At 40.4% G+C, this 71666-nt stretch overlaps 3 protein-coding genes across 10 annotated transcripts; 2 read left to right on the top strand and 1 right to left on the bottom strand.

Annotated features, from left to right (window-relative positions):
* Positions 1 to 18720: 18720 nt before the first annotated feature.
* DNAJB11 (DnaJ heat shock protein family (Hsp40) member B11) lies at positions 18721 to 34450 on the bottom strand. The gene is made up of 10 exons (XM_036851285.1): positions 34169 to 34450; positions 31310 to 31466; positions 27423 to 27520; positions 25423 to 25555; positions 23125 to 23267; positions 22231 to 22313; positions 21497 to 21554; positions 20251 to 20362; positions 19638 to 19797; positions 18721 to 19179 (listed from the first exon to the last, which is right to left on the bottom strand). Exons 1-10 carry the CDS (start codon positions 34234 to 34236, stop codon positions 19115 to 19117), a joined length of 1077 nt encoding a protein of 358 aa, XP_036707180.1. The 5' UTR covers positions 34237 to 34450; the 3' UTR covers positions 18721 to 19114.
* A 5635-nt stretch (positions 34451 to 40085) lies between these two features.
* TBCCD1 (TBCC domain containing 1) lies at positions 40086 to 61073 on the top strand. Of its 8 annotated transcripts, none has more exons than XM_036851407.1 (10): positions 40112 to 40175; positions 40853 to 40962; positions 41941 to 42047; positions 42453 to 42831; positions 47014 to 47169; positions 50160 to 50526; positions 52331 to 52517; positions 52660 to 53157; positions 57666 to 57816; positions 60204 to 61073. In XM_036851407.1, exons 4-9 carry the CDS (start codon positions 42496 to 42498, stop codon positions 57793 to 57795), a joined length of 1674 nt encoding a protein of 557 aa, XP_036707302.1. In that variant the 5' UTR covers positions 40112 to 40175; positions 40853 to 40962; positions 41941 to 42047; positions 42453 to 42495; the 3' UTR covers positions 57796 to 57816; positions 60204 to 61073. The 8 variants fall into 8 exon arrangements, with proteins under 8 accessions (XP_036707305.1, XP_036707306.1, XP_036707302.1 ...); XM_036851409.1 differs by lacking the exon at positions 40112 to 40175 and adding an exon at positions 40189 to 40409 and having other exon boundaries at positions 60204 to 61048; XM_036851411.1 differs by lacking the exon at positions 40853 to 40962 and having other exon boundaries at positions 40098 to 40175; positions 60204 to 61048.
* CRYGS (crystallin gamma S) lies at positions 57750 to 68116 on the top strand. The gene is made up of 4 exons (XM_036851416.1): positions 57750 to 57816; positions 62411 to 62477; positions 67081 to 67323; positions 67720 to 68116. The coding sequence occupies exons 2-4, from the start codon at positions 62457 to 62459 to the stop codon at positions 67990 to 67992; spliced, it is 537 nt and encodes a 178-aa protein (XP_036707311.1). The 5' UTR covers positions 57750 to 57816; positions 62411 to 62456; the 3' UTR covers positions 67993 to 68116.
* Positions 68117 to 71666: the final 3550 nt, after the last annotated feature.

Here is a 71666-nt window from a genome sequence, read left to right as displayed (position 1 = left end):
GCATTGTGTTTAAGAAGGAATAGGAAATGGTTACCCAGGAAAGTTTAAACCAACAGAGACCTGATTATAGAGGGAGAGGGGGTGGCAGCATTATCTCTTTGTGAAAAATCCAAAACTAACAGTTCAAGGTTGATTTACTTTCTGATGTAATATAAGTCCAAATTCAGTTTGTTATTCATATGTCCTCTGTCCATGAGCTCAAAGATAAGTCCAAGGAAAAGTTATTGACCAGAGAACCTGAGGCAGGGGGACGGGAGGGCATACAGTGGAGTGGATGGAGGTGGGGCTTATGCCCTAATTTCCATCAGCACTGCCTTTCCTTTTTATGAATGATTGATGTTTCCTCAGGTTAACATAAAATGCTACAGGAGTGCCAATTTATGACATGTCAGCTGCTCTGCCCCCGACCCCAGACAGGATACCCTGAGCCCCGCCGCTGAGTAGAAATCTAGCCCACCAATGCCTACAAGCCTCAGTTCTGCCTCCGCTCTGCCACTCTGCTGGTGTCACGAACACGCTGAGCCCAGTTTTCCCACCACGGTCGGGAGAACAACCATAACCCTCAGGGAGATCATTTCTCTCTCTCTCTCTCTTTCTCGTACAACCTTGATTTTTTGCAGCTATCTCAATTGCTTAATGGTTTCCTCAGTAAAGGAATTCAGAAATTTGATAACTATTTAAATAAGTCTGATTTAAATTTCAAATTGTTCTAACACTTTCCATTGAGGTAAATTTACACACCAGGGAAAAGTCATCTTTTAGAGCACGTGTGGTGACTTTGCAGCAGCTGCAACTTCACCTGGTGTCCCTGACAACACGGGGGCTGCTTTGCTGCAGCTCTTCTGCTCCCCCTGCTTTTTGTGTGCGAAAGGCAGTGGCAGGGTCTAGCGCTGTTGTTCTGTGGTGTACACAGGAGAGGCACGTGATAAGATTTTCAAAGAGGAAGGTGTGTGAAGGACGAGGGAGAAGATGATGGGGGCCATGCTCCACGAGGGGAGGAGATGGCTCAACAACTGGACCCAGCATGTCATTAGGAATGGTCTTTCCATGAACCAGAACCATCTTCAGCAAACGCTGGACCAGGGATGGCCCAAGCTGTCTCCTGGTGTGCACCTCCCCACCCATCCCAGTAGATCAGAAAGCCCCCCCGGAGTTCTGCGCTGATAAGGCGTCTGAGCGCAGGGCCAGTTGCGGGGCGGGGGCGGGGGCGGGGGGCGTGGGGAGGAACAAGCCTGCACCCCGACCTGCGCTGGCTGGCTCCCCAGTGCAGGAGCTGGCCTCTGGGCATCATTGGTTACCCAGGGCCTCCAAAGTTCACGTACGTTGAGGCTGCTTAATAAATGTGTAATAAATCAATAGAGTATATTGTTTTCCTCTTACGTTTCCCTTTGAAAAAGTCTGCAATTATTCCTAATTGTTTTTATACCAGATTAAGCCTGTAACGTCTTCCACAGTTGAGCTCTCTCTCCCCGCTTTGTATAACTCTGCCCACTCCCTCTCTGCACCAGAGACCCTGGGCTTTTCCCTGGCTGAAGAGAGGACACGGAGTCCCCGCCTGAGTTAGAGGGGGAGGGGCCGGCATTCATGGCCAATCAGTAGGGGGAGCTAAAATGATTCTAGAACAAACTGGAAACCTGGCAACTGTCAGTTAAAGTCTCCACACCTGACTCCTTAGTCTGCAGGATGTACATCAGCCCATCCCCTCCACGGTAGACAGCGCCCTCTCGTGGAAATAAAGAAACCTTTTAAAAATGTCCCTTGTGGGTCTGGGCTTTCCCTCCAGAGGGTTTTTGCCGTCCGTGCCTGCAAGCTCAGGCTGAGACAGGGACTCTGAGAAGAGCCACCTGGCCATCGCCTGCTATCAGTAGTCAGGGCAGGCTGGAATTCTGAAATGGAATAATACCATCAGTCACAGAAACAACTAATGCATTTTACTGTATAAAATGAAAACCCTTAATACGTGTCTCACGAAAATGCTTGGCTCAAGACTCACAAAACAAATAACCACACAAAAAACAAAAAAAGGCAAACAGAAATAAAAAGACAATAAAACAAACAAAGTGAAAGAATTTTGCCAATATACAGTCAGAAAAATAATTTAAACGATATTTTTAAGGGACTTGAAGCCCAGAACAATGTAAGTAGAATACATTCTTAGGAAGCATGAGTGGATAAAGTTATTCATTAAAATAAATGGAAAACTGTGAAAGGAAAGACAATTTTAATTGTTTGCATTTTAACCATATTGTCAGTACATGCAATAATTTCTACAGCTTCAAATACAGGACGAGGTGCATATACAACTTTTACCAAAGAAAATCATTTCCTCCCTGTCCCCCTATATAAATGTCCAAAATGGAATGTTGTTTTCAATGTATACCAATCCGGGAACCAGTCCAGGAAGGACCCACCAGGGTCTGGTCTGTCACTGTACACACTCGGCCAGTAACAGTCGTGCCTTGGCCCTGCTCCTCTAGGTTTCCACGCACATTTCTCATAGATTCCTCCTTCATGGAACATTTCAGGACTCAGCCTGTCTCTTCCCCTCCTGTCCCTTCAGCCACAGCTCTGCATTTGCCCCTGGCAGTTACGGATGACATGCAACTTCCATGCAAACTGCCCCTTCAATGCTGGACCTTAGGGTGACCAACCATCCTGGCTTGACTGAGACTAAGTGGTTTCTGGAATATGAAACTTCCAGTGCTAAAACCAGAAACTAACAGGGATGAGTTGGTCACCCTAGTTCTGGTACGGGTCACACCAAGTACTGTGAGTCTTGACTTTCAGAGCTCCAGCAGCACAGGCCCAAGAAATCTGAGACTTTCTGCTGTATTAACACCCTGCCAGATGGCACATCACAGGCCAGCTCTGGAGACACCTGTGTTTATTTCATATAAGGCTCTGAGTTTGGTTTGCCTTTCCCCCTTTTAATGTTTAGTACTGTTGACCTGAAACAAATGACTGCCAGATATTTCTCCGGCAAAGATGGGTTTATTTGGGGTCAGCAGAGAATTGCAATTTGAAGTCTGCAATTAAGGTGAGCCACATACAAGTCCCCGCCTAGCAAGGGAAGGAGGACACTTTTATAGAGAGTAAAAGGAAGCTGGGAGGGCTGGAGTAAACAAACAGTCCATGGCTTTTCATTGGCTGAGTCCTTGCCAGGAAAGAAGAGGAGTCTTTCCTCTTTCTGTTGGGCTCTGCTATCATCTCAGGATGTGAGAGTGCCCCCTTCTCATCTCCCAACTCTATTTAATTGAGGTTTCTGTTTATTATTTTTTTACATTTTCCCCTTTTGATCAAGATCTTTCTCTGAAAGCATTGCTGAGCAAGAATCAGATTTTCTAGTTTCAATGGCTTTTTTGTCCCTCAATGTCAGGAAGAACGTTTCCTGGGTGTAGTATCTTGTGGAAGGAAAGTGCACACTAGAAACCTATTAAGGTCACATCTGAGTAACAAGGAGACGGAGGAGGGAGGCTCTCAGGCCCTTTTTATCTAAAGTCCATATTTTACCAAGATCCTAGACATTGGAGATCATCTGAAGTGTTATGTTATCATCAAAGATTTGGTGACAAACTTCCAACAGGCCTTGTCTGGATATCTTGGAAAAGCTGTCTGATCAGCTGTCATCTGCTTCAGTTCTGGGAAATCTTTACTTTCAGGTCACCAGATGATGTGCAGGTTCAGTCAGGGTTTGGCACTTTCTTTAGTTGTGTCACATGAATCCAAGAGTTTATTCCTTGGAGATGGTGGCACAGAGCTGGTTAGCAGTACTTGATAGGGGCCTTTCCATGAGACTGAAGAGAGTTCTCCTGGAGACGTCTTTTCCAATAGACAAAATCTCCAGGTTGCAAGGTGTGGTGCTTAAGGTCTTTGCCCCCCAGGGGCACACTGCGAAAAGATTGCTTTACCAACACATGGTTATTTTTAATAGAAGCAATTAGGCTTTTGCAATATTGGAATATCTCTTCTTTATCAGTCATGAGTCAAAAGGAGCAGGAGCCAAGTGCACTGGGTGTCCTGTGACCATCCCAAAGGGTGCAAGTTTATGAGTTCCAAAAGGGGTGCACTGAGATTTAGGAGGACCAATGGCAATGCTTTTGGCCAAGGTGTTTGGAGGGCCTCTACAGATTTTACCAACTGAGTCATAATGATGTTGTCAGTCAAACCAGAGGATTGAGGGTGGTAAGTGCAGTGACAGTATTGTAAAAGCAACCAAACAGCACTGACTTAGCGAAGCACCTGGTCAGTAAAATGGATTCCTCGATCACTATGAAATTTAAGAGGAGTTCCCCAGGTAAGGAGAATCTTTTCCAAAAGGACTTTAGCCATAGAAGAGGCAGTAACCTGTCTGCAAGGAAAGGCTTCAATGCAGCGTGAAAACATGTAGACCATGACTAAAACATATTTATATCCAGTAGACCCATACAGTAGATGGAGGAAGTTGCCAGGCCTTGAATGGTCCATTTGGCAGTTTAAAATGTCTGGGAACAATACAAACAGGCTTCCCTAGGTTGCACTTTGGACAAGTGGGACAAGTGAAGCAGGCAGTTTTGTGGCCTTGTTAATGTTTTCCCACCAATATTGGTTCACGAAGGCTCTCATTTTGTCAGGAGACCAGTGGTTTAATGCCCGTACAGTGGTGAGGAGTGGGAATTTTAGAATCTCTGGTAGGACTGGGTAATTATTTGGTCCAAACCAGAGCCTTCTCTTTCTATCAAATCAACAATTATTGAATTGCCAATCTGTTTTCCTTTTCTGAGACCAATTTTTGGGCCTCTCTAGCCAGTTTTTCTAAACTATCATTTGGGGAAATATCCCTTCGGACCATGTCAGAGGTTTGGCTGCTATTGGTCCCTTTAAGGACAGAAATCTCAGCAAAGTGTTTTCCCTTAGCTTCCAGAGAGTCAAGTTTAGACTGACCTGGAATCTTAATTATAGCTAAAGTGGTAGATAAAATTATTGCACTTGATAATTCCTAAACATAGGGGCCATTTTAAATTTTATTTCCCCTGGAAGTAAGGAAACCATGTTGCTTCTACAACATTCCAAAATCATGAGCTAATCCAAAAGTATACATATCTACTTATCAGTATAAATATTGGCAGTTTTGCCCTTGGCTAATTATACGCTCTCTCTGTGTAAGAGCATATAATTCAGCCTATCGGGTTGAAGTAGCTATAGTAAAGATTCTACCTCAACATTATCCAAAGGACCTGTAATAGCATACCCAGCACACTATTTGCCATTCTCACCTTTTAAATAAGAACCATCAGTGAACCATGAGAAATCAATGTTACCCAATAGAATTTCCTATAGATCATCAGGGGGAGTCAGGATGTGGTTCAACAGCGTTAAGCAGTTGTGAGGAACTTTCTCAGTGACGGAGGGGAAAAGAGTAGCCAGGTTAAGCTTATTATAATGTAAACTAGAGGTTGTCTTTTAGCTAAAGACAAAACTGCTAATATATATATACTGATAGTAGATACACTTTGGGCATTGCCCATGATTTTGGCATGCTTTGGGAACAGGATTCTTATCTTCCTCAAGGCAAAAGGTTAAGAACAGCTCTTATGTTCTAGGACTTTGGGACGCTATGCAGCTGCCCAAATCCTTGGTGGTAATCAAAATGCCTGGTCATTCAACAACAGACACAGGGGAAAGCAAGGGATACAGCTGATACCACTGCAAAACTGGCTGCCCTCAAAAGACACAAATTGGTGTTAGCAGAACCTTGCCTGCCTACAGAATCAGAGTATGAATGGATTACTAAAATATTAGAAGCCCAACAACTCTCCATCCAGAAGGACTGAGAGAATTGGATTAGGCAAGGCTGTACACATAATTCAAAAATAAACCCCTGGGTAGGGCAAATGGCAGCACTGTCCTCCCCGACCATCTACAGAAATTTATCCTAGTATATATACATAACCTGACACAGTGAAACATGGACAAAACTATTCAGTGGGGAAAACAATACTACTGGAAACCATCTCCTAAGGTGGCTCACCAAGTGTATTGAAGCTGTCAGGACTGCCCTAAACATAACCCAGGGAAGCCTGCTCACACTTCCATGGGCCATTTTCCTTCACCCTCAGGACATTTTGAGGTATAGCAAATGGACTTTATCCAGCTGCCACCACCTTAAGCCTATACATATATGTTAGTAATGATTTGTATGTTCTCTCGTTGGGTGGAAAGCTTCCCTTGTCTCAGAGCCACAGCCATGGCAGAAAGTAAAGTTTTATTGGAAAAAAATTATTCCTACTTGGGGCATACCCTTTGAGCTTCATAGCAACAGAGGTTCCCATTTTACTGGTTAAATAATCCAATCTGTAAAATTTGGCCCATTTTATAACACTTCAATTGCACTTATCACCCCCAATCATCACAGCTGGTGGAACACATTGATGGGATAAAAAAATCCAACTAGCCAAATTCGTTGAGTTGCTCCAGCTGCCCTGGCCCAAGGCATTGCCTATAGTCTTACTCAACCTAAGGTCCACTCATGGAAAGAGCAGGTTATCTCCCTTCAAGATCATCACTGGTAGACCCATGAGGCTTGATGAAAGCATGTACGATGCTGCCCTTATTAAAGGAGACCTCTTGACTCACTGTAAAGAACTCACAAAGGCCTTAAAAGCTAACTTGTGGAACAATCTTTTCACAGTACATTCTCAGGATCTACATCAACATAACCTTCAACCTAATGACAGTGTATGCTCCTTAAGGATGCCCTTTGACCTCACTGGAAAGGACACTATCAGGTATTGTTAACTAATCCTTATGCAGCTAAACTCAAAGGCATTGATCCATGGATTCATGTTTCTCCTTTAAAGAAAACCCCTGCACTTGTCTGGACCTCCCAGCCTACCAAAGTCCTCATATTGAAGCTATCCAAAAAAACCTCATGACTGATGGCCAACATGGATGTGGAGCAGACAACATATGTAGTGGACGGCTATCCCAAGATTTGGAACCAGGCTAGTTTTTATTAGACAATGGGCTTTCTTGGTAAAGTTGAAATTCTAGGCATTGCTTTCTTGCTTATAGGTATTTGCATAATAATAGCTCTTCTGTATACTGTTGGAATGATAACATTTTAAGAAGATCATACCCTTGATGGTTCCCACCTCCCTATGCTCCTCCTTGTCTGGATTGTTTTTGAGATGTTTTTATGCCATCCTCATGTTTCTGAATGGATCTATCAAAACAAAGTCTGGATGGAAGACTGAACTGAAATCATCTGGGCATGGCCTTGGGATCTTGCCCTGATTTTCACTCTCCCTAGCTATGTTCTCTCTATAACCAGTCCACCTCCCTGGCAGAATAATGCTATCGTAAGACTCTCTTGGTCCCTTGCATCCACAGGAAATTTATCCAATTGCTGGATATGCCATTCCCCTCCTGGGGTTGTCTTTTCCAGGAATATTGATCCAATCATCATCCCTATTACTAATTTTTTCAACGCACCAAATTATACCATATACTGTGATAGACATGCTTTTGGAATAGCTTACTGAGTCCAAATCTTCTCCCATGAGGGTATCACCCCACCCCTTGCTTTTTCTCGACTCTTTCTATAATGGTCCGTATTTGTAACTGTTGACCTACCAATTCTACAGACAATGCCACAACTGTATTCACCTTCCCAGCCCCCACTGCTTACTTAGATGTTGTCTGTAAAAATGTTACTTACAAATCAACCCCTTTATGTCAAAAGAGAGGCACTACATGAAGTATGTATAAACAAGGCAAGCCAACACCCCTGCCAATTTGCCAAATGAACTCTACTGCTAATCCATAGACCCTTCCTAACACCAACCCTTGGTTCTCATCTATTCTTGCTTTCTTACCTACTAACCAGTCTTTGAACATTTTTAACCTGTCTGGGATTCTATGTGCCCTGAATAGACATACCCTTACATGTGGGAAGATTAAGATTTTGGCTGTCTTCCTTGGAGGTGACTCATCTAGAGTATGAGAGAGCTGATTTGCAATATTCACTAAATCTGGAGTGGACATAGTTTCCCTTCTATCCTAGTCCTTTTTACTAGAAGGGAAAGGTCCTGGTTCAGCCCATTAATAAACACAGAGTTAAAGTCTACCTGGGTGGAATCTACATCTGAAGGAAGACCAGAATCTGAAGCCTACTGTAATATTCCTGAACAGGTTCATCAGAGTTTTGTGTGCAAGCCTGAATTTTGTTCCCATCAACAGGCTTTGGAAAAGCCATAGCATGCTTGACGAAATTGCTTAGCAATTGCCTGAGTCTGATCATATGATAAGTTAGTGGGCTGGTCTCCCAGCTGTAATTCTAGAGATCTTTCAGGACTTTCCCAATTAGCAGTTTTCATCCAATGCTGGGCCTGGCCTTCACCAACGAGCCTATGAACTAGCTGATACAGTCAGAGAAACTAGTTTCATAAGTTTGAATTAAATTCCTCAGCAAATCTGTGAGTATCTTCAGTTATTTTGGGAAAATCTTTGACTATGGCTCACAGCTCAACTTTAGCCCAGGGAGTATAAGAAATTAAGAGTTTAGCCACTGGATCCTCAGAAGGCTTAATTTTAAAGAGACAGGTTCTGACAAGTGCAGAGGAAAAGGGAGTGGGGAGAGTTTCAGAGAAAAGGGAAAGTTTGGTGGGAGAATTAGTATGAGCGATTTGAGGGTATAGGCATAGGCATTGTAGAAGGGAAGGAAGAAGACAGTGCCAGAGGCAGAGCCTGAGACAAAGAAGCCAAAAAGAAGAGTCTGAGGATTTGTGAGCCATTTTCTTTCTTTAATTGTTTGCTTGCCTCAGTTAATCTTAAAATCTTATTTTGCAGAGAGGCAATATGAGATGCCTAATAATGTTGGGAAGCCTCCAAATGCCAGTTGAAATAAGCATTCTGCTCAGTTCTGGAAAGTGAGCTATTGCAGTCCAATTTGGTTGCAAGGAAATTAAGTTTGTAGGTTTCAAAATTTGCCCATAATGGCCACTGACATTCTAAATTGCCTTTGGTCAAGTGGGTCCATTTAGTTAGAAATGCACTTGAGGAAGAACCTTGGTTTTCGAACATAAAACTGACCAGAGTTCCTATAGGGGGGCACCCTCAAAATACTTAGATAACTGGGATCTCATTTCTCAGAGCTTTTCCCTCTAGAGTAAGGAACAATTTTCAAACAGCTTAAAGCACAAACGGCACAATTTAAACAGCTTGCAAGCCAATCCCAGCCAGTCTTAAGGAGACAGCTTGGTCTTGGAGGAAACAGACCAAAGGCAGCCCCTTCCCAAAGGAACTGGGCCGAAGGCATTTTCAGCCAGCTTCGGTTGAAGCAGTCTGATTTTAAGATCAGACCAAAGTGCCAAACAAGTACTCACATAGAGAATAAGGCTTTAACCAGAAAGATGAAAGCTTTCAATAGATCCTGAATAAAGGAGAGTTTCAAACACAAGGGGGTGTGAGCTTGGATCCAGGAGAAATATGTACCTTCAAACTCTAGGGTCCATGAGAAAAGCAGTAAGCCACTCTGGGCTCAATTGTGGATACCACACCTACTTGCTCAGCAGCCCCGGAACCATCGGGAGTCTTCTCTGGTCCCTGTTCGGGCCACCAAAATGTTGACCTGAAACAAATAGACTGCTAGATATTTCTCCAGCAAAGATGGGTTTATTCGGGACCAACAAAGAATTGCATTTCAGTGTCCGCAACCACGGTGAGCTACAGGCTAGTCCCCAAACAGCAAGGGAAGGAGAACTCTTTTATAGAGAGGAAAAGGAAGTTGGGAGGGGTGTAGTAAACAAAAAGCCTGTGGTTTTCTATTGGCTGAGCCCTTGCTAGGAAAGAGGAGTCTTTTTTCTGTTGGGCTCTGCTATCCTCCCAGAGCCTGAGAGCTCCCCCATTCTGGTCTCCCAACTCTATCTGAGGTTTCTTTTATTAATTTTTTATAGTATGCGTCCCTCCTCCTAGCAGTTCCTGTATTTCTGGACCTGGAGCCGACTGAGAATGTAGCGTCATTTTCCATCAGCTCTCTGCAGAAATTCTTCAGCAGGAACATTTCTGATTTTTTTCAGAGTGGGGAGTACCACAGGGTCAGAAATCCACACATGAGCAGGTCAATGAATGTTTTACACTGTTTGACATTGGGGAAAGGTAACCTAAGATTTAAAAAATGCAATGTTTTACCAGAAATGCAAATTTCTTCAAAAACAGTTTAATCACATTTATTGCATAATAGTAATAATAACTGTCTTAGTTCAGGCTGCTATAACAAATTACTATAAATTTTCTGTCTTAAATAACAGATATTTATTTTCACAGTTCTAGAGGTTGAGAAGTCCACGATTCAGCTGCTGGCAGATTCAGTGTCTGGTGAGGGTAGGCTTCCTGGTTTGCAGACGGCTGTCTTCTTGTTGTATCCTCACATGGTGGAGAGATCATCTCTCTCACATCTATCTTTATAAGGCACTAATCCCATTTATGAGGGTTCCACCCTCATGACCTTATTATCTCCTAAAGACTCTACTTCTGAATACCATCACACTAGGGCTTCAACCTATGAATTTGGTGGGGGGTGGGTGGGTGCAGAATTAAGGGCCACAAACATTCAGTCCATAGCAATAACTAATATTTAAAGAGTGTTTGCTACACACCAGTACTTTGCTAAGTACTTTTAAAATACATCATGTTGTATAGTCTTCAGAGTATGAGGTAAGTAAGGGGACTGAGGCTCAGAGACGTTAAGATATTTCTCTGAGGTCACATTGCTGATAATCAGCAGATCTGGGATTTGAATCCAGACAGTCTCACTGCAGAGTCAGCACTTGGATTCAGAACTGTAGACCTGGAGCTAATCATGATCACACTTGAGCAAACTGATAACACTGCAATTTCACAGACTGCTTTCTGGGAAATTGTGGAAGATATCAGTCAGGATATCCTTCTTTAACCTACATCTATATCACTGATGGGGCTCTCAGTTTCTACAGCAAGAGTTAAATAAAAGATAAAATAAGTGCACTAAGTGGACCCAAGAATTGCCCATAGTTTGACCAGATAATCTGAAATTCCAGGATCATTTTGGGATTCATACACTATCACCAAAATTCCAGGGACAACATGCCCATGGCTAGTAGCCATGGGTACTTCTCAGCTCAACCAGTTCCCCTTGAAAGTGAGCCACACTGATAAGGTCTGGGCCGGAAACTTCAGATACACCCTAAGGTTTGTGCTTCAAAGTCCATCAAAGAAATTATAAAACAAAACAAAGCAACTCATAGTGTGGTATTTTGTGACAGTTTTTAGTTTGCATCTCCTTCCTTGATCAAATTCTCTGCATGCACATACATTCTTGGATTAGCTGGGTTTTGAGTTCGTCCCTAGATTTTCAGGTTCAGTATATTCAAATGTCACATCTTTGTGTGTGTGGTTTCCCAAGTGTTCTGCATTGAGCGTGACTTATTTGGAGAGGGGTAAGTGTTGGAGCCCCCTGCACTAGAATGTGAGGCCCCCAATGCTAAGAATCATATCTGAGCACCTTACATATCCTCAGCACCTTGCACAGTGCCTGGCAGCTGGGGGAAATGAATTCAGTGATCATATTATGTCGAGTCCTGAGGAATACTAGAAGATGCAACTGACTTTAAGAGACTTTTCTTGTGCTCTTTGGTTTAAAAAACAATTAGCAGTCCTCTTTTCCCAGAACTGGGTTCTGAGAGGTTTCAGCAACTGTAGTCAGGAACCGGATCTTGACAACTCTTGACAACCCTCTCGGTTTTGAGTGTCCATGGCTTTGATCAGCATCCCTCATGTTCTCATGGAAGGTCACTGATGTGTAATCCACATTTTCCAGGCTCCTCCAGCAGGGAGGGGAATAAACCCCTTGTCCAGAATGGTGTGACCTTTGGCTCAGGTCCCATCTCCAAAACTCCTGCTCCCAGAATCCTTCCCTTCCTGGATGGCAGGGGGGCAGGGTGGTGCTCACGGATTTGCAGATAGTCCCTTCATTCTTCTTGAGTTTCCCTGACCTCTTTCGTGCTGTTCTGACATTGTCTCTTGGTCACGGCTGCTGCTCTTATGTTCACCTCATGTGATCGCCTGGGGCAAATTGTATTTTCCAAAAAGGGCCATAGCAATATTTGCAGGTCTACATGCTCTTTCAAAACCTTGAAGATTCTTTCATCAAAAGTTTGGGTCTTACTTCCTCTCCCCTGGAATATGGGTGAGCGTTTGTGGCTGCCTCCATGAATAGAATGTGATGGAAGGGACGCTGCACGACTTATGAGACTAGGTCATAAAAAGAAATAAAGCTTTTCCTTTCTTCAGTCTTTTGGAACACATATTTTGGGAGCCCTGAGTCAACATGTAGGAAGTCCAGCTATGCTAAAGCTGCCATGCTACAGAGACCACATGGGGATAGAGATTCTCAAGGAGCCTCATGGTTCCAGTCTCCAGCTGCTTGAGTCCTCCCAGGATCAACTGCCAGACATGTGAGTAGAGAGCCTTCAAAAGATTCCAGTCCCCAGGTTTTGAGCTGTCCCGGTGGACACCACATAGCACAAAGGAGCTGTCTTCATCAAGCCCAGACCATACTGCAGATTTGCAAGAAAAATAAATGTTGCTGTTGCTGTTTTAAGCCACTAAGTTTTGGGGTAATTTGATACATGGCAGTAGTAACTGGGACATCACTCTTAGGGCATCGTAAGGCTGCTCACCTGGTTTCCCTTTTCTAGCAGCTGCTGAGCAGAATTAGGGGAAGTTCCCTGCTCCCACCAGTGTCAAAATTCCTTTAGCAAACCTCCAAACACAGAGACATTTAACTCTTACAATTTGAAGACTTATAGCTTCTTAGTGGTAATAACCAGAAAATGACTTAAAAAAAAAAACTCTGGAGTCTCAGGGCTGATTTTAAAGCTAGCACAGCACTACTTTAGTACTGTAGTACAAACATCATGCATTGCAGAGGGGAGGAGCTAGAAAAAAAAAAAAAACTTTACAAACCTTAGGTAAGCAAAACAGAGATACTAACTTGCTCCTTTTTGCCTATATGTCCCCAAGCCAGCAATTCCAGTTGTGACTGTCCAATTATTCAATGACCCTGTGAAAGGGGTACTATTATTATTACCATTTAGCAGATGGAGAAATTGAGGCACAACTTGTAAGTGGTAGAACTGGAATTTGATTCTAAGGAGTTTGATTCTAGAGTATATACATTTAAATAACTATGGTATACAGAGTGAAGTAAGTCAGAAAGAAAAAGACAAATACTGTATGCTAACACATATATATGGAATCTAAAAAAAAAAAAACCAGGTTCTGAAGAACCTAGGGGCAGGACAGGAATAAAGACGCAGACATAGAGAATGGACTTGAGGATATGGGAAGGGGGAAGGGTAAGCTGGGACGAAGTGAGAGAGTAGCATTGACATATATACACTACCAAATGTAAAACAGATAGCTAGTGGGAAGCAGCCGCATAGCACAGGGAGATCAGCTCCGTGCTTTGTGACCACCTAGAAGGGTGCGATAGGGAGGGTGGGAGGGAGACGCAAGAGGGAGGAGATATGGGGATATATGTATACGTATAGTTGATTCACTTTGTTATAGAGCAGAAACTAACACAACATTGTAAAGCAATTATACTCCAATAAAGACGTTAAAAAAAAAGATTAAAAAAAGAGAATTATCTCTGTTACAAAAGCTAAGTTTAATACATTGGAAAGACTCAATAAATATTAAAGCCTTTAAAAAAATAATTATGGTATATAAAACCTCCAATTTTGCATCTATATTCTGTCAGAAAGAATGACGTTTGAAATATAAAGGGTAGAATGAACACCAGTAAGAGGAAATGGAAGACCAAGAGGGAAGAGCTGATTACAAGAAACACTTATTAACACTTCAAAGGAAATCATGTCTTCTGGACTAGACAAAAATCCCAGAGTACTGAGAGGAATATAGAGGAGGTTGTTAAACACGGCTGTGACTTTGAGACACTGTGGAGGAGTAAGAAGCTGAAAGACTGGAGATGGGTGATTTTTCCAAAAACTAAGAAGATGACAGTCAACTTAGGCATCATTTGTAAGCACGTAGATGAGAACGTGCTGATCTCTAGGACCCAATGTGGGCTTGCTAAGAAGTCATGTCAGATACACCTCATTTCCTAATAGGCTGTTGTATAAATGGATTTCAACAAGGCCTCTCAGCATATCCTTGTGGACATGATAAAAATATGGCTACATGCAAAATTAGCTATTTTCTTTTTTTTTTTTTTTTTATTATTTTTTTATTTTTTTTTTAATTTTTTTGGCTGTGCTGGGTCTTCGGTTCGTGCGAGGGCTTTCTCTAGTTGCGGCAAGTGGGGGCCACTCTTCATCGCGGTGCGGGGGCCGCTCTTCATCGCGGTGCGCGGGCCTTTCACTATCGCGGCCCCTCCCGTTGCGGGGCACAGGCTCCAGACGCGCAGGCTCAGTAGTTGTGGCTCACGGGCCCAGCTGCTCCGCGGCATGTGGGATCTTCCCAGACCAGGGCTCGAACCCGTGTCCCCTGCATTAGCAGGCAGATTCTCAACCACTGCGCCACCAGGGAAGCCCAAAATTAGCTATTTTCATGGAGGTTGATATGACTATATGCCAGTGTTTTGATGAATGACAACCCGGAGAGAGGCTTTCAGTGGCAAAATCCAAGAGTTGTCCTTCAGTTCTTTGGTCAGCACTTTTCTTCACTGTTTGGATAAAAATCTTGATGTCTCAGCCAATACAGCGGACAGATAACATCAAGCGGAGAGGCACAGACAGAATATTGGATGATTGAGTGGGGATCCCAAAACATCTTGACAGTCTGGACCATTGGATTGAATTGAATGAGAGGTAATTGAATAGGGAGGAAAAGGAGGTCCTTCATCCCAAAGTACTAGTCAACTTCTCTCGTGTTGAGAAGTAACCTGGCAGCAGCGCTATCAATAAAATGATAATATGAGCTATACATGTAATTTAAAATTTTCTAGTATCCACATTTTAAAAAGTAAAAAACCAAAACCACCTCAGGTGAATTTTATAATGTATTTTATTTATCATTCTAATAATATATTTCACCAAATATACCCAGAATACTATCATTTCAACACGTAATCAATATATCAAATTGAGTTACTTTACATTCTTTATTTTGTACTGTATTCAAAATCTAGTGTGTACTTTATACTTATGGCACCTCTCAATTTGTACCAGCCGCATTTCAAGTGCTAAGCCACATATGGCTCCCACATTGGTCAGAGCAGCTTTAGAGGGTTCTCATTGACACTCAGCTCTATGACCGCACTGCCCTCTACTCATGTCATTCTCAGGCTCGCTGCATCAATAGAGGTACCATACCTAAAGTTGTACCACTCATAAGTGCTGATTTCATTTAGTGGAAAGAGAAAGGGTCTGGGCTCTTTGACATATAAATCACTGTGGAAGCTGTACCGGTACCCACTGCCTGTGACCTGTAGAGTCAACCCTTGATCATGAGTACTGGTACCATGTCAGTGACTAAAAGTGTAGAATTTTTAAAAAGTGGACACACATCAAACCATTTTTTCCTCTCTGCTTATCTCCTGGAGTCCTTGGATATGTCTCTTTGTTCAAGGTAGACGTTTTTACTGGAGCTAATTGCAGCTTATCTTTTGTCAAGGAATAGAGTAAAATCTTCCTTCCATTTCTAAGAACAACCAATGCAACTTTTCCAATTGGTTTTGTTTCCATATCTTGTTCCCTTTTCCAAAAACAGTGATTTCTGAGCACTAACACCCATCTAGGATTCAGGAATCTGGCAACATAACCAATAGTGAATGCAGCTGAGGACCAGAAATTAAACATAAATAAATGTGTAGCCAAAGTATGTTAGAAATCACAAAAGCTCAAATTAAAATATATCACCTTCATTATTTCCATTTTGCAGGTGAGAAAACTGAGGTTCAGGGAGGTTAACTTGCTTGCCCAGTGTCACAGAACTGAATCCCATCCCAGGCCAACCATCCTTTCTGCTTCATTACATATCTCATTGGAGTGACATTTTTCCTTGCAGGGGTGAAGACACTATTATTTGTTCTCTCACCATAACTACCTAGAATACTTCTTCCACACCATTTACTTTCTCTAAGTAGAAATCATGAATTCATGGTAGTTGAGAGCACATTCTCTGAAGCAGACTGCTTGGCTTCAAATGCCAGACCCACACTAGTAAGCTGTGAGATGTAACTCATTTCCTCATCTGCAGATTGAGGACAACACTCCCTCTTCCATACAAACAACCTCATCCATATAAAGCACTTGAACAGAAACTGGCACATGGTAAGGACTCAATAAATACTTGTTACTCAATGAGTAAGACAGCAAGTTTTCAGTTCTTCACTTGAAAACTCTGTAACACATAGAAATCTTTGGCTTGAAGGGAACATATATTGACCACTACAACCTCCCAAGCCCATTTCTGGTAGGGAGCTTGCTGCCTCGGGGACCACCACTCCATTTTTGGGCAGCATTAACTTCTGGGAAGGCAGTTGTACCTTAGTGCAAAAAGCTTGGGCTTTAAAGCCTGGTTTTACGATCCTCCTGTCATCTCCACCACACCACCCTGTTACTATGCTTTATTACAAGAAAATCTATGGAACTTTGATACAAGTCTTTCCACATTATAATGTGCTTCAGAGAAAGCACTTAAAGTAAACTGAAGCTCACAAAGAGTCAATGGTAAAAGAATATTCTTTTTTAACTCATTCATTCATGGCCATCTGGACCATGGATAAACAGTAGTGACAAAGCCCCGTGAACATTCTTATTTGTAGCAAAAGCATTATATCTGGGGTCTTTCTAGCTAAGAATAATAACTCTAGTTTGGTATGTGACCGACTCTTGCAAAAATCTTGGAAAAAATCAGCAAGTGCAAAAAATGATCAAGAGCTCTCCTGGGCTAAGATATAGAAGAGAAAAGTTGATAATTATTCCTAAGAAATTTTTAACTACAGCAACTCAGTACATAATGAATATTAAATGTACAAAAGTTCATGGAACACACATATGTATTTATATGCTGCATTTGTTTTCTAAGATAGATTTTCAGCATTTCAAATAAGCCCCTGAATTTTGTTCTTTTTCTTCACAAGTGAACACACAGTTGGATCACTCAAGTCCAAATAGTGTCTGGGAGCTTCCCTGGTGGTGCAGTGGTTAAGAATCCGCCTGCCAACGCAGGTGACACGGGTTCACGCCCTGGTCCAGGAAGATCCCACATGCCGTGGAGCAACTAAGCCCGTGTGCCACAACTACTGAGCCTGTGAGCCACAACTACTGAGCCCACGTGCCACAACTACTGAGCCTGTGTGCCACAACTACTGAAGCCCGCGTGCCTAGAGCCTGTGCTCCACAACAAGAGAAGCCACCACTATGAGAAGCCCACGCACCGCAACAAAGAGTAGCCCCCGCTCGCCACAACTAGAGAAAGAGCCCACACACAGCAACGAAGACCCAACACAGCCAAAAATAAAAACAAATAAATAAATTAAAAAAAAATAGTGTCTGATTGAGGTTAAAAGGTGTGCTTGTTCTTTTTTTTTTTTTTTTAATTTATTTTTGGCTACATTGGGTCTTCGTTGCTGCGCACGGGCTTTTCTCTAGTTGCGGCAAGCGGGGGCTACTCTTCGTTGTGATGCGCGGGCTTCTTGTTGCGGTGGCTTCTCTTGTTGCAGAGCACGGGCTCTAGGCGTGCGGGCTTCAGTAGTTGTGGCACACGGGCTCAGTAGTTGTGGCTCATGTGCTCTAGAGCACAGGCTCAGTAGTTGTGGCCCAAGGGCTTAGCTGCTCCATGGCATGTGGGATCTTCCCAGACCAGGGCTCGAACCCATGTACCCTGCATTGGCAGGAGGATTCTTAACCACTGTGTCACCAGGGAAGTCCCAGTGTGCTTGTTCTTAACTGTTCTAAATGGATGAAATTTCCTCCCCACCCCCTTTCCCCTAATTTTTATAAAACAGGGCAAAATAAATAAAAAGGCAATAGCAGCATTGGCTGCTGTATAGCCAAAGGTGGGAATGTTGCTGGAACCATACTGATGGCTAGAAGGCAGCTCCACACACACTCTGAAACAGCAGTTGTTCAACAACACTGAAACATTCACTAGCTAAAGTAACAAAAAAGAGTGTAATTTGACTGTATAATGTAGAAAAGGGAAGGTTACAAAGTCAAATATATTGAAGTCACATACCACCTGAATTAGGTGCCACTTGGAGAAGCAAATGTAATTTGCAACTCTACTACTTCAAATTCATTTTCTAGGGCCAACAATAATCCTAGTTCCTAACACAAGCCGAAGACTTTTCAAACATGAGGTCAACTGAGATTGGATACATGAAAAGTGCTTTCTAAGGTTTCCATGTCAGATTTGATTATTCCCAAATTAAATGAGAGGGAATATACTTTCTCAAGGACAATTAGGTGGTTGTGTGACCTTGTTTCATCTACTCCAATCTCTAATATTCTTCAGGCTCCTTTCTAGAAAGTGCCATGTGTGTTTAATTGGGTATGGGGACTGGATCTTCATCACTCTTCCACAGGTTTGTGCATTCATCTTGCTTGATGGGAGGAAAACCCAACTAGCTCACAGGCCCCAAGGAAGGAAACGAGGCTGATCAAGGAAAAACGACCAAAATGGAGATGGAAGAGACAACAGGGTAACTACACCAACAAGAAACAGGAGTCAAGAAAAAATTAACAACAAAATTGTATTTAAAAACAGACTTCTCCAGTTGGCATTTCGAATGAAATAGCTAACAATTAACTCCAACCCTTTATATTGTGTCTTTTGCTCCTGGAGTCCTCTTGCAGCTTTAATTCTTGAAACTCAGGCGGCAGCACCAGACATAAATCCCCAAAGGGAGAGGTATTATTAAACCTTTTGCTGGTCATTCTTTTCTCAACACGAATGGACAAATTCTTAAGCCCTCTTATTCATTTCATGACGATCATTAGAAGAAAAAAAAATTAAACCAAACTTGCATATTGAAAATGAAAACAAAAACACACAAAAAGAACCCCCCTGCAGATAATAAATATCGCTGATTCACTTATTTTAAAACAAAGTCCAATTTTATTCACTCTTAATATCCTTGCAGTCCATTGTATACCTTCTGCACTGATCCTTGTTTCAGCAGCTGTTTGATACCTGAGGAAAGAATGAACAAACGACTCCATTAACAAAAAAGTGACCTCCCCAGAGTTTGAAGAGCATGTTTCACGGGGAGGCTCACAAAAGGCCTCATGACAACCATGGATCTGAATTAAACAAGTAACTACCAATGTCTAACTTTATCGCATGTGGACACCCATACACGCACGTCCAAGGTGACCCCTTGTCTTTGTGTCTCAGGCACACATACCACACATACATCCCACAAAATCCGATAAGAGGCAATCGAGATGGACAGAAAGCTCTTTGGCTGTCTTCCATTCCTTCTTCTTTGTCCTCTTTCCAGTTTTGACCTCTCTCACCTTTTCCTTTTTACTTAGGACCCACTGACAGGGCCCTCTTCTCAATCAGTCATTGCAGACTTCACCCCTAAGCCTCTAATCCTTCTAATGCAGACCTCATCTTTCCTTGAACAGTAAACATTATACCCTCACCTTCTCTTGCTTCCTCTGATAACTGTTCTTTTGGAAAATCCACATCGAAAGTGATTATCAAAGAGCCCTTGATGTTGTTGTTGTCAAAGTTGGGGAGCCCTTCCCCTTTCTTCCATAGCTTGGCTCCCGGTCTGGTGATCTTATCTCGGGAAATATGTACCTGGAAAGCAAAAGGGGATGGACTGGAGCAGGACTGGTACTCTCGAAGCACAACACACAGCTTCCAGTGAGTACTGGTGCCCAGAGCTCATGTCACGGCTCAGAGCAGCAGGATGAAGGGGCAGGGGAAACATCATTAGGACAGTGCGAGCCAAAGGAAGAGATGGTTTTCGAAAAGAAAAAGAAAAACGAAACACGTAAAAAAGTAAGGCTTTTGCCAACGGAGACTGTAAAGACGAGGCCGCCAAAGGCTGTGCAACCACCTCCGAGTAGCTGAGGGGTCCGTGGCATTGTTACTGCTACACGTTCAGCAGCAGAGTGAGGAAAGATGACACAACAAAGCCTGAGCACTTAGTCCCCGTGGCTCCAAATGGCTGAAGTGGCTGAAGTAACCTCAACAGCAGCCATGTGAGGGCTTTAAAAGGACAGGAAGCGGGAGAACTGGTTTGCTTACCTTGTGACCATCCAAGTGAGCAATATCCATATCGAAGCCCACCAGAGACTCCACGAGGGAGACTGTCACGTTTGTGTATAAGTCATCTCCTCGCCTTTCAAATATTGGGTGCCTAGAACAGAACAAGGTAAAGATCATTAACTTCCAAAGTCTTTCTTTGGGAAGAGTTCAAAAAGTTTTTAGAAAAATCATGGAAAAGGATGAATGCCACTCTTTCAAGAAATAGGCATTTATTAGACACTCCTTCGTGTGTAGCATTTATCAAGACTGTAAAGTAGCCTAAGATTTATTAAACCCTAATCTTAAGGAGCTTACAATCAGCAGAAGTCAAAGCATGTAATTAAAATACAAGTAACTAGATTATGGAAAAGAGAGTAGGACAACTTCTGGCTGTGGGACTGGGGGAGAAGGGCATCAGGGACAGGTCCTGGGGGACTTCTAGAGCTGGGCTTGTAAGGCCCGATCAGCTCTGAAGCTGCAAATAAGGTGGGCGCAGGGGAGGGTGGGGATAGGGCAAGAGCGAATTCTGGCAAAGATAAGGACTTAAGAAGGTACCAGGTTTATTCAGGGAACAGTACATGTGCTAGTTTCTCTGGGAAGTGATGTGAAAGACAAGGTAGGTGAGGAACGTTGGGGAAAGATCACCGAGATTAAAGAGTGCTATGAGGGAAAAGAGTCCTTGGCACTGGGGGCCCATTTCTCCATATTTGGGTGGGAACCTCGTTTCAATGAATCCTTAGAAGCAGAGGTATCACTGGTTTCCAAAGTGGTAACAAGAGACGAGTGATAAACAAGAAAGCCTGAGTCCCAGGTAAAATTCTTATGTAAGTAGAACTGCATGTTGAAGAGAAGCCAACCAGAGAAGCTGCCCACCAGCTGCAGATTATGTCACAGAAGCTCCTTTCTATGGAAAAGTCTCCCATTCTTGGATGGGGCTGTATTTCCTCAGTTAAAATCTCTGGTCTCCTTGTCTGCCTCTCTTTCACAGCTCCTTACTCATAATATCGATGCTTTCCTCCCAACATCTTTTGGACTTGGAAGTCCTGAGTAAATAAATAAATGGACTCAATCCTAGGCTCCAACCCCAAATTTTCAGTATGGCTGTAGAGTTACACATTTAGGGTATTAAGGGCATGAAACAGAGGAAAAAGTCTGGAAGTGCCCTGGTGGCTACCCTTATTTCTCTAACCTGACTCCTCTGAAAAGCAAGGGCTAAAGAGAAGGCCTCTAAACTGAGATTACTTACTTGACAACTTTGATTCGGAACCGTAAGTCTCCTGGCTCTCCATCCACATGAGGCTCACCTTGTCAGAAGAGAAGAGATTACAGCACACTGTAAGCCACGCAAGTCGAACGCTGCAAATCTATTTAGCAGTTGAGAGAATTCTCTAAAGCCACTACCTTAGGCTTTGACTGTCAAGCCTATCTGTGAGAGCAGCGTGTCTACCTGGTTATATCAAGTCTCAGATTATTAGTGAGGGTCACCTGGGCCTCAGACACAGCAATAAATAACTTGACCTATTTCCTAAACAAAGAATGATTCACTGGTCTCCTGAATCTGATGCTTTAAAGCTATTTTTCTTCTAGAGATTTAAATTTAACCCCAAAGTGAGGTCTGAGAGCATCTTATTAATGCCAACTAGAGTTACATATCTTCTTTCATTGCTGAGTTAAAATTAATCCATTAAGTTCTGAACATTTAAACTTTGACCTAACTTAGGGTAATTGACAGTAACTTTTGGCCATGATAGTCAAAGGATAAACAGTAATACTACTGCTTAAGTGGACCAACCAGGATGCTTAAGGATGGTCATAAAAAGGCTTTTTGTGTCCTAAAACTGCCTGAAGTGTGTTGGAAATGATATATGCATTTACCACGAGGTGGCCACGAGGTATGGGGTGAGGTGGGGGTGGGAGGTGTTCATGAGCAGGCAGAGAGCAGAAAGTTACAATAATAAAACATCAATATCAATATTTCACCTTCTCCAATAAAGGGGTACTCCATGCCATCTCTCACCCCAGGTTCAATTTCGACCTCCAGTGTTCGTTCTTCATTCACTAGTCTGAGACAAAGAGCATTTATAAGAAAAAAAAAAATATATATATATATATATATAAACCAAACCCCAGATACAGATAATAAAGTTTTATTTACTCAGTCAGACCTTTTTCTTGGAAGACTATCCTGTATCCCTAAATGACAAAACCACCTGATATCCATTTACACCTTCCACCTGCCAAAAGCCAGGGCAAAGCTACACATAACCATGCAACTGCTGACTCCAAAAAAGCCTGCAGGAGACTGATTGCCTTGAAGTGAGTGATCAGTAACAGAGAAAACTACTCGCACTTACATAAATGTGCACAGCATCATGTTTATCAGAAAATCTAACAGGAGAGTTTATCCTATTTGATTTTTTTCACTGATCCCACAAATAACTGAGCTAGTTTTAATATATGCAATTGAAGGTTCAATTAAATAGTTGTATTTATAACATAATCAGCAAATAGTACTTCTCTAATCTGAAATGTTAGCTGTACACATAAGATTGCTCTAAATATTCCAAGTAGGAAAAAGGAAACATCCCAAGTAGGAAAACGGAAAAATATCAACATTTTTGTTAAGTATATTCAGAAATAAAGGGCACTGCCTATTAGTTCATAAACATAAAAGGAGATATTCTGAATAGATACTTTCGGAAAAAATTAAACTGTACATTTCTTTGCTCTATCCTCTGGTAGAACATGAGGGAGAGAGAGAAGGATCGGGGAGAGGGAGGGAAAAAAATCTAGGTATGGACCACTGGCATTTTATTAGACAAATGAGATAATTAAAGTGTCCCTTGGCAGAGCAAAGAAGGTGCTTGCACTCACTTGACATTCGGGCACTCGTCGCAGACCACCTCCTGGGTCATCTGGAAGCGCCCGGGGCCCAGCTGGGTAGTCCGCATCTCCTGCCTGCAGTTGCACTTCCGTTTGCCAGGGGCCTGCCTTGCCACGGGTTTGTTTCTAACCACCTAGCAAGTACACACACAGGATCAGCTTCTCTCTTGTGTCCCACAGCCTTTGGTTTCCTCACCAGATCGGGGCTCTGCGCACCTGCCGGGGTTGGCGCTTCCCCTTCTCTCCCAAGCCATCCCTCAGGGAGACCCACAGCTGACAGAAGTCTTGGAGGAGTTACAAGTCAGCTCCCACATAGGAGCGGAGCAAATGGATCTTTAACTGACTCAAATTCTAAAGTTGGAGAGGAGAGAGGAGGGTAACAAAGAAGAGAACTGAAAGATAGTATGTATGGGATCACCTTTTCTAAGTCATGACGAAATACTACTGAGTTAAAGTAGTCCACAGAATTACTATCTCTTGAGAAATCTGAGCTGTGTAAAGCATAAGCCCTGAAGAACCACCACAGCCTTCAAAAGCTGGCATGTGGCTCCCACCCCAGGATTAGCCATGATTAACCTCATGAAAACACTTCTTTGTTTCAGGCAACTCAATCTGGCAGTGTTTTCCAGTGCTGTCTCGATTCAGATACTCTAACCCATAAGAAAAGACACAACGATCATCTCCTTGTAGCTGATTGCAATCAAACATTCTGATCCCTCTAAATCACTGGAAACTAAAATATATGAAGAAATGTACTCTTGATTTTGCCTGTTTAATTAGTCAAACACCTACTAATCACAGGGCACATGCTCATGCAGTGAGATGACATGAATGCTTGGAGAAAAATCCCTCGAAGCCTACGAACATATGAAAGCCCAGGTCAATGGAATAAATAACAATAACAATAATTACAGCCAACACTTTATAGCACTTAGTATGTGCCAAGCAAGGCCCTAATCACATATATTTATGAATTCATTTAATCCTCACAGCAGCTTTATGAGGTAGATGCTGCTATTATCTCCATTTTACAGAGGAAAGAATGAAAGCACAGAAAGGCTCAGTAATATGACCAAGGTCACATCACCAATGTATGGTAGAGCCAGGATTCTAAACCAGGCAGTCTAGCTCCAAACTCTGTGCTTTTAACCACTATGCTCTCTCAAGGTACTTTTTTCTTAAAAAGAACTTACCATGGGGGCATTTAAATAGCAAGGTCATATACATCCTTTACAATAATTAGATTAAAAAGGAATTTGTTTAGGAGCATGCTAACTGCAAAGAGTGATGTACATTATGTATTAGCAATGATGACAGACAACAGGTCTGCAAGGGAACATGGGAAATTAATCTTTTTACCTGGATATATGTACAAGACTTCCTAAAGGCACAGCTTGGAATTGAAAAAAACTGGAGGTAAGGGCTTCCCTGGTGGCGCAGTGGTTGAGAATCTGCCTGCTAATGCAGGGGACACGGGTTCGAGCCCTGGTCTGGGAAGATCCCACATGCCGCGGAGCAACTGGGCCCGTGAGCCAAAACTACTGAGCCTGCGCGCCTGGAGCCTGTGCTCCGCGCAACAAGCGAGGCCGCGATAGTGAAGAGGCCCGCGCACCGCGATGAAGAGTGGCCCCCGCTTGCCGCAACTAGAGAAAGCCCTCGCACAGAAACGAAGACCCAACACAGTCAAAAATAAATATAAAAATAAATAAATAAGTAAAAGATTACTATTAAAAAAAAAAAACTGGAGGTAACCTACATGCCTATTGACGCAACGTGGTCACAATGAATTTCTATTCAGCAGAATTATAGCTATAAGCAACAACATGGATGAATCCTGACAATATTAAGAGTGAGTAAAAAAGGCCAGTCTCAGAAGATAACGTATAGTATGATATCATTTTTACAAAGTCAAAAACAGTGAAAGTAAATAATATATTATTCAGGTATTCCTATATATGTAATAAAACAAACAAACACGAGTGGTAAGGGAACAATAAAGACAAAACTCAGGATATTAGACAGTTACCTGGGAAAGGAGTCAAGGGAATGGAATAGGGAAGTAGCATGTAGGTAGATATAAGTCCTGGTATTGTTTTTTTTAGTTCTTGGGCTGAGTGATGAGTTCATGAAATAATAACAGCATATCATGAACCAAGGATTATGATTAATTCAATTCTATACACCTCCCCACCCCCTAAAAGACAGAAAAGGTACGCAGAAACCTCTTGTTTTTAGTCATAAGAACACATTCTGGGAGTCAATATGAATAGCTGTATAGTTTGGACTTACTTCTACAAAATTTCCTGCATATACTTCTTCCAAAGTGACTTCTAGATCTACAATAATATCACTTCCTCTTGGAATATTTCTGTCTTGCTGACGAGGGGTTCCTCCAAACATGAAACCAAAATCTCCAAAGAAACTGTTGGTAAGTGTAAAATCATCAGGAAAAGAAATCAGAGTTCACCTCTTACAATTTCAGTTTTCTTCACATTGATAAAATATTGTGTCCCACCAGTGAGCAAAACTGACAGACATTTTAATACACTGGAGTCATACATCATACACAATTTTTAATTTATATAATGTCAACTATATTGCCCCTACCACAAAAAAATTTACTTTTTAATATTGTCCAGACACACAGTACAGTGTATACAGTAGGCCAATGAATTCTTAATCAATGAAAAAATAATCTCTCTGACAAATAATAATATAATAATTATAAATAATTAATTATAAATTATATATTCATATTTATATAATTATAAATAATTAAAATAATAATAATACTGACAAATATCAGGATATAATGGAGATATTGAGAAAGGGTATAGTATATATAAATCTATGTATTGCCGAACTTAATGGTACTTTTGGACATTTGTAGTGTTCACCTTTACACGCTTTTTTAGAAACTAACTTTGGTGAAACAAGCTACTGCTTTGTACAAAAATCTTCGATACATAATTAAACTAAAAAAGCACCAGCCTTAGTAAAACTCTGGATCTTACAGAAAAGGAAGTTCTGGTCTCATAAGACCAAAATTAATTTGTGTTAAGTAACAGAAGCGTCACTTTGAGATTACTATAAACAGTGACCTTTAGTTGTATAGGAGTTCTATTCTTGATGTTAAGTTTTGGTTATTAAGAAGCCTCAGATGTTAGCATAGTGATGACAAACATACAACAACCCCAACCCCTCCAAAAAACAAAAACAAAACCCAATCTTGGTGAATGGATTCCCTGAATCTTAAATAAAAGCAGAGAGGGAGGATTTTGGTGGGGAAGGAGCAAGGGCAGAGCCTTTTTTCTTTCTGGCATCCCTGGGTATCACTTCTAACTGCTAAGGGGTTCAAACAGGACACTCCTCTGTTAGGCTAAAGCAGCCAAGTCAATCCTGGGGAAGAGAAAGATTTCCTAATAATATTACTCACACATCATCGTAAGTCCTGAAAATCTACTGTCACCCCCAAACACTAAATGAGGGAAGCTGTTGTAGCAACAGTGATTCTTACTTCTTTTGGGGAACGGTTCACAAATCTGAAGAAATCTGAGAATCTGAAGAAAATTCTCTTTGAGAATCTGAAGAATCCGAAGAGAATCTGAAGAAAGCAATGCATCCTCTCCCCATAGAAATGCATATTCAAACATCTTTTTATTTATAACTTGACTTGAAACCCCAGATCAAGATCTCCTATTTATGCATCATCAGGACATATGAAAATTCAAATGCTCAACAAAGAGGGGCTCAAAGAGCGGGAAGGAAAGATGTTTATTATTCCAGCCACTCAGCACTCCCAGAAAGCTGGGCCCAGCAAGGGATGAAGAGCCTCTAACCCAACTCCTTCCAACAATGCTGATTATCATACTCATCCCTCTCTTGTGGATAGGATGAAGAGTCAGCTTTGGGGATGAGAGTAGGAATTTCTCTCTCCGCTTACAAGAATTACTTTGCTCATTAAGTGGTTTGCAGATTCTAAGACAGCAAGGAGATAAAATGAACTGGTTTCCAACATATATCCCCCCCAACACAGTCAGGGTTGATTTAATTGATATGGTTGGCTAGATGGACATCCCTTTTAGTGCTGCCTGTCTTTTCTGGAGCTTTGTGAAAATAGAGGAGTATATTCCCACAGAAAGGATGATGAATGACCTCTTGGTCAAGGATCAGTTGAGTTGTACTCTTCATCGAAAGTTTCCGAACAAGGGAGCAAGGATAATTCTTTAATAATCGCTAAGTGATCCATTCTCAGACACTAATACCCTGCAGATAGATAAATTACTTACTGTGAAAAAATGTCTCCATGGGAGCTCTGATGCCCATCTTTTAATCCTTCTTCACCATAAGTATCATATTGTTTCCGTTTCTCACTATCTGACAGAACCTGGGGTCAAAAGCCAGTGGAAGAAAAGATTATGAGTTGGTAATATTCAGGTAAGGTGAATTCACATTTATGTTTTTGTTTTTTTAAACTCTGATACTGTTTGTAAAATTTTAGTGGAATTCAGTTTTCATTATGTATGGTATTAAGGCATGTTTATAAAGTTATTTTCTTTATCAGACTAAATTCTTTGATCAGTGTTCATTTTGTAACTTTCCACAATGCTCAATTCATGTTTTTAATTTAAATTTATCAAAACTCACCTAGCCACATAAATATCACGCTGGAGATTAGCGACATGGCTATGAATGTGAGGGCAGTAACAGGAAAGAGGTGAGATGAATTCCTCAGGTTTACTTCCCATGCAGTTTGACTCCAGTGTTGAGGCTGTTAACCACTATGCTATATTCTCTCTCTAAACTATAAACTAGGACTTGACTATGACAGATTGTCATTAGTCACAGAAGCAGTAAATTACGACAGCCGTCAAGTTTGCTCAGCCCTACATGTCTATACCATAACCCCTGCACCCCACCACCACACACACATTAAGAGACTGGCAAGTCAAGGGAATCCAAGGACAGGTCTCCAGAAAGCTCTACACTGCAATATTTTCATATTCCCTTTTCATTCTTTTGATACATGTAGAAATCCATCTGTGGAAGAATGCTGTCTGCCACATACAGCTCATAACCTCCTGAGTTTGAACTGCAAAGAGTGAAAAGGGACACTGCTCTATGAAGCATGCTCAAGCTCAATTTCACAACTTGAAAAGACTTTCTGAAGTTTTAATGGTTTTAGAAAACTACATACTCAGTCATAGGTATATGCTTTCTCATTGGGACCATTCCATATATAGAACTAAAGACTGTAAAACAAAATAAGCTTCAATGTTCTTCAAAATTTGCCCTCCAAATAAAAGCTTCCCATTTACTTAGAGCATTCTGAAATATATGCACACATATAACTTTGAAAATTGAATAACTTTATGTTATTTGATATTCTTAAATGTCTATTTAGATAGCAGACTGAAGGAGAAAGTTATTTCAAACCCATACTTGTGTTGGCTCAGGAAAAGTGAGGTTGGAAGTAGATGGGGCTTGTTGACTCAGCAAAAGAAAGGGAAGATCTGATTGGCATATGTAAATAGGACACACTTTTGGCTCAGGGCCTGAATGATGTGTAAGGTGCCACAGCAAAAATCTACTAACATTTAAGATACATTTAGAAGGATAAAAAGAAATTCAGTGTACAAGAGAGTGAGCATTCTTAAAAGCAGAGACAAATGGGTTAGTCTAGAAGTGACCAGAGTACTCAACTAAAGCCACTGTGATAGACCAGGTGAGAAAAAAATAGTTTGGTAAATATCCTAAAAAAATAGCCACTTTGGGGAAGTAGAAATGGGCAGAGTTAACTTTAAAAAACAGAACAAAACAAAACTCATTATTATGTGATCTGGATTTCCAATATTTTCACTTTCAAGTCTACTTCTCTGTTCCTGTCTTGGCAAAGAAATGAACCCCACATTTGGGTCCATAAGAAACACCATTTCAAAACCCCAAAACAAAGACTATTTTTTTAAGTCAGCTTCTTTTTGGACATAGGAGGCTTCTGTAATAACTACCCACAAATTACCCTTAAAATTACCTATTACCATTCACTTACTCCTCACTTTTCTTCTGTCTAAGGAATGCAACTTTATTCCATAGTCTTGGAAACTTTTATTATTAAAAGAAAAAAAGGAGTTTCTTAGTTGATTGGCCAACCAACCAGAGTCTCAACTAATTAAAATGCTAGTAGTAATCCCAGCTCAGTAGAGAAGACAGATTTGTACTCACAAAAGACTCTTCAACTTTACTGGGATTCTGATTTGTGAACACTGATTTATCTAAGGACCAAAGGCAGGCAATCAAGTGAATGATACAAAGAAAAAAGAAAATTTGAACTAGTGACCAGAAAGGTTCTTAAGAGTTAAACTGCAATGCCATGAATGATCTATGTATAGCCTTCCCTAGGTCATAGCTAAAGAACATGGTAGAGTCTTTAAAGAGCATGGTAAATTCTTAGCAACAGTTTCCCCAGAAAATATTTTTGATTATTGGGTTCCTAGCAAGCAAGGGGAATACTCATGGGAAACACAGCGCGAAATATGGAATCCATATTATCAACAAGAAAGAAAATGTTACATACAGTAATTTAGGAGGGTCCACCAACCCTCTCAAGTTTATTTGTGGGCCCGAGGTTAGGAATTTCGGTCCTACAGGTGTTGAGAGAAGAAAGGGAAACCCCATTAGTTCTAGGTTTCACCTGGGTATAAGTCACTATTTTGGTTCATTCACTTCTTTAACCTAGGAGGCCTTGGGATCCCTTCCTTCTGGGTTTTTTCCACTAAAATATTTTTCAGATTTGTTTTCAGTCTTCTCACTATACAGGGATTTAACTTGAATTCAGAAGTTGTAGCTCTCTGACTTTTGGAGTCAAATTATTTTTTCTGTGCCCTTTTAGAAAATGTGAATAAATGGTGACTAGAATTGATAACACTGTATTGTATAACTGAAATTTGCTAAGAAAGCAGAGCTTAAATGGTCTCACCAAAACAATAAATATATGAGGTGATGGATTAACTAGATGGGCGAAATCCTTTCACAATGTATATGTGTACCAAGTAATCACAATATATACTTTAAATATCTTACAATTTTATTTGTCAATTATATCTCAATAAAGCTGAAAAGAAAAAGTATAACCACAGGTCTCTTATTGTATTTCTAGGGGAAAGGTGAATTGCAACACACACATAACAGCTAACTCCTAAATTAACACATATGAAAGATTATCAGTAACTTATTTGTAAAATTTTTTCACCATAGTGTTGAAAGGTTCTGTGTATAATGGTTTTTCAAATAGTAAAAAGATTATTAAGCATTCAGTAAATGTTCCTCTGTGTTGTTAAAAATGAAAAAAAATAAATAAAAGGTTAAGTAACAGCTGAGAAAAAATAAGAATATGCCCAGCTCTACTATATCTCATGGTGTCCTAATGAAGATTAAATGAGATGATACACATGAAAGTATTTTGACCTCTAGATTACAGGTTGCAAATTCAAACTATAGCTGTGTTTTCTTTGATCTGCACGTAAAAGAAAATTTTAAATTGAATTAGTTACCAACATTTTACAACCAGGAGAATTTACCAAAAAATCAGGATTTCCACTCCTCTTGAAAAATTAAATGATCTGGCCACACTGTGTGCAAACACAGTGTTTGCATCTGTATATGGCAAAAACTGGCTGGTGTTGAATAACAGCTGTTCCCTTGAAATGGGGCAAGAAGTCTTCAGCTTGTCACAGTCCTCTTCAATCCCTACTGATTCCTAACATGGAGGTAGAATATCCACTCTCCTGTTTTATCTTATACCTGCCCTGCATGTTATCTGCCTGGTCCACATGGGCACATGTGGGTTTGCAATCCTCATTTAGATTTTATTTCTGTTTCTGGCTCCAACTCCAAAACGGACTGATTGATCATCCACCTACTTATTAACCTACCGATCCTATTTTCTTTCATTCATCTTTTTCAACATTACTCTCCTTAATAAGACAAATACTGATATGAAAAGGGCAGGAAGTAGCACCTACTAACATTAATGTACAATATAGCATCAAGTGCTACGTTTATCTATTGTCAATTTTTTTTAAAAAGTGACCTGAAAAATGGGAGTGTTACTCAGCGTTACATGGCTTTTTGTGTATCTGTAGGTTTTATTCATACTTTATCCTTTTTCCTGACTCACCTCATAAGCAGCACCCAGATCCTGGAATTTCTCCTGCGCTCGAGGATCATCAGGATTCCGGTCAGGATGAAGCTGCAGGGCTAGTTTCCTGTAGGCCTTTTTAATATCCTTTATAGAGGCACTGCGAGGCACCCCTAAGATCTTATAGAAATCTCGCCTGAGGGTGGGGGAGAGGGAGAAGATACTTCATTAAAGAGTTCATACATTACATTTTTTAAAAGTGAAATTTTTTTCCTTTACATTTAGGTTTGTGTCTGAGCAAAGAGGTAGGAAAATGAAGGGTACCCACGTGACACACGAAAAAGAATGACTAAAAAGAGAACGCACCAGAATTTGTAATGAGTCTCATATTGAAGTAATCACAATGAGAGGCTATGTACTTTTTGAACAATACTAGAATTATTCAAAATATCTCCGGCATTCTTCTCTTAGAACTACCTTTAGTCAAGAATATCATTTTCTTATTTTATGGTCACACATCATTTTCAACCAAGAACTGTATAATCAAATTGACTCTCTTTTTTCTCCCCTATTACTGACTTCAAATGACTTTTGACTGCTTCCAAAGGTCAAATAATCTCAAAGGATGAATTTCTTTGTTCAAAAAGATTATGTCAGAGATGTTCTTTACTCAAAAAGATTGTGTCACAGAAATGTTCTAACAGTAGCACTCTTGGAATGTTAAAGATGAAGTGACTGAGGTTAACTTCAGAGGTTAACGCAGGTTAAGTCAAAGCCCAGATAAGAAGCTTGAAGAGAGAGTAACACCCATTTGAATGTATGAGTTGTGAAGTTTTTTGCTGAGAGAGAAAATTTCAATTTTGCAGTCATTACTAGTAGTTATACTAGTTTGTCTAGGTCAAGTCTTAATTAGAGACAGCTGCTGGAACCCATATGCAGGCGCCTATAAGTCTCAGCAGCTGCATATATGTACATGGCATGAGCTAGGAGATAAAGTGGAGATCCACTGACCTCCTTGCCAGGAACTATGTTGGTACCAAATTAATTGTAAAGGGAATCTTTGCAGGAAGGGCCAATGGGAAGACAGAATAAGACTCACAAACTTTCAGGGCAGGGACCATAGCCAGCCCATAGAAGACACCAATAAATATTCGTTGAATGAAATGAATAAGTAAGCATGCTCACAAAAGTCTATTCCTTTTGCCAGAGTCACTTTAGCCAGCAGAAATTATTCTGAAAATGCATTCTCTCAACCAAAGGGACGGGAAAGTTTTTCACAGGGAGATGATGTAGTAATGATGGTAATTTTAAAATGCAGCGGGGAAAAATGCACTGGGGTATCAAGATCCACGTAATATATGACAGAACTTTTTTAAAAAATGTATTTCATAAGCTCTTAGTCACACTTCAGGAAAATCATTTAATCATTTTATGTATAAATTTAAAAAATTATCACTGACAAGGGGTTCCATGAGTATTATTTAGGTGCTTTATCGCCACACCCCAAAAATCTGCAAAAACTTGACATCTCTTGAGACAAGAACTAAATAAATCAAAAGGTTCACTAATGTTAATGACAAAAGAGCTAGCTATATAAAAAATGAGGCTTAGGACATACTTAATATAAAAATGGTTAAGTAACAGCTGAGAAAAATACAGGGAAAAGATGGCTGGCATAACTCAGCATCAACATGACGGTTCCCAAGAGGATCCTTTATGAAAAACTGAAGTTTATAGCTACAGTACTAACAGTATTTATCCTGACATTTTTTTTAAACAACTTAAGGTACCCATTGCTTTAAGTGCAAAGAGTACTAACAAAAACATGTTAAAAAACCCAATAGAGCATTACCTAGGAGAAGTTAATTTTTATTTTAGAAATTTAATATGTTTCACAAGAAAAAAAAACCCAACAAAGTTGAAGCATATATGCACAGGGAAAAAACTTTTAAGAGAATAACAAGTACTTAAAGTTTAAAGCTCTGCTAGGTAGTGCTTTCTCCATTCAGAATAACCTATAAATTTGTCAAAAGCTAAGAATTTACTATTCCCCACATTCTAAAATATGAGCCTGGCATATCATACCCTGTGGTCAGCAGGCCTATACGATAGTGGCTCTTATTAAAGGCCAGAGAATCTCAAGAGTTCAGGTAGTCCTACTTCCTTCAAACAGGTGGCACATTATCATCCTCATATCACAGATGAGAATTGAAATGTTCCTTCAAGGTCACATAATTCGTAAGTGGGGTGGGTGGGGGTGGGTGGGCTAGAATCCCAGTCTACTACCTATTGGTGTAGTAGTGGAAATGTTTTTTCCCCCGCTCATAATACCATTCAGCTTCCTAAGAATGCTCCATGGAGAGACAGTGAGACATGATGACAACTCAGGCTCAGTATCTCAAGAAGCTGAGAAGTACAAGGGCTCTCCCAAGGGTCTGCCTTGCTCCCTCAATCCAACTTCCTTCAGTCCCAGCATGGCTTCCCTAACCTGTCCTCCCCACTTCCTCACTTGGCCTGGCATCATAACCCACCCACTTTAATGTCAGCCCAATGGCTTGTTGCAGGCTCAACATTGCATCGTCCTCTTCTGCAGCTCAGCAGCCCCCTCACCCCACGTTGCTTTTGGCACTGCATCCAACCCTCACTTCTCTAGGCAAATCTAGCTCTAGGGCTTCTGGGTCTAAGCCCCTCTCACCCGTGTCACCCACTGCTCTCCTCTCCACCCCACAAGCCTGGCCCACGCTACCCATTCCTCCGCTCCACCGCCTCACCACAGCAACGCCCCTCTCCACTCCCCCAGTCTGAATGCCCCCTCCTCCCTCAAGCCTCCTCCCTCAAGCCTCCTCCCCAGCCAAGACTGACTTAAGGGCCCCGTGCCCGCGGATGCCAGTTCCTTACCCGGCGATCACGGCCCCGATGAGGTACAGCAGCAACAGGCAGAACGTGCCCAGGTTCTGCGGGACCATGGTCTCTCTGTGCGGGCCCCTGACCCCCGCACTCTTCACAGCCTCTCCCGCCGCCGCCGCCGCGTCGGCTCGCCAGCCCACCCGGCCCTGAGACGCCGCCTCACGCCGGAGTCTCCGACTTAGTCAGGAGCGACAGCTAGCTCGCCCCCTCCTCTACCAGTCCACTTCCCGGGAGTCCCGAGTCCCGGCAAGAGAAGCACCCAGCGGGCCAGAGCCAATCGCTGCTCGGGACATCACACGCGGCCGGCGCCTCACAGCCAATCAGCGCAGTACACTTCACCTCCGAGGCGGTGAGGCCGGCCAGTTAGGCTTCGGAACTACAGCCGCAGCTCCCGGCCAATTAGAAGGGGAAACGTCAGAGAATCGTGCCGCCGCAGGAATCCGCTCAGCCCCGGCACCTGCGAGTCACAGGAAATTACGTAAAGATTGGTGGTGGGGAAAGGGTTCCAAGAGCCGGCATCGCGGTACACAAAGTTTCCCTCCGCCCGCCTCCTTGGACTCTCCACCAATCACGGGGCTCCTCCTCCAGCACTGACCAATTGCGGGAGGGAGGTTTTATCTTGGTTACGAGTCTCGGAATTTCATTCATATAGAGCTAGGTGCTGTACGCCGGGGAGGAAGGACGCGGGCGAAATGGGCGGGGACAATGACTCCACGCCAACAGTACGGCTGATGCACAGCTTAGATCATATTTTATCTTCTAACAAACCCAGGAGAAAATTGTCTCGGTTTCGCAAAGAAGAGGCCTGATGAGGAGTGGCCCTGGAAGCAGACTTAGGTTCGGATTCAGCTTCCACCACTTCCTAGCGGTGAGAACATGCTCCCTCACCGCTCCCAGTCTGAGACTAAGCTGCTTTATCTACAAACCTGAGGCAAAGCATTTACTGGTAGTGTTGTGAAATTTTAGTAGGAGAAAATCTGTAAACCGTCTAGCACAGCGTCTGGCACATAGTAGGCACGCAAAGAATAACAAATATTACAGTTAAGAAGAGAGCGGATCCTCCCCCCCTCCCCCAATTTTTGCTCATTTCAGTAATTGAACCACCTAGTTGTTCACTACAAAACTTTAGGTGTCTTCCTTGATTCTCTCCTGTATCCCCTATCCAAATCTTTACCTTTAAACCGTATCTTGAATCTGTCCACTATTCTACATCTCCACTACCTCTCCGGGCTAAGTCACATCATCTCCCACCTGGCAAGGGCTTCCTAACTGGTCTCCCTGCCTCCACTCGTAATATCTTAGTATCTTTTTTTCACCCCGTCCCTTCCCCCTGCCATGATTTTTTACAAACATGTCAGATCATATAATTTGTCTGCTTAAAAGCCTCGAATGGCTTTTCATTGCACTTTTAATAAGATCCCAAGTCTTTATACTAGCTGATAGAAACATTATTTCTCAATAAAGCTGGGGAAAAAGAACAAAAATCTTATATGATCTGTACCCTCACCTAGTATACTCCTTACCGCGTTCCAATAAAAGTGGTTTCTTTTCTCTTTTTTGAATACGCCAAGCTCATTCCCGCCTAGGGCGTTTGTTCTAGCTGTTCTCTGCCTGAAACGCTCTTTCCTCAGATCCTAACATGGTGACTCCTTTTTAAACTCAGATAACAGCTTAAATTCACCACCTCATAGAAGACTTCCCTGACCAACCAATCAAAATTAGCCCCTACTGAGTCTCTATTCTTACAGTGTGCTATTTTATTATTTCCATCCCTGCCCCCCACACTCACACACACTGGAATGCCACTTTCATGAAAGCATGAATCTGGACTGTTTTGTTCACAGCTGTCTAGAACAGCAACTTAGAACAGAGCTTGTGACAGAGACAAAGTCGCTTCGACTGTGATCTTCGTGTGCTGGCTTCTTATTCTTCAGGCCTCAGCTCAGATTCAGCACTCACCCCTTCCCCAAATTTCATAGCACTTACTAACATCTGAAATTATTCTATTTTATTTTCCTAATGTATTATCTATTCTCCCTATTAAAATATACACTCCAAGAAAGCAAGAACCTTATCTGTTTTGTTCACTGCTGTAATCCTAGTGCCTAGCACTGTGCCAGACACAGTACAGAGGTAAGAGGTAGATCAGGTTACTGCTTTCAGGAAGATGCCTACTAGGGGAGAGAGGCCACATAAAAGAGGAACTAAATTGCATTTTATAGTCTTATTTACCTTTGTACCTCCCACACCTAGAGAGGCCAAAAACGAACTAAGAAAGCAGGAAATCACCTTTCCTCTGAGATCAGGAACAAGACAAGGATGTCCACTCTCACCATTATTATTCAACATAGTTTTGGAAGTCCTACCCATGGCAATCAGAGAAGAAAAAGAAATAAAAGGAATACAAATTGGAAAAGAAGAAGTAAAACAGTCACTGTTTGCAGATGACATGATACTATACATAGAGAATCCTAAAGATGCTACCAGAAAACTACTAGAGCTAATCAATGAATTTGGCAAAGTTGCAGGATACAAAGTTAATGCACAGAAATCTCTTGCATTCCTATACACTAAAGATGAAAAATCTGAAAGAGAAATTATGGAAACACTCCCATTAACCATTGCAACAAAAAGAATAAAATACCTAGGAATAAACCTACCTAGGGAGACAAAAGACCTGTATGCAGAAAACTATAAGACACTGATGAAAGAAATTAAAGATGATACCAACAGATGGAGATATACCATGTTCTTGGATTGGAAGAATCAATATTGTGAAAATGACTCTACTACCCAAAGCAATCTACAGATTCAATGCAATCCCTATCAAATTACCAATGGCATTTTTTATGGAACTAGAACAAAAAATCTTAAAATTTGTATGGAGACACAAAAGACCCCGAATAGCCAAAGCAGTCTTGAGGGAAAAAAACGGAGCTGGAGGAATCAGACTCCCTGACTTCAGACTATACTACAAAGCTACAGTAATCAAGACAATATGGTACTGGCACAAAAACAGAAACATAGATCAATGGAACAAGATAGAAAGCCCAGAGATAAACCCACACACCTATGGTCAACTAATCTATGACAAAGGAGGCAAGGATATACAATGGAGAAAAGACAGTCTCTTCAATAAGTGGTGCTGGGAAAACTGGACAGCTACATGTAAAAGAATGAAATTAGAACACTTCCTAACACCATATACAAAAATAAACTCAAAATGGTTTGGAGACCTAAATGTAAGACCAGACACTATAAACTCTTAGAGGAAAACATAGGAAGAACACTCTTTGACATAAATCACAGCAAGATCTTTTTTGATCCACCTCCTAGAGTAATGGAAATAAAAACAAAAATAAACAAATGGAACCTAGTGAAACTTAAAAGCTTTTGCACAGCAAAGGAAACCATAAACAGGACGAAAAGACAACCCTCAGAATGGGAGAAAATATTTGCAAACGAATCAACGGACAAAGGATTAATCTCCAAAATATATAAACAGCTCATGCAGCTCAATATTAAAAAAACAAGGGCTTCCCTGGTGGCGCAGTGGTTGAGAGTCCGCCTGCCAATGCAGGGGACATGGGTTCGAGCCCTGGTCTGGGAGGATCCCACATGCCACGGAGCAATTAAGCCCGTGTGCCACAACTACTGAGCCTGCGCGTCTGGAGCCTGTGCTCCACAACAAGAGAGGCCGCGATAGTGAGAGGCCCGCGCACCGCGATGAAGAGTGGCCCCCACTTGCCGCAACTAGAGAAAGCCCTCGCACAGAAACGAAGACCCAACACAGCCATTAATAAATAAATAAATAAATAATTTTTAAAAAAACAAAAAAAAAACAAACAACCCAATCCAAAAATGGGCAGAAGAGCTAAATAGACATTTCTCCAAAGAAGACATACAGATGGCCAAGAAGCACATGAAAAGCTGCTCAACATCACTAATTATTAGAGAAATGCAAATCAAAACTACAGTGAGGTATCACCTCATACCAGTTAGAATGGGCATCATCAGAAAACGTACAAACAACAAATGCTGGAGAGGGTGTGCAGAAAAGGGAACCCTCTTGCACTGTTGGTGGGAATGTAAATTGATACAGCCACTATGGAGAACAGTATGGAGGTTCCTTAAAAAACTAAAAATAGAATTACCATATGACCCAGCAATCCCACTACTGGGCATATACCCAGAGAAAACCATAATTCAAAAAGACACATGCACCCCAATGTTCATTGCAGCACTATTTACAATAGCCAGGTCATGGAAGCAACCTAAATGCCCATCGACAGATGAATGGATAAAGAAGAAGTGGTACATATATACAATGGAATATTACTCAGCCATAAAAAGGAACGAAATTGGGTCATTTGTTGAGACGTGGATGGATCTAGAGACTCATACAGAGTGAAGTAAGTCAGAAAGAGAAAAACAAATATTGTATATTAACGCATATATGTGGAATCTAGAAAAATGGTACAGGTGAACCGGTTTGCAGGGCAGAAATTGAGACACAGATGTAGAAAACAAACGTATGGACACCAAGGGGGGAAGCTGCGGGGGGCTGCGGGTGGTGGTGTGCTGAATTGGGCGATTGGGATTGACATGTATACACTGATGTGTATAAAATTGATGCCTAATAAGAACCTGCTATATAAAAAAACAAACAAACAAAACAACTAATACTAAACTTTCATTGGGTTATTTGTATGGAAATATGTTAATATAAATGTTTCAGACATTACATGAAATTTCTAAAAATCTTATATTTGTATTTGTATGGAAATATGTATGGAAATATGTTAATATAAATGTTTCAGACATTAAAAAAAAAAAAAAAAGACACATGCACCCCAATGTTCATTGCAGCACTATTTACAATAGCCAGGTCATGGAAGCAACCTAAATGCCCATCGACAGATGAATGGATAAAGAAGTGGTACATATATACAATGGAATATTACTCAGCCATAAAAAGGAACGAAATTGGGTCATTTGTTGAGACGTGGATGGATCTAGAGACTGTCATACAGAGTGAAGTAAGTCAGAAAGAGAAAAACAAATATCGTATATTAACGCATATATGTGGAATCTAGAAAAATGGTACAGGTGAACCGGTTTGCAGGGCAGAAATTGAGACACAGATGTAGAAAACAAACGTATGGACACCAAGGGGGGAAAGCTGCGGGGGGCTGCGGGTGGTGGTGTGATGAATTGGGCGATTGCGATTGACATGTATACACTGATGTGTATAAAATTGATGACTAATAAGAACCTGCTGTATAAAATAATAAATTAAATTAAATTAAAAAATTAAAAAAAAAAAAAAGAAAGCAGGACATGACCAAAAATCATAAAATGGAGTTTTAGAGGAAGGAGTGATGTTCCTATGCTGGGTGAAATCCAAAAAAGCTTCCTGAAGGCGGTGACATGGAGGCTAACAGTTAAGGAGCTAACCCTGGTGGCTCTCGCTTCAGACAGCCTGGGTTTGTGTCTTAGCTCGGTCTCTGTGTTACTTTCACCTCTCTAAGCCCTCATCAGTAAAACAAATGTACTTAACTTAGAGGGCTCTTAGGAAGACTGAGATAAGATACGTAAAGGTGCTTTCTTTAATCGGTGCCCAGCCCACAGTAAGCATTCTATAAATGTAAACTGTCATTATCATTATTGTTACTGATTAAAGCGTGCTGACCTTACCAGCAGCTAGTGGCTCTGTGGAGCAATGGAAAACTTCCTAATACCCTGAGTAGAAAGGCGCGACACCACAGAGCGGCCGGGTCTGGCTCCACGTTCCAGCATCAAAAACCCTCAACCTCAGCCAACTGTTTCCCAAACCGCGGAAGAAGTACCGGGTCGCTCTAGCAACGTTGTCCTCCAGCTCTCGGTGGTGCGAGGCCTTGCGCTTGCGCAGTGGGTGAGCGGCGGGCGCGGGCCGGTCTGGCGGGCGAGGCGCGGCTGCGCGCTGGGAGGTGCGGCCGGGTGGCCCCTATCTTCGCAGGTAACCGCGCGCGGGCCGGCGCCGGGGAAGGAGGGAGGAGTCCGTCACGCTTCGGGCTCGGGCTGGGGAGGCCGCCTTCGCGCTCGCCAGGTCTTGGGTCCTCTACGGACTCTATCAGCTGGGGCTTCTCGGTTCCCGAAGTGCGATCGGGGCGCGCTCGTGCGGCCCACCCAGAGTCCCATCCTGGACCGCGTCCTACCCCCAGAGAGCGGACGAGGTGGCGGCGAAGCCTCGGTAGGACCGCCTTGGGCCTCACGCCGGTCCCCCTGCCTGAATAAGCCGAATCCCAGCGCATCCCAGGGGAGCTTTTGAAGAGGGAAGGAGCCCCAGTTTATGTTTACGAATTTAGCCCTCTCTAGTTTCGTGGTTAGAATAGAGGGTTCATCCCCAGGTTCTGGCTTTTGATTGCTAACTTCAGGGACAGGGGTCAGTATATCACAGAGCAGCCTATTTTCACTTTGGAGCGGACTAAGATCTTCCTCATAGAACTTTCATTGTCTGGTGTTACTCAGGGGGACGCTAAGCCATTCCCAATTTGGAAGACAGCTGCCATCTACCCTCTCACACCCTTCTTTTGGGTTTATGCTTCCATGATCCTACACCTGGTCCTTAGGTGGCCTTCCATTTGAGGCCAGTCATTCTGGTAATTCTCTTCTGGATTCACTCCTATTTTCCAGATTCTCCCAAAACTGGGTTCCTAAAATACATTTGTAAGTAACACAGTTCTCAAGTCAGACAGACCTGAATTCTAATCCAGGGCTCTGCCAACTCAAGTATGTGACTTTGGGTAAGTCCCTTAACTTTTCTAAGCCTCAGTTTTCTCATCTGGAAATGGGGATAATCATATGTATCTCCAGGTGGTTGTCCAGATGAAAGGTGAAGAACATGAAATACTTAGAATACTACCTGGCACATAGTAAGCACTCAATTGATGTCAATTACTTTTTGAACAGAGAATTCCCAAAAGAAGCACAATTTTCTTAAAGTCAAATGCAAAACATAATAGCAATAAAACAGTTTGATATAATCAAATTGGTGGAACAATTTGATATAATCATTTTGGAAAGCAATGGTTATGTCAGGAGCTTCAGAAATCTCAGTTACTTCATTTCACAAATGCACATCTGAAAATTTTCTCTGGGAATTAATCATAATGCAGAAAATATGCAGAAAGATGGTAATTATAGCATTATTTATAAAAGTGAAAACATTTAAACTTTTTTTAGTGGAAAATTTTAACACACACAAAAGTAGAATAGGTAAGTGAACCCCCATGTATTCATCATCCAGCTTCAACAATGATCAATATTTTGCCTATCTTGTTTTTGTGAAAAATCTTAAACCTACAAAATGTCTGAAAATAGAACAGTTGAATAAACTGGGGTACATTTATTTAGAGTGCTATTAAGCTTTTAAAATAAGACAAAATTGTATTACAAAATAATACAGAATACATAGTATTATCACAACTATGACAATTCAAAAACTAATATCTAACCTGTGTAGAAAAAAAGACAGGAAGGAAGTACAGTAAAATATTAACTAGTTTCCCTTTGGTGGTGGGACTGTGGATGATTTCCTCCCCTTATATTTTTAGATATTTAACAAATATTTCATAAAAATCATGTATTGTTGTTATAACAAACAATGAACAAACAAAATCTAAAAATATTGCATCTGAACTAAGGACAGTAGAATATGCCAGAGCAGGTTCACTGTTATAGAGACTAAAGATGCTTTGACTTTCCTTGATCTATTTTTGCAGCCTACATTTACCTGAGCATTCTTGTCTGCCACCCTGTGCTAGTGCTTCATATTGAGCTCATATGGTCAGCTAACACGTCCAGATCTTTAATCGGTCATCCTCTATGTGTAAGTGATTGGACTTTGAATTTTATTCCCTTATTTTGACTAGTGTGTCCCCTCAGGATAGAGCAAGATTTCTGATGGTGATAGGATGGCTCTTTCCCATTTCTTCTTTTCTTTGTCCTGAGCAGGCATCTATCTCATACCTCATGCGTTTACACACTCTTCCTAGAACAACCACTTCGAACAACTCAAGTGAGATAGTTTTGTTTTATCACAATATTTTTCTTGCTCAAATAGATTATAATGAGATCTGACCAAAAATCTATTCTGCTTTTGTTTGATGAACTAGATCCACTTTTTAAATTGACATAGTACATTTAAAAACAGTTAAGGGAGGGGTCACCTTACAAGAAAATGTGTAAATGAGTTTTATTTCAAATTAGTTTGTGAAGAAACTTTGTTTCCTAGGTATGCAAAGAAGCCTTTTCACACAGATGTCCTTAGAGATAATATGGATCAGTCCGGAGTTCTCCTCTGGGTGAAAGCAGAACCCTTTATAGTGGGCGCCTTGCAGGTCCCCCCTCCATCCAAGTTCAGTCTTCACTATCTCAGGAAGATATCCACCTATGTGCGAACCCGGGCCACAGAGGGAGGTTACCCGCGCCTGTCCTGGTCTACATGGAGGCACATTGCGTGTGGAAAGCTGCAGTTGGCTAAGGATCTGGCATGGCTTTACTTTGAAATATTTGATAGTCTTGCAGTGAAGACACCGAAGGAGCGCCTGGAATGGTCTGAGATTCTGTCCAACTGCATGTCTGAGGATGAAGTCGAAAAGCAAAGAAATCAGGTATGGATTTATGTGTACATGTATGTGTGTTTAATTACTTTGGGAAATAAACTATTTAAAATTTTTGTACTAGCTGTACAGTGTGCAGTAAGGTTTTAATGACCATGTGATGCCAAAGCACCATTTAAGTTTTAGCAGTTCCAGTTTGGCAATATTTAGTGAATTAGTCCTTACTTAGCAATCCTTATTCACTTATTTTTAAAGCAGTAATGTTATAGAAGCCCTGTAATTGGAAGAGGGAAATATTTTCATTGACATTAAAACTGTTGAGGTACATGAGTGTTTATGAACTGCTGACATGTTACAGTCCGAGCACCTGACTCTTTTTAAGTGAGCGTCTGCTATATGCTGAGATTTAAAGATGATTCGAACAGCAGCTCTGACCTCATGGAGCTCATAGACTAGTAGGAGAAGCTGGTGTGTAAAAAAGTGCTATTTAATAGACATTTCTCCAAAGAAGACATACAGATGGCTAACAGGCACATGAAAAGATGCTCAACATCGCTAATTATTAGAGAAGTGCAAATCAAAACCACACACTGAACTCTACTCAGTACTCTGTAACGACCTATATGGGAAAAGAATCTAAAAAAGAGTGGATATATGTATATGTATAACTGATTCACTGTGTTGTACAGCAGAAACTAACACAACAGTGTAAATCAACTATGCTCCAATAAAAAAGAAACCCACGTTGAGGTATTACCTCACACTGTTCAGAATGGCTATCATCAAAAAGTCTACAAATAATAAATGCTGGAGAGGGTGTAGAGAAGAGGTTACCGTCCTACACTGCTGGCGGGAATGTAAATTGGTGCAGCCACTATGGAAAACAGTATGGAGGTTCCTTAAAAAACTAAAAATAAAGCTACCATATGATCCTGCAATCCTACTCCTGGGCATATATCCAAAGAAAACTCTAATTTGAAAAGATGAATGCACCCCAATGTTCACAGCAGCGTATTTACAATAGCCAAGACATGGAAGCAACCTAAGTGTCCATTAACAGATGAATGGATAAAGAAGATGTGATATATTTTGATATATATATGTGATATATATATGTATGTATATATATATAATGGAATATTACTCAGCCATAAAAAAGAATGAAATAATGCCATTTGCAGCAACATGGATGGACCTAAAGATGATCATACTAAGTGAAGTAAGACAGAGAAAGACAAATATTATATGATATCTCTTATATGTGGATCTAAAAAATAGTACAAATGAACTTATTTACAAAACCGAAACAGACTCACAGACATAGAAAACAAACTTGTGGTTACCAAAGGGGAAGAGGGGGAGTGATAATTTAGGAGTATGGGGTTAACAGATGCAAACTACCATATATAAGATAGATAAACAACAAGGATCTGCTGTATAGCACAGGGAACTATATTCAATATCTTGTAATACACTATAATGGAAAAGAATCAAAAAAAAAGAATATAGATATATTACATATGTATATATGTATAACCTAGTCACTTTGCTGTACACCTGAAGCTAACACAATATTGTAAATCGACCATAGTTTAAAAAGTGCTATTTAATCGTATGGAATGTACAATAAAAGTATGCATAAAGTACAGAAATAGAATAGAGAAGAGAATGATTAATTCTGGTGATAAGGAAAGACTTCACAGAAAAAGTATATTAATCAGGGTAGGCTATTACAGTAACAGGTGATCCCAGCATTTTAGTGGCTTGGTGCAATAACAGTTTATTTCTTATTCATGTAGCAGTCCAACATAGGGCATCTGGTTGGATGAGTCTCTAGGCTGCTGTCATCTAAGCAATGACTCAGGGATCTAGCCATCTTCTGTCTTTTGGAGCCACTGTTATACTAGGTTAAAAGCAAACAAAAATGAAATTTCAGTGGCTTACAGTAACTAAGGTTTATTTCTTGCTTATTTTACATTTAGGCTGCACCTTAGCTATGGCTCTTTTCCAGGCTGTGGCTCTATGTGTCTGCCCATTTGGAGACTCAGGCTGAAGAAACAGCTTCTGTGTAGGTCATGTCTATTCTTGGGATAGAAGGGAAGAGCAACAGAACAGGAGAAAAGTCTTGATGCCTCTTAAAACTTTTGCTCAGATGTGACATAAACTACAACTACTTTTGTTCCATTGGCCAAAAGCTTTGTCACATGTCCATGCCTGAAATTAATAAGATGGGAGGTAAACTACCTCACAGGAGGCAGGGAAATCCCATGGCCATGGGAAGGACCGTGTAAGCCTCTTGGAGGATGAGGAAGTGAACAATTGCAAATAAAATACAGTTTGCCACAGCCATTCCCACTAGGGCCTGAGTCCTTCACTTCCATTTCTTTGGGATAGTTTTCGGGAGGCTTAAAAGCGGTATATGTAAACCCACCCACATTCCATTGACTAACCCAGTTATGCCATATGTAACTTCAAAGGAGGCTGGGAAATGCCATCTAATTGTGTGCTCAGGAAGGAAAGGCATTTCGTTAGCATCTAGCCCGTCTCTACCACATGGTGTAATATCTAAACAAGGTTTTGGAGATTGAAAAAAAGTTTGGCAAGCAACCAGGAGGAGAAGGGCATTATAGTTTTCATTAATTAAACATTTATTGAGTGCCTACTATGTGCTAGGTACAGTAGTGGGTGCTGTATATACAGAGATGAATAAAACCTTCAAGAAGCTCCAATTTTTTTGAGTGCTTACTATGTACTAGTTTCTATGCTAGTTACTAGGAATATAAAAATGAAAAAGAGAAAGATCTTACAGTCTCATGGAGAGGCAGGTATATGAAGGAATAATGATAATATAACAAATAATTGTTAAATAGAAGTATGTATAAAATCAGGGAATTACGTTGAGTGAAAAAAGTCAATCCCAAGAGGTGACATACTATATGATCCCATTTATGTAACATTCTTGAAATGACAAAATTATGGAGATAGAGAACAGATAAGTGGTTAGAGGCTAAAGAAGGGGTGAGGTAGGGTGGGAAGTGGAGCCACTAGTATAACAGTGGCTCCAAAAGACAGAAGATGGCTAGATCCCTGAGTCATTGCTTAGATGACAGCAGCCTAGAGACTTGTCCAACCAGATGCTCTGTGTTGGACTGCCACATGAATAAAAGACTATAAAAGGGCAACATGAAGGAACCTTGCGTGGATGGAAGTGTTCTGTACCCTGACTGTATCCGTGTCAATACCCTGGCTGTGCTGTTGTATGATAGTTTTACAAGATGGGAAACTGGATAAAAAGTACATGGGATCTCTCTGTTCTTGCAGCTGCATGTGAAACTGCAGTTACCTCAAAAAGTTTAATTAAGAAAGTAAAAATTTTTTTAAATATATAGATTCATGAGGTTCCACACTGACAGCTGATTGAATTGGTAGGTTTAGGTGATCCTGAGAGTCCATGTTTTTAAGTTCCCTAGGCATACTGATTTTTAGCCATGTTGGGAGTCAGGGTGAATATAGCTGTAGTCCCAGATGTATTACTTCACTTTTTTGCCTCTCTTGTATGTGTATGGGAATGGGTATATGAGGATAATCATGAGCTTCAAATCCTGAGCTTCAAACCACACCCTTCTTCAAACAAGAAATAACTTAACATCTGGCAGACCAGTAGTATTTTTCTTTTAAGTCAAACACCCTTTTAAGAATTTGATGAGAACCTGAGGCCTACTCCCCCACAAAATGCATATACACCAAAAAATTACGTACAATTTCAGGTGTTGCACTGATATCCTGAACTTTCTTGATAAGTTTGTGATCAGGTTAAACTAACCTCTGTGTCTTGATTAAATTTCCTTCTTCCTTTCTTTCATCTATTTGTTCATTCAGATTACTAAGGTTTTTTTTTTAACTGTAATTTTAAACTTCTGAAATAATATACTTTAAAAAAGTATGTACTTCATCCTTTCCACTTCATCAGTTTTGGGAGAGAATGACTATGGCCATAGATGCTACATAGCTTTCTGAGAAAGTAAGTGACTCCAGTTTAATTAGTTTTAGAAACTCCTACATCTGGGTATCAGAGACATACATATCCAATGCTAGCAACATTTCCACATTTGTCTTCTTAGGATCAGCACACGGTTGTGAATTTCTTTTACTATGTCTACTTAGTTACTATATCTAATAGTGGTTGATGTTGTTTTAAGACATGTGTTCATCATTTATTTTCTTCTTGGACAGCTTTCAGTGGACACCCTACAGTTTCTGCTCTTCTTATATATACAACAGTTAAACAAGGTCTCCCTGAGGACATCTTTGATTGGAGAAGAGTGGCCTAGTCCCAGACACAGATCTCAGTCTCCTGACCTGACTGAAAAATCCAGTTGTCATAATAAGGTACTGTTTAAATTATGATCTCTTTCTCTGAAAGGGACAATTTGTGAGGGAGACAGTTTGCCTTCATTAAAAATTGCTTTGAATTACTTATATAAGCCAGAGATTTGTTGGCTTGATTTGTTTTGTTTTTTCTTTCTTTTCCTAATTATAAAACAAAATCAATATGTGCAGTCTTAATCAAGATAGAGAACTGATTTCAGTTCCTTCAACGACACAAAAATCACTTAGATAATTTTCAGGCAAATCGTTCACTCTTCTCTTACTAGCATTCCCATTTTTGCAAATGTTAATGAATTTGATTTTGCATGATTGTAGGCAACTCAGTTAACTTCTCTAGCTTGGCTTCTTTTCTCTAAATGGAGATGATAATGCCTATTTCTGAATGGCTGTGAGAATTCAGTAATATATAGCACGAGACTTGTTGTATCGTAAGCACCAGTATATGGTGACTTTAGTTTGTGCTATTGCATGACCTCTCCCAGCAACTGACTGGACCAGGGATGGACACTTGACTAGCATAACCCATTCCTAGGTATGTATTTGAAATTGGTCTGATTTGAAATGATGATCTGGCCCAATCAGTACCCCAGGGATTGAAGAAATTACCCAGTTGGTGACAGGTATTTGCTGGTAGCTCATGTGGCATTGGGACCAGAATAGCTACCACATCTGTGAGTGACCTGGAGTTATGAGGGATTAGCAACTCTGCGAAAAAGAAGAGAATGGAACAAACATGCAGAGAGACCTGAGAGAGAACCAGGTTCAAGATGGCTTTCCAGTTCCAGTTCTGATGCGGTCTCCCTGTACTTCAGCTTGGGAGATGACTGTATGTCCCTACAGTAGAATCTCCCTTCACTTGAATTATCTTGTATTCCCCGTTCCAGTGAAAGTTACCACCAGCCACCCATGCTCTCTCTATCACCACCCATACCTAGTTAGTTGTCAAGTCTTACTGATTCTGCCTTCAAAATAACTCTTTAAAATTTTGTCCTTTTTTTGGGAATTCCCTGGCGGTCCAGTGTTTGGGACTCGGTGCTGTCACTGCCGGGGACCTGGGTTCGATCCCCGGTCAGGGAACTAAGATCCTGCAAGCCTCAAGGTGCAGCCAAAAAAAAATTATCCTTCTTCTTCCGCTATATAGGCCCTAATGTCATTTTTCTTTTCTTTTTTTGCTTTGATTTCTATAATTACATCCTACTTGGTCACCCTGCTTTTAATCTATAGCCCACCTACTACACTGGACTTTCTAAAATACAGATCCGTTGTATCCATCTCCTGTCAGAACTCCATCAGTGAATTCTCATTGTCACTGTTGTTTTCATCTTGTACTGTTTGGAGGCTTCTTAGGCCTACTTACCGTGGGGGAGGGAGATGCAGCAAGAGGGAGGAAGAGCAGGTGAGGCTGTGGACAGCTCTGCTTTGAAATGCTCTTTGGCGTCCAGATGAGAGTTTATTAAAGAGAAAAATGGTATAGCTATTTACGAAATAGTTTATTTTGTCTCTGGCATACAAAATAAAGTCCAGATATCTTAGTATTTCATACAGAGCCTTTCGTGAATGGTCCCTGCCTACCATTTTACCTTTACCTGCCACTTACCAGCATGCTCCCTGCACCCACCTACACCCCACCCAGAACTTCCATTTCTCTGAACACAGCAGGTGATTTTACTCCTATGGGCCTTTGGTTGCTGTTCCCTAGGCCTAGAATGCTTTTTCCCCTGATCTGTTTGCATAACTACCGGCATCAATCAAGAATCTATTCAAACAGCGCTCCACTAAGATTTGTTTTCCCCAAATGGAGTTCTTTGTTCTTTTCATGCTCATAGAACATCTTACAGATCTCTGCTATAGGTCTCATCCCATTGTGTTATAGTTATTTGTTTATATTGTCATTTCACTACATAGTTGCTGAATTCCTTGAGGACAGGAACTATGTCTTATTTAGTTTGCATAATTCATCACTTAACACTGCTCATATCACATATCTGTCAAATGAATAAGCCAAGTTATTGGTACGTCTGCCAACTCAAAGCTTATTCCCAAGGTTATAACTTCTCTTTTTTTTTTAATTTATTTATTTTATTTATATTTATTTTTGGCTGCGTTGGGTCTCGTCGCTGCGCGCAGGCTTTCTCTAGTTGCGGCGAGCGGGGGCTACTCTTCATTGCTGTGCGTGGGCTTCTCATTGTGGTGGCTTCTCTTATTGCGGAGCACAGGCTCTAGGCACATGGGCTTCAGTAGTTGCAGCACGCAGGCTCAGTAGTTGTGGCTCACGGGCTCTAGAGCGCAGGCTCAGTAGTTGTGATGCACGGGCTTAGTTGCTTCACGGCATGTGGGATCTTCCCGGACCAGGGCTCGAACCCATGTCCCCTGCATTGGCAGGCGGATTCTTAACCACTGCGCCACCAGGGAAGCCCCCAAGGTTATAACTTCTCTTAAATCTGGTTACTGTAAGATCAGTTGCCTTGTTTCATTAGATTTTGAAATTCCCTCTGTAATTTGAGAAGGTAAATTAAAAAGAAACCTAGTGCTTCATGAAATGAATGTCTGAGGCTGTTATTTTTATGTTTGATCTGAAACTTTTAGACTATTTAATACTAGCGGTGTGACCTTGGGCAAGTTTCTTAACCTTTTTGTGTCTCCATTTCTTCATCTGTAGAATGGGCATGGTAATAGCATCTATCCTAAGACTGTTGCTAGTTTTAAATATGTTAAATTTTGTATAACAGTGCTTGGCACACACTGAGGGTTAGCTACTAGTATTACTTCTGAATTATCTAAGGTAGAGAGAGAATCTGTTTATACCTATTACGTGCACAGAAAATCTTTATAAGGTTTATATAGCCACTTTAAATGCTTTTGGGAGGATGAGGCAAAGTATAAATACAAAATAATTAAAATATAAAAGTCTCAGGTCTTACTGTTCTGTTGAAACAATGAGTTTCAATCTCATTGTTCTGTTAAAAGTGCTTTCTTTTGATATTTTTTAGAACTGGAATGATTACAGTCACCAAGCTTTTGTCTGTGATCATCTGTCAGATCTCCTTGAACTGCTTGTAGATCCAGAACAACTCACTGCATCATTTCATTCAACCCATAGTAGTATAGTCTCTCGAGAAGCTGTTGTAGCACTCAGCTTTCTTATTGAAGGTACAGTAAGTGGAGCCAGGAAGATATATCCACTTTATGAACTTGCACTGTGGCAACCACTGCATGCAGAAAGTGGCTTCTCAAAGACCTCTAAGGCCTTTTCTTTCTACAAGCTGGAAGCCTGGTTGAGAGCCTGTTTAACTGGGAATCCATTTGGTACATCTGCTTGCCTCAAGTCTGGGAAGAAATTGGCTTGGGCTCACCAAGGTATTTATTAATATTTTAATCTATATTAAATTGAATGACAGGTTAAGGAACCTAGTGTTTTCTGGTGTATTAATGATCACATGTCTTTTGTGGAAGACCTAAAAAATATTGCTACTATAAAACAGAAAAAGGGAACATCTCTTTTGTATATGACTTTTTCTCAAGGCTGCCACAGTCTGAGAGAGTTGATTTATTAGTCCAGGTTATTTTGGTTGCAGTTAGTAGAAACTCCAACTTCGGTCGGTCCTTTTCTTTGCTCTGCTCTTCTCTTTTCTGACTCTTTTTCCCTTCTCACTCTCATATGCTCATTTGCTTGAAGCTTTCCTATTTTCTATGCACCTTACCAGAAACTGGCCATTCCATAGTTCCAACCTCATAGAGTTGGTGTAAAGTTGAGGCTCTTTTTTAGCTACACAGACACAAGCAGACTAGCTATTTCTAAATTGGAAATTTAAATTCATAGTAGAGAGAATTACGCTTTGGTTGCAAATGTATCTATTCCTGATACAGTCCAGTGATGGCTAAAGGGACAGGTTCAGGTACTGTATGACTTCTTCGGGCCCAAGTATAAGTTTTAAGAGAAGAGGGGCCCAGATAGAAGTTTAAAGAGAAGTAGGTACCTGTATTAAGGCCAAGGAAAATTAATGGGAAAAAACTAGAATATACTTCCACAATCTCTGAGTTTCAAAGGTAAAGAAAAAATAGTTTCCGTGCAAATGTAAAAAAAAAAATCAGTTTCGTATCAAATGTTTATAATTCTGAAAACCAGAAAATGGCTGAGCAACATCTACAGTGATCCAAGTATTTTATATGCAACCAAGCTATTGCTCTAGCGTGAGCTCAGATTCTCAGATATGTAAGGCTCCTACAAATATACAGGAGATACTACATAATTCTTGATGTTGGTAAAAGAATATAAGTAAGTTTTTAAATGTTGTTAAGGTAGGCACTGGAGGAAAAAGGACAGCTGACCTTTTAGGATTATACAAAAACATGTTAGATAGTAGGATTACAAATAATTTTTATCTTGTTTTACTACTAGTATTTAAAATTTTTCTACAGTAGCCATATATTACTTTTCTAATAAAAGGAAAAAATAAGAATTGTTTTAAAAGAAGAATAGCATACTATGTGACCTCTCCACATTTGGCCAATTTTCTTTACAAGGGTATCCTGATGGTTTTCTGGGAAGTACAGTCTGAGAAGGCAATGATGTAATGGTGGGACTGTGTTAGGAGGTCAGCCTGCACAGATTTCTTGAGGGTGAGTTTGTGTTTAAGGCACCATGTTCGACAGGAAGATGTGCTCTCAGTTAGTAATGATCCTGGGAGTAAAGACGTGAACTCAAATACAATTCATGGAATGATGTGGTAAGTAACTTAGGAGGGGTTCAGAATTAGTATTATGGCAATTTAAAGAGATTATTTAAGAGTTGTGATGATAAATTAAGGCTGGTTGGAGAAGATACTATTTGAGTTGGGCCAGCTCTGCTACTTACTAGCCATATGGCCTTAGGCACATTACTTAAGTTAAAGGGTAGATATGAAAAAATCTTAGATCTATAGGCAATGTTGAATGGATTGTAGGTTTAACCTTTTTTTTTAAAACAAAAAAATTTGAAATATTGCAAATATACAGAAAAGCACAGAGAATAATATAGCATACCCAACACCCAAATCTAACATTTTTTTAAACCTCACATGGGTCTAATTTTAGACATGTATACATGTAGACATGTGTAACCTCGTATGGTTGATTGTTTTTCTTTGAAACAATCTCATTTATTTATATTTTTCTTAAATAGTTGAAGGGACGACCAAAAGAGCTAAGATTGCTTGTAATACTCACGTGGCCCCTAGGATGCACCGCCTGGTGGTGATGAGCCAGGTTTACAAGCAGACATTGGCCAAGAGCTCAGATACTCTGGTGGGGGCACATGTAAAGATTCATCGTTGCAACGAGACTTTTGTATATCTGCTGTCTCCCTTACGGTAAGCAGTCCTCATAGTGTTTTGATGTTGTGACGTTTTCTTTGGACCAGGATTTGTCCCTTTATTTGCCATCAGAGAATAATATTGTAGTCAGATATTTTTTATCATATTCTTATTCAGAGGAATTTACCTCATTTTTCAGATCTGTGACAATTGAGAAGTGCAGGAATAGCACCTTCATCCTGGGCCCTGTACAGACTGCTCTTCACCTCCACAGTTGTGACAATGTTAAAGTCATTGCTGTTTGCCATCGTCTGTCCATCTCTTCTACAACAGGTTGCATCTTTCACATTCTGACGCCTACACGCCCACTTATTCTCTCTGGGAACCAGAGAGTAACTTTTGCCCCCTTTCATACCCATTACCCAATGCTGGAGGACCACATGGCCAGGACTGGCCTTGCTACAGTGCCTAACTATTGGGATAATCCCATGATTGTGTGCAGAGAGAACAGCAGCACAAGTGTCTTCCGACTCTTAGCACCGTGTGAATTCTATGTGTTTATTATTCCCTTTGAAATGGAAGGGGACACAACAGAGATACCTGGGGGTCTTCCATCTGCATATCAGAAAGCACTGGGCCAAAGAGAGAAAAAGATACAGACCTGGCAGAAAACTGTGAAGGAGGCTCGTTTGACAAAGTGAGTGTTTTCTAAAAGTAGTAATTTGTCTTACGTAAAACTCCATGGGAAAGCAAATTAATCTGCACATGTTTATAATTGTGCTAAAGAAATCAAAAAGACATAGTGTATCTTTCACTAAAGTCAGTATTCCAGGCACAGTTTGGTTGGGGGATGGGAGCAAGTGGATACTCAAGTATTAGACTCCTTTCTTTTAAGTAGCTTAAGTTTAACTGACAGATATAAGACTTAAATGAATGAAAGATCATATATAAGGTCAATCATAAATGGATTGGTTTTAGTTTTTAATTTACTTCTCTGCACTATACTAGTGGTTCTCAAACTGCATTGTGCATCAGGATCATGCAAAGAGCTTGTTGAAAATACAGGTTTCCTGGCTCCACCACTCCACAGGCAGACTTGCAAGGGTGGACTCCTAGTCCATGCTGGTCCATGGACTAATGCCAGTTTTTGTCAGAGTTTTCCTAATCCATGGTAAAATGTGAAAAATAAATACAGTTTTAAAATAATGCTAAATTTAGTCAATTTAGAATACTGTCTTTTATTCTGAAATTACTTTTTACTTTGGGGGTACTAAAATATTTTATTTTTAATAACATGCTTGTGATAGTAGATGGTTATAGTTTATTATTCCACCACAAAATTTTATTTCAAGGGTTTTGATCTCTGAACTCTGGAAGCCAGGGACACGCTATATATAAACCATATGTAAAGATTCAGAAAACATCAGTGTGGGTGGTCAGAGATTTATGGAGAAAATAGAATTTGTGTTGGACCTTGAAAAATGAGCAGAGTTTGGAGAAGTGAGGGTTGGGCAGAATACTTTTAACAGCACTAGAGGAGCAGATGTGGAAGCAGAAGCAGACTTCAGGTATCCTGGAAATCAGTTGCTGAAACAAGATTCTGGATATGGATAATGATATTTAAACTTGGATGGGTAGATGGAGCCAGATTATGTAGAATCTTGAATATCAGGCAATAAAGGTTAGATTTAAGTGGAATTAAGTAATAGGAGCCATAAAAGGGTTTTGAACAATGGAATGAAAGCCATTTCATTTATTCGGGAACATTTATAGAATGCCTACAATATGCAAACCACTTTATTAGATGCTATGGCAGATTAAAAAATGTGATTGGCATATATGAAGATCCTCTGCTTAGATCTGAAAGAGGGAAGTCAGGGTGATATTACAATATTCTAGACTAAGAAACTGGACTACAGTGGAGATGATGGGGGTGGAGACCAGAAATACTTTGACAGGAGGCTGGACTTGGTGCAAGATCTTGTAAAAAAGACAAGAAAATTAAAGATGACTCCAGAAATTGGAGCCCAGTTTAGAAACATTTGACCAGTTTTCTTCTGGACAGAATAACATGTACAACTTAAAAGTAGTGGATGTTCAGAATAAGTAATTATTGTCTATACAAGTATTTTGGTATTTAATTAAATGTTATTTGTTAGAGATATTAGGAGAGGAAACATAGTACTGAAAGATGGAGGGGTGCTTCTTCTACAGCATTGTCCATTTGGGAGCTGGAGCTGGTTTGAGAAAAGGGTATCAAGTTCTTTTGGAGGATATTTACATGAAATGTCCTATATTCTGATAATGTCTTGGTCCTTGAGACTTAGAAAAACTATTACTTTAATAATTGGATTCCATTTGCTTGGTATCAGTCTTTTTGTTTGTTGTTGTTTCTTCTGGTTGTCATTATCTTGGAAGATTAGCCATGCTAAAAATGTTTCTATTTCTGATGATCCAGAACTGTGATTTGATGTGTAAGTAAAAATGCTTATTTTAATTAGATGTCTTGGCTTTATTAGATGTTAAAATTAGTGTTGTTCTTTGGATCGCTGTGTCTATATTGTAGTGGAAAGTACTCTGACTCAGGAATTAGTACAGATCGTGCCACTTATTGTGTGACATTGAATGTGTCATCTGACCTGTCTGGCTCTTAGCTATATCATATATAAAGTATATTTTCTACCTGATGAGATTGATATAAAAGTTTAATAAGATAACTTATAGTAACGATGTGTGTGTAAGACACTGTAGTGGTGTGTGCTGTACCGTGTATAGGCACCCTGCTTAGTGATGAGTTTGTGAGACACATCTTCTGGGTGAGATTGTTTACCCACAATATCTGAGACCTGCCCTGTTAGAATTAGCTTCATTGTAAGAGAAATTGTTGAAAAAAGACTTGATCCAGCCATGGTGTTTTCTGGATGCATTCTTGTGGCATATGGGTTAAGGAAGCAGGTATATAATATATAATTACATAGTTGCATTTAGGTTCTTTAAAACAGTTGCTACCTGCCAAAAATATAAACATCAATAACAGTCACAACTCATGCTTTACCTGGGAATCCACTGTAGTAATACTGCTGTTATCTGTTACAAACATTCCACCTGGTTTGTATCTCATGTATTGAGCCACCAGGATACTAATACTACAGATCAGTCATTCTCAATTTAGCAGAATAGTGCTGATGACCATAATAATAGGTAATATGTATTGAGCACTTACTGTGTGCCAAGTACTGTTCTAAGCACCTTCTATGTATTAACTCATTTATTCTTCCTAATAGTTCCCTATCACAGATGAGGAAACTGAGGAACCGAGAGATTTAAGTAATTTATCCAAAGTCACACAGGAGCCAGGATTCACACCTAGTCAGCCTGGTTCCAGAACCTGGGTTCTTAGTGTCTTTACTGTTTTCTGTGAACTATTGTCATATATAATATAATCATTATACCGATGTGATATAAAAATGGATCATTGGAAGAACGTTCTTTTAAAGCAATTCTGTTGTTTGGATGCTGCTAGTATTTAGATGGCTAGATTTTCTTACACATATGAAAAGCTTATACACATGTGTGGAATCTGGAATGTGGTAAGCATTTAATAAATATTGACTCTGAATCATAGCATATTCAAGTGATGAGATCCGTGATAACACTAGAAACCAGCAAAAGCATGCAATTTAACTTTGGGAACATGGGAAGACAGAAGAATTATTGAATAATTTGAAAAGAAACTGCCAACACGATCCTTTTAAAGTGATTAGATGATGTCGTTTCCCTGCTCTGTCCCCTCTAATGGGTCCCCATCATACTTGGAATAAAATATAAAACCTTCACAGTACCTACCAGGCCCTTTCTGCCTCGTTTTCTGCCATTCTTTTCCTCATTCACTTCCCTCCCACCATATTACAGTGTTACTTAGTCATTGCCGTCCAGCCAAACACCACCAGGAACGTATCTGTAGCATAAAGTTGGATTTTATTACTCATTACAAGGAGGGAGAGAACTAGTTTCATCTCCATAAAAGCGTGTTTAAAAGAACTGATAATTGTATTTTGGCTGTGTTAGGTGATTTGGGGGAGGGGTGTAGGAAGCAAGGTTTTGTTGTGGGTTGGATGCAATCTGGAAGTGAGGGTAATTCTATGATTTGGTATTGTAATAATTTTTATATTACAGAGGAGAGGAATAAAGGGGCTAAAACTATAATTGTAAAGAAACAGCGGTCACTCATTAGCCAGGAAAGGGTGATGCTCGGTCATTTTTGTGGTGTGGACCACAAAATGGTTTTGTTTTTTGTCTGGACCTGACATATGATTATGGAATGAGTTTATTTTTGCCTTGATCTAGCATTGTCCCATAGTGGCCTTGTCTCCTGTTGGTGTGCTATGGGATTATTTACGTTCAACAGAAGAGCAGCAGGCCAGATCCCAGCTACACCTAGGCCTAGCTGATGGTGCCAAGCTAGCTCCTGGCTGTCAGGAGCTTTTCTTCTCTTGCTTATCCTGAACATGTTAAATATTCTCTCACTTTAGAGCCTTTGCACTTTTTGTTTCCTCTGCCTGGAATGTTCTCCAGATATTTATTTTGCTTAATCCATCACTTCATTCAGATCTCTGCTTACGTGTCATCTTAGGCTTCTGTCCATCCTTTTTCTACATTAGCATTCCAAATACTCTTGATTTCCCTATTCTGCTCTATTTTTCTCCAAGGCACTTATAACTACTTAAGTTCATATACATATTTATTTTATTTATTACCTATCTCCCCTACTAGAATATTCAGTCCACAAGGAGCACAGACTACATAGGTCACAATGTGAATGGCGCCCTCTAGAATCATGCAGTGCGAACCTGCCCGGACAGAGGCCATTTCTCTTCTCTTTACACATTTATCCTCATCAGTCAGAACACTACCCAGCATCACTTGGTCCTCAGTAAATATCTGTTGAGTGAATAACCACAGTAGAACAAAATATATAATTACTGATAAGTTTTTACAAAGAGGGAATTGTATCTGACCAATCTTTTTTTTGGTGGTGGTGGTGGTGGTGATGATTCAGTGTATAGAACTGAACAGAGCAGTTATTCAGAGAGAACAAATGGATAACTAGAAATAATTTAACATTTATCCCATTAAAGTATTTTATAATCACTTGAAGTAAAAATAATATGAATTAGTATTGCTACATTCTTTTTGCAATTTTAGGGATCAAAGGAAGCAGTTCCAGGTACTTGTGGAAAACAAGTTTTATGAGTGGTTGATTAATACAGGACATCGTCAGCAGCTGGACAGTCTTGTGCCCCCTGCAGCAGGCTCCAAACAAGCAGCAGGATAAGACTTCCTCATCAAAACACTGGTAGGCATTTATAATGGAGAGCACTTAAAACAAATTATTTGGGGGAGATCTTACAAGCATACCAAAAAAACACACAGAGTATTATGTTACCAACTATTGCTGATTTTTTCCACTGCTCCCACAAGCATATACAGATTTTTACATATCCATATATACTACATTTTATAGTGAGAAGGCCAAGCAAAATATTCAAGTGGAGCCTATAGAGTTATAGGCAAATATAATAGCCAAATTTGTCTTTTTTGTCTCTTGCCTGGCACAAGTTGTACCATCCACAGCTGTTCTGTACTTCCCCATATATGGTTTTTAGTCTTACCCTTTCTGACACATTTTTCCTATTTCCCATAATCCCACACATAAATCAGTTAATAAATTAGCTAATCTTTGTTAATTGTACATATGGGCATTAATAAATTACCAGAATTAATCCAAATGAAGATTTGAATACTAAACTCTAGGAGACCTACAGATTCAATAGAAGAGAACATGGATACAGGCAAATTTATTGGAAGTTATTTAATCCAAATACATAGTATTCCTTTTTTTTTTAATAGAAATTAGCTTATTTTGCTATTTTAAAGTATCTTTAGAGACTAACAATAGAAAAACACAAAGGACATAAATAGGTAGTTCACAGAAAGATACTTACAAACACAAAGGTGCTCACTTTCACTTAAAATTAAAGAAATGTAAGACACTATTTTTCATCTATCACACTGGCAAGGATCAAAAACATAGTATACAACACTGATAAGACATTTCACTTACCACTGGGGAAAGTGTAAATTGGTGCAACCTTTTTGGAGGATAGTTTGACAAAATCAGAATTAAAAATGCACACATTCTTTGACTTTGCAATTTCACTTCTTAGATTTATCTTACAGATACATTCATGAATGTAAAGATCTGTTTAAAAGAGATGTTCAGAAACTAACACAACATTGTAAAACAACTATACTCCAATAAAAAATAAATAAGTACATACATACATACGTATAAAAGAGATGTTCATTGCAGCATTGTTTGAAATAGCTGTGGGCTGGAAACCAGCCAAATGCTCCCCATTAGAGGGCAGGTGCCTAATAATGAACTGATTCATCCATGCCACGGAATGCGTCTTTGAAACGAATGAAGCACACCTGCATGTGCTGATCCTGAATGACCTCTAGGGGGTGACGGTGAAAGCTGGCAGGGGGCGTAAAATGTTGCCTCGTGTGTTTGAAAAAAGGAAAGGGATAAATCACACATATTTTTATGCTAGTTATATGCCTTAAAAATTTCTGAAAGGATATAAAGAAATTGTTAGCAGTGTTTGTCTTTGAGGAATGAGACTGGGTGTCTAGGGTAGGAGAAAACTTACTCTTAATCTTTATTGAGATATTCACATTACCATAAACTTCACTTTTTTAAAGTGAAGAATTCAGCAGCTTTGATTATATTCACAAGTTTGTAAAATCATCACCATTTAACAAATCCAGAACATTTTCATCACCCTAAAAATAAAGCCCGTATACATTGACCGTCACTCCCAATTCCTCCAACTCCCCATATCTCCTCTGCCGCCTGGTCCCTGGCAACCTCTAACCTACTGTTTGTCGCTTGAGTTGTCAGTTCTGGACATCTCATATAAATGGAATCATACAACATGTGGTCTTTGTGTCTGCCTTCTTTCACTTAGCATAATGTTTTCAAGGTTCATCTATGTTGTAGCATGTGTCAGTACATCATTCCTTTTTATGGTTGGATACTATTCCATTGTACGGATATACCGCACTTTATTTGTTCATCAGTTGATGGACATCTGAGTTGCTTCCACTTGTTAGCTATTGTGAATAATGCTGCTATATGTACTTTCGTGTACAAATTTTTGTGTAGAGATGTTTTTATTTCTCTTCAGTATACTATGCGGAGGATTAGAATTGCAAGATCATATGTTTAGCTTTTTGAGGAACTGCTGAACTGTTTTCCAAAGCTGCGTAAACTTATTCTTTATTGTTTATACATTGTTTACATTTTCAAAGTGTGTATTACTTTTTATAAAAAAAGAATTTTACAATATTTAGTTAATAAATACTGAGATTAAGAATTGGAAATCTGATGAAGATTATACAAAGGAAATGGGAACTATAAGAGGATAAGATCTTACTTTAGACTAACCCCACAGCCTGCTACTTTATGTCTATGTATGAATTTCGTTTCTTCTATTATGAACTAATGTGACCCTCAGAAAAAAGGAATGTAATTAACTTTTAACTTCACATATTTTATCACTCTAAATTATCATCTGACCGATTTATGTGATTTTATGAAAAGGATTTTTTCCTGTTTTTACACGAAGGTGATAGAAAGTTAGTTTTTTTGTTTTGTTTTGTTTTTTTCATATTCAGGGCCCTGGAAACATGAAGATGAATGCAAGATGGTGCACATGTTGAAACTAAACTGGGAAGGTGCTCTTGCTGCTTAAGAGACTTTGGGGATTTTTCTTCCTATAGAAGACCTTTCCTTAAGTTTCCTTCCAATGTCATTTGCTACTGTTTACATTGAATTTTAGCTAAACTTCTATTATATAAACATATAGTTTATAGAACATCAGAAGGCTCATTTTGTGATGCTAAAATGAAAAAGTTGATGAAGGCATTGTATATATGTTAATATTAAAGTGATTGAGCATAGGTTTTATAGTTCTTTGTAACTATTTAAAAGGAAATTACTACTCCTTTTAGAAAAGAATTGGAATGAAAGTATGATTTTTGGAGTATAAATATAGCAGGAAAGATTTTGTACAAAGATATTTTAGTCCTTAAAGTATGCAACAATGAAATTGTATAAAATCTTTATTTTTCATTTCACTTTCTGCTTCAGATTTTCAATAAACAAACTCTAAAAAGTAATCTTCTCCTTTCAATAAAAAGATAAAGCTTTACTTTTAATTTTAGAAAAGATTTCCAATGTCATTCTGTGATGTTATATCAAAATAAAGTTTACATTTGATGGGAAAGCTATGTTCTTTAAGATAAAGAAAACAGTTACCAGTTTAATGAATCTGATTGCTGATAAACATTGTTTCATATGCTCTTTGGCCATTTAGTTAGTAATTATATCTAAAAGCGCGTGATCTCTTATTTCTAAAATGAAAATTAACCCTCAGAATGTGTTTTAATTATAATTGGAGTTTTTATTTTAAACTTGCTTGATGAAATTCAAGCAAGGAGAGCATTACCAAATAAAGAAACACTGGAATAACAGAAGTGTCTTTTTGGAAACTGCTATTGTTTAATGAAATTAATGGTATTAATTAGATACTTTCTTTAAAGTTTATAAAGTTCAGAAAACTAAGCATATAACTTAATACTTTATAACTCAACAGTCTTCATATCAAGGCACATTTGTCATTTTCTGGCTGACCAAAATATATTTTAGGGGCATCCCATTTATAAAAATATTTGCTGGAGGCTTTGTTAAGGGGAAAGATGAGGAAGTTGGGCTTTTGAGAAGAATATATTTGACCAGGAAAATTAAAATGGAGAACAGTTGATTTGTTGTTTCTTTGAGTTTCAGTAAGATGTAATCTCATTCCTAAAATCAGAGGTATATTAAGCACCAAAAACTGTTCCCTACACAGGTTCCAATATGATATCATGGCAGAGAAATGCCACCTAGCAGGTGGCAAGTTAGGCTTATCTAAACCTTTACAAATTCAGGATTTCCACAGTAACTTTCTGTCTCTCGGGCTACACATTGTAGCACCCTTTCTTGTGGACTGGAACTCTTGGGTGTATGTGTGTGTTTTGAAAAAATTTCAGACTTAAAGAACAGTGGCAGGAATGTAAATTCCCACATGCCTTTGTCTGGATTCACCAATTGTTAACATTTTGCCACTTTCACTTTACCAACCCTCTATATAGTGTTACTATTTTATTTTTGCTCAACAATTTAAGGGTAGGTTGAAGACATCTGGGACCTTAACTCCTAAATACATTAGCATGTATTTCCTAAAACCAGACATTCTCTTACATAGTCATAGTACATATGATTAAATTCAGGAAGTTGTTTAACAGTGGCACAGTAGTAGTACCTAATATATAGACTGTATTAAAATTTTCTAATTATCCCCAAAATTTCACTTGTGTTGACTTTTTTTCCAAACACAAGATCATGCATTGCCTTTAGTTGTCATGTCAGTTTTATTGCTTTGGAACATGTTTCACTTCTGTTCAGAATTAGAGGGTGGTTTTTTTGACTCATTTCCTGCAAGTTCTTTTGAAGAAAAAAAGACATGGGGGATTTCAAGGTGGCTGCTTGCTAGAAAACCAAATTGCCCAAGTAAGAGGAACTTTTTTGTTTTTAATTTTGAAAAATTTGGCTGGGTTTTGGTGTCTTGAGTCAGCAAAGTCTATACTGCAGCAAGGCTTGGTAAGCATTAAAGAGGGTACTGAAGCTTTCCTTTATTTCATAATCCTGATTGTTTTTCTAGAAACCATCAATAGCCTCTAAATGACTGACTCAATTTTTGGATCCTATTCTCTTGACTAAGCAAATGTTTGATTTGAAACCAACCCAGTATAAATGTCTCTGTGCCTCTAACTCTCTGTAGCTATTCCTGGATTTCGGCACTGGGGAAACCAATCTATGCACCAAAAATGTCTAAAGCTGGAACCAAGGTAAGTAAACGGTCACGCTGATTTCTAGCCTACCCACTTTTTCACCTAATGATACATTGAAAGAAACATGGAGGAAAGCTTTTGCTTCTTCACCTGGAGGTGAGTATGATAGTGGTTAGAAGGCTGGGATTGATTGAAGAAAAGATTAAGGAATGCTTATTTTATTTTCTGTTCTAACAGAATTACCAAATAATTTATTAAGGGTTTATCTTCATGTGTGGTACTTACTATGTTGAATACTGTACAGGTATGTAATGTGTAAATATCGTCATGATTTCTGCCTTCCAGCAACTAATCTCTGTATTTCCACAGGAATAAGACATGCAGATAAGAGGATTATGTGGAGTAGTATTCGAATAAAAATCTGTCTTGTGAAATTTAGCATCAACCATTAATATTCTAAATGGCCAAATCGGATGGACCAATCAAATGAATTAAATCCTACATATCCCCTTCATTCAGCAGCTACTCTTATCCCTTTTCCCCCAAAAATTGCTTACTTAGTTTAAGAAAATTGCCTCTAAAATATGTGATTCACGATTGTTGGACTGGAAATTGATTCTCTTTGGGAATGAGGGAATATACCTTCATTCTCTTTCTAGTTCTTCACTGACTGTAGGTCTAAAGCAAAGCCTCTGGTGCCTGATTTTTCCACCTAATGTTTTACTGTGTAAATGTTCAAGCCCATTGAATCTTAAAAGAATAAGTAAGAGATGGTAAATGAATACTTGTATGTTCCTTACTTATATTCTCCAATTGTTTACATTTTGCCATATCTGGTTTCTCTCTCTCTCTTTCTCTTTTTACTAAACCATTTGGAAATAAATAGCAGACTTCATTATACTTTTGCCTTAAGTTTTTAGGCATGTATATCCTAAAAATAAGGGCATTCCCTGTATAAACATCCTATCATTATCAGGTCCCCCAAATTTATCAGAATATAATACCTAATATTTAGACTATATTCACATTTCCTCCAGTTGCTCCCAAAAATGTGCCTCATGTCTGGCTTTTCCCCTGATGTGGGATCCAGTCAAGGATCATGAATTTCATTTGGTTGTCAAGTTTCATTAACCTCTTTTTTTTAGCCTCTTTAATATAGACCAATCCCCCTAGTTTTTGTTGTTGTGAGGCATTGACATTTTTCAAAGTCCAAACCCAGGTGTCTTATAAAAAGTCCTGACATCTGGACTTGTCTAATTGTTTTCTCATGTTTAGATGCATACTAACCACCTTGGCACAAAAACTACACAGGCAATGTCAGGCACTTCCCATTGCATTTTTTCAGGAGGCACCTGTTAACTTGTTGCATAATTGGTGAGCGCCTGATTTTTTTTCCCGTTTGGAAAATAGAACTAATAGTCGTATTTGCATCCAGAAGGTTTGGGGAGAAAAATGAGACAGTGTCTTTAGTGCTCTGAGGTTTTTGAAAAATATGCCATGAAAATCCCACTAAAAAGCATCTGAAGTCCTTAGAGGGCTATCCACGTGCCTGGAGGGAAGGTTGTTACAGAACAGCCCCACTTTCAATGATTTCCAGTGTAGGAATAATGTACTCTTTTATTTCTTGTAGCTGGTCTGTTCACTTAGTAAAAACTTTTGCTTGCTAAGCCAAAGGAGATAGTAATAATAATTTATCTTTTACTTTTTTCTTGCTTCTCCCTTTCTCATTGTCTTGCTAGCAGTTTAATCAGAGGAGTTATGGGCTGGGCAAAAGCAATGCATTTTACTAAGTTTGTTCTTGTTACCTGTGGAATAGTCAAGACATTTTCCCCTCTGCTGTATTGGATTAGTAGGCTATTTTTCAAAAAATTAACTTGACAATTAGAGTAATTTTGTAATAACTTCTAGGAAAATCTCCTGCACATTTCTTAGGCTTCTCTACAAAATTTTTTGTCCAAGAGTCCCAACCTCTCAGCTGACCGTAAAGTGTATTTCATGGTCTTCTACAAATGGAAATTGAGTAAAGGTGCAACATTCTCTGGGCCCTGAAACTTGGAAGGTCTGCTACTGAAAGAAGAGCTTGGCCCTGGAGCTCAGTAATGGTTCTGTGGCAATGCTAGTGCTTTGTTTCAACCTTGGGATGGTTGGCTGGTCTGCTGGAAAGGTGGACAGCAAGGAAAAAATCATATATATTTCCACTTTTCATATACTGAAGTCACTCAGGGAAGTGTGCAGAGGGTAGTAAGTGTGAGAAACAATGAAGGAAGGAAGATGATATTAATTTCCCATGGCATATCCCTTGCAGAGCCTCTTTTTTGGTGAATAGTTGGCCAAAAACCAAAGGTAAATTTAAGTTTAGAGTCTATCCATTCTTAGAGAGTTTACCTTGATTTTCCTAAAGATCTTGCCACAGGTTTTGGGAAAAGCCCGTGAGATTCAGGATTGGTCTTGTTCCATTGCTAAGAGTAAATGGTATATTTTGAACAGAGCTAGCTGTGCAGGTAGGAAGACAACAGAGGGAGATGAAGTAAAATAAAATGAACAACAGATTACTAACCAGGAGTCTGCACTGCTGTCCACTGGTTTGCCTGCAACCAACTTGTAACTAGCTAATGACCTTAGGCAAGTCATTTAACTTCTTTATCTGTAACAGTTGTAGCAAAAGCTTATTGGAAATCATGAGGCAGCTATTAAAATTGCTCTATTGGCACTGTGCCATCGGACCCTCAGAACCACCCTCTGCAGTGGATAATGTTACCCAGATTTAACTAGTGGTGCTGCGATTTTGTTTTCTCACCTGTACCACGTATCTAAATCTGTGCTGTGCTAAAATGGGAAAGGGAGCGGGAAGAGATAGAGGTGACTGTGGGAAGGGAAGCAAGGAGGTGAAGTAGATGATTTAGGGGCAGGAAGGGTAAGGAGCCTTTTAGGGAACAGGAAAGGGAAGAGTTGAGAGAAATGGGAAGGGCAGGAAGGAGAAAGTTTACAGTGGAAGGAAAAGCTATTAGTAGGTTGCTATGTAGAAAGACTCACCTGCGTAGAAAAGAATGAGGCCCAGCTGCGAATTATTTTTAGTGTCTTCCTTCATTCCCTGCATCTAATTAGTCACCAAATCCTCATTTCTTGTGACTGTCCTCATCGTCATTCACATTGCAGTTGCCTTTGGTTGGTCCTCAGCATCTCTCACCTCCGCCCATAGCAATCGGCTATTTCTAGGTACAAACCATTACATTACATTTCCCACATCATCACCAGACGGATTCTAGCATGGCTCTTGTGTCACTTCTGGCGTTATTTCCTAACACTTCACCACATGCTCAATCGGCACCAGGCTTAATGAACTACTTGTCCCTATAGTGGGCCATGTCCTTCCACTCCTTTATTCCATTAAACGAGCTGTCCTTTTTGCTCTGCCTCTGGAAGACCCCCTACTTATCCTTCAATCCTTGCCTCAAAGATCCTCTCCTCAAAAATCCTCTCCAGACTCTAACTGGCTCTGTCTGCTTCTTTCATCTGAAATGGCTGACATGGTTTTTCTCCTTCTCAACCGATAAAGCAAATTAGCCACAAGGTGGCGGCACAACACCAGGGGATTAACTGCTCAAATCAATGACACCTGTGATTTCAGTTTAAATTATAACCTGGCATTGATCTTGGATGTGGAATTATAGAACAAGAAGGGACAGACTCTGTGGTCCATTTGGTCTAGTGGTTTTCAGAAACTGCATCATGAAGCCCTGGGACTTCCTGGGAACTCTGTTGCCTGTTTCAAACAGAAAAGTTTTATTTTACAGCCAGGGCTTCAAATCTAGTCCAGTCCTTTCATTTGACAGATGGGAAGCTGGAGCCCTGAGAGATGGCTTGACTAAAATAGTAGGGCTGATTGTAGAGATGCAGCTTTAGAGCCCAGGCGTAGTATTTCCTGTTTCTCAGGGCTGCATATTTCCCAGTGCCATCACAGGCTTCAGAGGTTTACCCCAAAGATTGTGATGCAACTTGGTAAGAGTTTGAAGCAAAGGACATTCTTGCCTTGTCATTTTGTTACTTTGCAACTACTTTGTTGGCAACAAAATAATAATACAGAACATATGATATATTTTCATGTCTGTATGTTCTATATCCATCTAAAATACGCTCTAAAGCTAAGGTCTGTGTTTTCTTTTTCTCTATATATCTCTTCCATATCACCTAGAATGGATTTCTGTACTTGGAACTCACTCATCTTCATCTAGCATTTGTTGGAGGGTTTGTCAAGTGCAGGGTATAGGGGTCCATAGCTGAAATAAGGCTTGGTCCTTGCCCTTGGAAGAAGTCTAGTAGGTGTCGGTGGGAGAGACAGATATAAAAGTGGAAAATTTATTACATAAGTACAGTGAGAAAGAAGCCATGAGCTTGAGTCTGAAAATGCTGGCTTACAGTAGAGCATTCTTTTGTTTTGCTTCATTTTAAGCCCTCAGAAAGTGCTCATTCCTGTTGTTAACAACTAAAGTTGTCTGCCAGAAGGCAAATGTTGTCAGGTATGGTAGAACTAGATATTTTCTCCTCAAAATGGAGGAGAAAGGAAATTCTAAAGTGGGGAATATGTTCTTAATTTTCATTTTTCTATGAACACAGCCACTTAACCCCTCAGTTTTTCCACTTTGTTTGCCCTGTGCTCCAGATTACTTTCTTTGAAGACAAAAACTTTCAAGGCCGCCACTATGACAGCGATTGCGACTGTGCGGATTTCCACATGTACTTGAGTCGCTGCAACTCCATTAGAGTGGAAGGAGGCACCTGGGCTGTGTATGAAAGGCCCAACTTTGCTGGGTACATGTACGTCCTACCCCGGGGCGAGTACTCTGAGTACCAGCACTGGATGGGCCTCAATGACCGCCTCAGCTCCTGCAGGGCTGTCCACCTGGTGAGTCTGCAGAGGGTGCGCGTGCTCTCTCTCTTTCTGTCTCTTACCCCCTCCCCCGCCGTTTTGCTTTTACGTGAAAGAGTTTTCTTAAGATTTTCCCACCTCTTAATGGGTGGTTGTCTCTTGTTGGCTGCTGAGACTTCAATAAAATCTTAGGTCAGTTCATCACAAGACTACATGACTTATTTCCATAGTACTTTCTCTACCTCTTGTATATTTTAAGGAATTGTATTTCTTATTGAACGTCAGCTGTTTCGGTCAGTGCACAGTGGGGATGGGTGTTCAGATCATCTCACTTTCAAGATGGTGGGTCCCAAACCTCACTGTTCTCTGAGTTCCTGGCCTGCTGTTGATTTCGCTAATGTTTGCTGTTCATTTCCCCCTTTGTTTTTTTAGTCTAGTGGAGGCCAGTATAAGATTCAGATCTTTGAGAAAGGGGATTTTAATGGTCAGATGTATGAAACCACTGAAGATTGCCCTTCCATCATGGAGCAGTTTCACATGCGAGAGGTCCACTCCTGTAAGGTGCTGGAGGGTGCGTGGGTCTTCTACGAGCTGCCCAACTACCGTGGCAGGCAGTACCTCCTGGACAAGAAGGAGTACCGGAAGCCCATCGACTGGGGCGCAGCTTCCCCAGCTATCCAGTCTTTCCGCCGCATTGTGGAGTGATGACACGGATGCAGCCATAAGCTTCTTCCTGGGGCCAAATGCTGGCTGGCCTTGTCGTCCAAATAAGCGTCATAAATAAAAACAATTGGCATGCATTCTACTGTTTACTATAATGCCTCTCCTTAAACACTTGTAGGCACCAGTAAAGTAGTGCCCACCACAGCGGGCAGTTACACAAAGCAACTCATCCTTCAGGTTATGTCTTTGTGCCAGACGAAATGGGACTGGATTAAAAGGTTAGAAAATCGTACTGCCATGTGGTGGTTCTTGTTGCTTAAGGTCTGTATTAATGGTGCACTAGGAGGATGCGGAATCCGCGTCTCACAACTAGGGCACCTATCAGGCACCGGTGGGGGACCATGGACACCGAAGGGGATGGGAGGAACCCCCAGCAACCGGGTAGGACGTGGGGCAGAGTGAGGGGGGAGGAGTAGTGGAGGCAGGACGGGACTGGCGCCACTGAGGGGCGGCTGGGGGAGGGAAAAGGATCCCACGCCCAACAGGGGAAATTGGGGGACCACTGGGAGGGCAGAGGATCAAAAGGGAGAGTGACCAGGTTTCCCCTGTCCACTTGGGCCCCCAGGAACCTGTTGAGATCCCGGGCCTGATCCTCTGCCCACCTAGGCCCCCTCCAGCTGTGCAGGTCCTGAAGGAGTGGGAGGGAGGGAAAGGGGAGCAAAAGTAAGGCCAGACCTCTGGGACCGGCACCCCTGAGGGGCGGCTGGGGGAGGGGAGGAGTTCCTACACCTAGCGGGACCCATGGTTAGGGGGCCAGCGGCAACGGGGGAGACACTGGGGGAGACGGTGGTGGAGGGGCACGGAGGAACGGAAGGGAATGGGGCCAGCGCTTTCCCTGTCCACTTAGGCACCGGGAAGCCTGCTGGGCTCCTGGGCCAAATCCTCTGTCCTCAGAGCCTCCCTCCTGCCTCGCAGAACCCAAGCCCCGCCCCACACCCCCACCCAGGGCCCCACCTCTACACTCGGGGTCCCTCCAATGCGCAGGGCCTATACCCCACCCACACACCCTCACTCAGCACCCTACCTCCAAACTCCAGAACTCCACATTCCAGAGGCCCTCCTTTCCACGGGCAGCCTCTCCCCTTCTGTGCAGGTCCTGAGCAGAGGCCCCGCCCCATGCTCAAACATCACCACCCCACCTGCCTAGGTCCCACCCCACCTTAAACCCCACCCCTGCCTAAGTTCCACCCCCGTCTAAACTCCGCCCCCATAGCCAAGGGTTGGTTTTTTTTTTCTTTTTTTCCTCTTTTAGATTGGGGTTCTGTTTTACCTTGTTGATTCATTGTTGTTGATTCACTTACATTTTGATTTTTTTCTAATAAATCTTTTATTTTTCTAATTTTATTTTATTCTTTATACTTTGTTATTGTTCTGCTCCTTTTGGCTTGTTCCCCGCCCCCCTTTTTTTTCTTTTTCCTGTTGTGGTTTTATTCTACCTTGTTGCATGTGTTTCAAATATATTTTTATTTTTCCTAATATATTTTTTATCTAATTTTATATTGTTTTTTATTCTTTGTTATTGTACTGCTCCTTTTTTTCTTTTTCACCAAGCCACGCGGCTTGCAGGGTCAGGCCCGAGCTCCTGTGGTGGGAGCTCCGAGTCCAAACCACTGGACTAACAGAGAACCTCAGACTCCAGGGAATATTAATCGGAGTGAGGTCTCCCAGAGGTCCTCGTCTCGGCACCAAGACCTGGCTCTATCCAACTGCCTGCAAACTCCAGTGCTGGACGCCTCAGGCCAAACAACCAGTAAGACAGGAATACAGCCCCCACTCATCAAAAAAAAAAATGAAACAACAAAAAAATATGTTACAGACGAAGGAGCAAGGTAAAAATCTACAAGACCAAATAAATGAAGATGAAATAGGCAAACTACCTGAATAAGATTTCAGCGTAATGATAGTAAAGATGATCCAAAATCTCAGAAACAGAATGGAGAAAATACAAGAAACATTTAACAAGGATCTAGAAGAACTAAAGAGCAAACAAACAGTGATGAACAACACAATAACCGAAATTAAATACTCTAGAAGGAATCAGTGGCAGAATAACTGAGGCAGAAGAATGGATAAGTGAGCTGGAAGATAAAATGGTGGAAATAACTGCCAGGGAGCAGAATAAAGAAAAAAGAATGAAAAGACTTGAGGACAGTCTCAGAGACCTCTGGAACAACATTAAATGCACCAACATTCGAATTATAGGGGTCCCAGAAGAAGAAGAGAAAAAGAAAGGGTCTGAGAAAATATTTGAAGAGATTATAGTCAAAAACTTCCCTAACGTGGAAAAGGAAATAGTCAATCAAGTCCAGGAAGCACAGAGAGTCCCATACAGGATAAACCCAAAGAGAAACATGCTGAGACACATATTAATCAAACTATCAAAAATTAAATACAAAGAAAAAATATTAAAAGCAGCAAGGGAAAAGCAACAAATAACATACAAGGGAATCCCCATAAGGTTAACAGTTGATCTTTCAGCAGAAACTCTGCAAGCCAGAAGGGTGTGGCAGGATATATTTAAAGTGATGAAAGGGAAAAACCTACAACCAAGATTACTCTACCCAGCAAGGATATCTTTCAGATTCGATGGAGAAATCAAAAGCTTTACAGACAAGCAAAAGCTATGAGAATTCAGCACCACCAAACCAGCTTTACAACAAACGCTAAAGGAACTTCTCCAAGCAGGAAACACAAGAGAAGAAAAAGACCCACAAAAACAAACCCAAATCAATTAAGGAAATGGTAATAAGAACATACATATCGATAATCATTTTGAATGTAAATGGATTAAATGCTCCAACCAAAAGACACAGACTGACTGAATGGATACAAAAACCAGACCCTTATATAAGCTGTCTACAAGAAACCCACTTCAGACCTAAGGACATACAGATTGAAAGTGAGGGGATGGAATAAAATATTCCATGCAAATGGAAATCAAAAGAAAGCTGGAGTAGCAATTCTCATATCAGACAAAATAGACTTTAAAATAAACACTGTTACAAGAGATAAGGAAGGACACTACATAATGATCAAGGGATCAATCCAAGAAGAAAACATAACAATTATAAATATATATGCACCCAACATAGGAGCACCTCAATACATAAGGCAAATGCTAACAGACATAAAAGGAGAAATTGACAGTAACACAATAATAGTGGGGGACATTAACACCCCACTTACACCAATAGACAGATCATCCAGACAGAAAATAAATAAGGAAACACAAGCTTTAAATGACACAATAGACCAGATAGACCTAATTGATATCTTTAGGACATTCCACCCAAAAGTGGAAGAATACACTTTCTTCTCAAGCGCACACAGAACGTTCTCCAGAATAGATCACATCTTGGGTCACAAATCAAACCTTGGAAAATTTAAGAAAATTGAAATCGTATCAAGCATCTTTTCTGACCACAAAGGTATGAGATTAGAAATCAATTACAGGAAAAAAAAAACAGTAAAAAACACAAATACACGGAGGCTAAACAGTGTGCTGCTAAATAACCAAGAGATCACTGAAGAAGTCAAAGAGGAAATCAAAAATACCTAGAAACAAATGACAACGAAAACATGACGATCCAAAACCTTTGTGACGCAGCAAAAGCAGTTCTAAGAGGGAAGTTCATAGCAATTCAAGCTCACCTCAA

Source organism: Balaenoptera musculus, chromosome 4 (genome assembly GCF_009873245.2).
Source record: "Balaenoptera musculus isolate JJ_BM4_2016_0621 chromosome 4, mBalMus1.pri.v3, whole genome shotgun sequence".
Classification (NCBI taxonomy): Eukaryota; Metazoa; Chordata; class Mammalia; order Artiodactyla; family Balaenopteridae; genus Balaenoptera; species Balaenoptera musculus.
The sequence above is the reverse complement of the archived record's forward strand: the minus strand, read 5'-3'. Positions and strand labels throughout refer to the sequence as shown.

Bases quoted from the DNA above. Each gene is read 5' to 3' on its own strand.
- DNAJB11 (XM_036851285.1), bottom strand. From the start codon at position 34,236: ATGGTCCCGCAGAACCTGGGCACGTTCTGCCTGTTGCTGCTGTACCTC. The intron at 21,555-22,230 runs GTGAAATATTGA...TCTTCTGACAAG, and splicing joins GTACCCCTTTATTGGAGAAG to GTGAGCCTCATGTGGATGGA. The intron at 20,363-21,496 runs GTAAGTAATCTC...GTTCTGTTCTAG, and splicing joins TTCCGAATCAAAGTTGTCAA to GCACCCAATATTTGAAAGGC.
- TBCCD1 (XM_036851407.1), top strand. From the start codon at position 42,496: ATGGATCAGTCCGGAGTTCTCCTCTGGGTGAAAGCAGAACCCTTTATA. The intron at 47,170-50,159 runs GTACTGTTTAAA...GATATTTTTTAG, and splicing joins AATCCAGTTGTCATAATAAG to AACTGGAATGATTACAGTCA. The intron at 50,527-52,330 runs GTATTTATTAAT...TTTCTTAAATAG, and splicing joins ATTGGCTTGGGCTCACCAAG to TTGAAGGGACGACCAAAAGA.
- CRYGS (XM_036851416.1), top strand. From the start codon at position 62,457: ATGTCTAAAGCTGGAACCAAG. The intron at 62,478-67,080 runs GTAAGTAAACGG...CCTGTGCTCCAG, and splicing joins TGTCTAAAGCTGGAACCAAG to ATTACTTTCTTTGAAGACAA. The intron at 67,324-67,719 runs GTGAGTCTGCAG...TTGTTTTTTTAG, and splicing joins CCTGCAGGGCTGTCCACCTG to TCTAGTGGAGGCCAGTATAA.